The 72,089-nt window shown below is 30.5% G+C and overlaps 1 protein-coding gene across 3 annotated transcripts; it reads left to right on the forward strand.

Moving 5' to 3' along the window:
- Positions 1–1,301: 1,301 nt before the first annotated feature.
- Positions 1,302–58,548, forward strand: LOC121117579 (tetratricopeptide repeat protein 39C). 3 transcript variants are annotated; one of them, XM_040712030.2, is made up of 10 exons: positions 1,302–1,739; positions 23,255–23,434; positions 27,277–27,496; positions 37,105–37,417; positions 37,481–37,681; positions 37,742–37,910; positions 52,783–52,981; positions 53,049–53,294; positions 57,741–57,940; positions 58,002–58,548. In XM_040712030.2, exons 1-10 carry the CDS (start codon positions 1,581–1,583, stop codon positions 58,167–58,169), a joined length of 2,055 nt encoding a protein of 684 aa, XP_040567964.1. In that variant the 5' UTR covers positions 1,302–1,580; the 3' UTR covers positions 58,170–58,548. The 3 variants fall into 3 exon arrangements, with proteins under 3 accessions (XP_040567964.1, XP_071744373.1, XP_040567969.1); XM_040712035.2 differs by lacking the exon at positions 1,302–1,739 and adding an exon at positions 8,378–8,626; XM_071888272.1 differs by lacking the exon at positions 23,255–23,434 and having other exon boundaries at positions 1,433–1,739.
- Positions 58,549–72,089: the final 13,541 nt, after the last annotated feature.

The raw sequence follows: 72,089 nt of genomic DNA on the forward strand, positions 1-72,089 counted from the left end.
TCTTCTCAAGAGAAGTATCTATTTCGATAAAGTAAAGTTTGTCTGTTGTATATCTATCTATCTATTAGCTGGTTTATTTGTTGGGAATACACATTTTTAACAGCACGTCTAATTAAAAAAGAAAAGAAAATTTTTAGCTTTCAAGTTTTTGTCGTTATTGTTGGCAACCTGAAAAAGGATTATTTTATTTTCTCAAGCTGTTACTATTATTCTTTAGGATAGGACGTCTAAGTATTGAGTAACTACGTCTGAGTGTGCTCATGAAAAACAGAGAGTAACACTCAAGATTTCTTGGGGGATTATCTTCTATATTTATAAACCCAGGGTTGTCTGTTCTTCAACGCACAATAACACCGGGAAATCCTCCTGGGTACTAGCACTAGTATGTAATAATAAAAAAATCTGACTCGAATTCACTTTTTAGTTATATGCTAAGACTAAAAGATACGTTAAAGGGTACCTTATATCTAGTGAAATAATTGAAATGACTAATAGGAAATTTTCCTCTAGTAAATATGTTTTAAATATTTATAATTCCAATGTATAGGATACTATGTTCATGTAAAACCTCTTTTTTTACCCATAACCAGTGCTTGAGTTGTAGGGAAGTGGGGAGAGGATGCCCCCCATCGCAAATAGAAAATGAAACTGGCACAAAAAAAATGGTCAATAAGGACCCCCCCCCCTCATATTCATTTATAGATCTCTGTTTAAGGTAAAATTAACAACTTTCTATTTTTTCATAGGTATATTCGCTTTTTGAGGCCTAAAATTAAAGTATCTACTTTTTTATACACTTTTTATATGTACAATATATTCAATTTTGTATTTGTTTTTGAAATCAAATTATGGCCACTTTTGTTTAAAGCCCTTTTAAGATGTTTAACTACAAGCTAAAAAAAACTCTATTATCAATTTGTTATAAAATAGCGTTCTATGATTGTTATATTGTTGAAATTTTGCAACAAATGGTGTGTAAAGTGTACACTCATAACTTATCCATACGTGGACATGCTGAATCTCAATGCTTATTTCAAATTGATATTGTGAACAAGGTATAAAACATTAAAATATAATCTAAATCGCTCAAATATCAATTTTCTTATACCTTTTTTGTCTATTAATTCATATCCAAACATTGTTTAAAAATTATTGGATGATGACTCAATAATTTATACTACAGACAACATGATTTCTTTTGTATATATTTACCTCAGTCATAGGCGCTGAAGGATCACACTTATTAAGTTATTACGTTACGAGCACAAGTGGCATATTTTATGTATTTCATTATCTCTTGCATTGTAAAACTAACATTGTCGTAGTGTATCCTTCCTTTTTCCTTCCTTTTTTTTCTCTCCTTTTAGTCCTCTACGTCGCACCCGTACCCTTAAGATAAAAAAACGTAGAACAATTTCATATTATTTTTTCTGTTAAATAGTTGTAGAAAGAGGAGCAATCAGTCTAAGACGTATTATTAAAGAGTTGAGAGGCGAACGGAGCACTTCTTCTATGTCCTCACAACGTAGTGATTTTTTTCTTTTCAACAAACTAAAACAAATAAGAAATTCAATTTAATCATGGAAAACGATAAAGTGAAGAAGGAGGATGATTGGCTAACTGCTACAAAAGGAATCAAATTTGCCCTGAATAATAGAGTGGAAGATGCTCAGAAACTGTTAAAAAGTGATTCTAAAAGCATACAACTTCAGGCTGGATACTGTTACTTAACCTTCATGGTGTGTATTTCTTTAGTTTTTAAGGCAAAGCAAATATAAGGATTTTCTTTTATTGGCCTTGCTCTTCTTGTTTGAGAAGTGCATTGTATATGCGTACATATGAATCAGTACCACTGTGTATTACATTATGAATCAGCGGATTACTTAATTTTATAGAAAAATAAAATATAAATTATGAACTTTTCTCGGTAAATTTGCTAGAAAAATAATCTTATAAGCATGATAGTTTTAATATCAAATGATTCTTTATAGGAAAGGACATAATTTAACATATGTCTTAGAATTTGGAGATTGGACATTTTTGAGTAGTAGGAGTGGGAGTCAGTCTCGATGAAAAGTGAAATCTCCAACTCTTCAATATGATTAGACAAGAAGATTTTTTCTTTAAATAGTAAAAATAAGATTCATAATTGAATATTAAAAACAAAACAAAAAACAGATTCGAAATTCAATGGAATTTAATTAGGCTTCTAATGATTTAATTGTTAATTTATTATAAATCGACGAACAGGAGTCGGAGTCGAAACTTCATCATAGTCTCCCTAGCCCAACTTATACTCTTTTTTTTTTTTAAATTTATTTTTGCAAACGTATTTAAACCTATAAAATACTTTGCATTCCTTGTAGTTTTTGCTTTTCTTAGTACCTAAGAAAAATTGTAGTGCTCCTCTTATTGTATGAGTTTGAATTTTGAGTTTTTTTGCCTTCAAAAAAGGAACAGGGACACGTCCTTCAATTGCAATTGAAATCAATTGTGCCTCTCAAATGCATTTTATTATTTTAGAAAACAGAGTATATTTTATTGAGTTGAATAGCAGCCATACTCCTCGACGACATGCTGCATTTCAAATGATTCATACCCTATACTTTAAATCTCATTCAAACATGTACAAATTTATTATTATTACTATTGCATTCAAGTATGTAAGCACTATGTTTTATTTGATTATTCCGACTGTCAGAAGCCTTAAAAGTATCGTTAGGATAAGTATGCTTACAAAATACATATCTACATAATATTTGGATCGGATTCATATCCAAAAAAGATTCACAATTTTTTGGATTTCGAAATGGAGGTACCTACATCATGATTGATTTAATCAATTGCGTATAGAGTCATTTATGGATTTATTTATCCATAACTTTTGAATGACCTTTAGTTCCAAATATAAAATAAATAAATCCTTGTTATAACTAAGACGATTCCGTAACCATTGGGAATTACAATACACTATTTCTTTCCCCATCATATTAGATTGTAATCGAATGTGATTCCTGAATCCAGTTACGATTTCAGACTTCGATAAAATTCACTCATAATCACATTTTGGTTCTAGATATAGACAAAAGCTATCATATAGAATATTAAGCTGCTTTACTGATATATTTTGCATTATTAACTAATAGTATGCGTAATATTTATCGGTTTTTGGCGTTCTTGTCATTGTTGCTTACAAAATATATTTGTAATGGAAGAGATTCCGCTGACATTGGAATGGATTTTAAAGTTTTGTGCTGAAAGTTTACTCTAAATGTAGAACCGATTCTGAACGATGTTCTGAAACTTCAACATGACATCTACCATATTTTGTGACAAGCACCCTTGAATACCCCCTATCCCTGTTAAAAGTCCTATCTGTGTCCCTCCTTTAACTATGGACTAAGAGATAGATATATTGGATAAATCCCTCGAAATCAATCATCATATCATATTACGTTTAAAATTATATTGATAGAAGGATATATGAAAATTAATTGTACATAAATTCAATTTAACAACAACCAAAATAGACTTTTTATATGAATATATGTTACTAAATTAACAAATATGTTCATGCTGTTTAAACTTGTTTATAAATGCACAAACCATTTTATTATATTTTTGCAAAAGTGTAGGTTGTTTAAGGAATGAAAGAGTAATGATTAGGGATCTAATTTCTTCTAAATTCATTGTAGTTAGAAGGCTTGGAATTATATGAGTGTTAATACTTTTACAATTCATCACTACTATATGTATGTGCATCATTCGTGAATACCTACGCATAATATTGTATAGAATGATGCTTTGTTGTGATTCATGTTAAAGGCAATTCATTCATTTCTAATTTGTATGCCCTTTTGACATATATATAAACAATTATTGGATGCAGAACTTAATTATTTAAACTGATCTTTTCATGGAATAATGTTTCAGTACTGATTATCTACATATCTTTTTTTTTTAAAGAATAAGTATTCAATCTTCAAGTAGTTGTTTACGTACTCTCTACTCCCTATACCACTTTTTATACATTAAATTCAATCATAATATGATCAATTCTTGTTTTAGACGCACTTGCCCTAGAAAATATGGCTCAAAATTATTTTGTTAAAGAGAAATTCCAATTTATTTTCTGAAAAAAAAAAAAAAAAATGGAAATGAAATTCAAATTTACATAAAAGAAAGAAAAGGGATCCGCACATTTATCTTTGCTATAGATTAAAAAAAAGTATTTGTTCATTTCAAAAATATTATCTTTGTCCTGTCAAGACAAAAACAATGTAGGAGGATGTTTTCTTAAAATGAGCCTGTGTTACATTTGTATTCTTTAACTAGTTAATTATCTTCCATTTCTATAATTCATTTTTCTGTATGAATTATGGTCGATATTGTGTCGTTATTATTTATCAAGTTTAATAAATAAGTTGGGAATTTTTCACTTTCTTGATCTTTGTTCAAGATTTTGTTTCGGTTGACATAGTATGTATGTGGGCTGTCAGCACTAAAGCAAGCTGGAATTACTTTTTTTTAAATTGAGTTTAGATTACATTTGTTTTCTTTGACAAATTTTCGTCACTTTATATCAACAAATTATTCTTATTAACACTTTGGATAACAATTTGCATTTGAATTAGCAAAAATTGATCGTCACAATAAAATAATGAGAAATTGATAGATTTGATTTGAAACGATAAATCAGGGCCCATAAAAATCTTTTAAATCAAATAACCATTTTAACAGTAGTTCAAATTATTGGGTACCTTATTCTTTCCACAAAATACTATTACGATTCCTGCCTGAGCTCAGGTTGTACCACAATCCCAAACCTCAGATTCTAGAATCAAATCTACCTCTAAGTGTATAAAAACATAATACATATGATACGCGGGTTCATTTATTAGCACACGGGTCCCGTATCTTTTGAAATCTGTAACATTTGCTTATGTACAATAGAAAATTTGACAAAAAGACAAACTATTTTGCCTTACAAATTCATCCAATATATTTAATTGAAATTTATAAATTTATTTATGAAATTGTAAATAAACATAATATAAATTCAGAAATGAGCGTGTTTCAAGAGGGAAAATACCTTCTAATTTTGTTTGGTGATCTAACGTTTTTAAATTAAATCTTTTATCCCCTCACAAATTATAAAACGACTTGTCACGTAAATGGCAGATCCGCCCCCCAACCTCAACCTTTACGTTTTATGTTAGTTTCCAAAAATCGAATTCAAGGATACTTATTCGGTTTGTGGGGTAGAAGCATGAGGAATTCTGTATTTGCTTGAGTTTATATCCCATTGTATGAGAATTGAAAGCCTGGAACGGGACACATTTATTTTGTAAGAAAAATGACATTTAAAGAGTAAAAATCTTAACTTCTAAGTAAAGTACGAACCAATCTTTCTTGGAACTGGCTGTTGAAAATACACAGCGTGACCCATTAGTAATAATTTGATTTAATGTCAACTCTAGCATCAAGAATATATATGCATGTAGATACTATTTGAATTTGATTTCAATGCTCAAAAATGGACCTTAAAAGTATGAAAAGTTATATATCAATCATTATATCTTAAATCAAGTCTATTGATCATATGTCAAATAATAAAGGGATGCGTAGGATTTTACCCTAGGATTGCTTGATGTTTTTTTATATATAAAGGATTGCTGAGATAAAAAAAATAAGTTACCCTATTATTTATAATTTTTCTCTGAAGAAAAGCATAAAAAATATATTCATGAACAAACGCTCAAAACAAAAGTAGGACCTCATCAGAAAATGAAGGTTAAATAGTAAATATTGCATTATTGATACTCTCACATACCAAAAAGAATCTAATGAACCCTATAATATTCGAAGAAACATCTACAATAAATTGGATATTGTCTTCCTATTTCCAACATAATATACCTACATACAATCTATAACATAATACTACTAGGTATATGAAATCATAATTAATATATTAGACACATACATATAAGAAGTGTGCAAATGAAGACAAGTTTCAAGTTTCTTATTAATTAGATTCGTAAGTGTGTTTCCGTGTCTACAAAAAAACAAAACAGAAATGAACTCCAAACTTTTTAATTCAATGTAAATATGTTATATTTATACCAAAGAATTTATGGATTAAATCGTACATTTTATGAATGGATTAATTAGTTATACCTATTTTGGCATGCACTTCAATATAAAATGTGGCCCACGAAACGTTTTTTTTTTTTTTTTGATATTGCTATAAAAAAAAGACGGATGGACATTTTTCAATTATTTTTTATTTATTTAAAAGCCTCAACATTCCAGTTAATAATTAACAACCACTTTATTCATATGGCCGCCGTCGCTGGCCTCACAGTAGCCCATTCTGTCGACCCAATTTTTCAATACATTTTCGATTTTGTGAGCTTCAATCGATGCAATGGTGACTCCAATTTCGTGTTTCAAATCGTCAATCGTCTCTGGATGGTTAGCGCAACATTTATCCTTGACGGTTCCCCACAAAAAATAGTCCAACGGAGTAAAATCGCAGCCTATAGGTGGCCAGTTGACGTTGCCGTTTCGGCTTATGATGCGATTGTGGACGACAGTGCACAAAAGATCTACTGTAACGTTGGCTGTGTGGCACGTAGCGACATCCCGTTGGAACCAAATGTCGTCGATGTCTTCCTTTTCCATTTGCGGAAACAAAAAATCTTCCAACATGGCCCAATAGCGCTCACCATTGACCGTAACGGCAGCTCATTGCTCGTTTTCTCGTTTTTTCTCTTTCGGCAACAGCAGCAATGTTTTCGATTGAGCACACTGGACGAACACGGGAACGCGTTGTTTTATCCATTAACGAACCAGTTTTGCGCACACGCTTCACAAATTTATCCACAAGCTGCCTGGAAGGCGCTTTATTTCGACAGACGTAATTTTCTTGCAGTTTCGTTTGAAGACTCCATTTTGGAAGTAAGTCTTCAGTATTTCCCAATTTTCTTCGAGCTTAAACGTAAACATTTTGTAAACCGGAGACCTTTTACAAGATATTAGACACAATCAGAATGTTACTACAGTTGTTAGACGTCAAAAAAGTGGTAGTTCAAAATGCAACCGCTAGATGTGCCACCCGTTATATTAAATGGGAATGTCTGTGTGTGGATCTCACGAGCAAATCAATTAATGGATTTTGTTGAAATTGTTTATGTACGTTCTTAAGGCTCAAGAAATTGTTTTGTTCACATTTTTTTGGCCTTTAAGGCTACGGCAGCATTAAAATAGCATTTTTCTGCAAACTAGCTTTTTGACACACAAATGTCAGTCCTTATTTATTCGTTCCATTCCATTTTTAGGATCGATCCTATCAGTCCTTGGGACGGGTCCTTCATACTGTCAGTACTGATAGAACTGATTTAAAAAAGTAGAAGTAAAGTTGAATGACGACATCAATGACCACCGAACTTAATAAGTTTTAGTACTGATATGCAGGACTGAACTGGACCGGACTGCTATCATTATTCCTAAATAAGGACTGACACACCACTACAAACCATAACTGAAATATAAAAATAAAGTCCTAAGAATTATTCTCGCTGCATTTTGCTATGTATATTTGCCCACTTTAAAAGGAGATTATAAGGTTTAGAGAAGATAAAAAAAGAGGAGAGAATAAAGATAAGGGATTATTGACAATCATATGAAAATTGAGGGAACGACAGCTCAACTTGAATATTATTTTTCATAGCAACATGCAGATAGAATAATTATTACAATTTTACGGTCTTTATTTTTTGTTTTATAATTAGCAGAAGAGTTCAGAATTAATTTTAATTTCTTTATGTCACTGGCGAATCCGGACAAACCTACTATAGTTGTTATTAAGGTTATCTCGAAAATATTTTTCAATTTATTCTTATCTTCGCAGTCATAAACTTATACAATATTATTATCGAATTTTAGAAGACAACACGCCCTCTTTCAAATCATTTTGTGTATTTGCTTCAATGTACTATGATTATTTCTTCCTCATGGGTGAAATTTGTAGGTCAGGTTTAGGGACTACGTCTCTCAAAGGGAATTCATACCATTTTATACTTGGCGTTACTTCACTTGTTTAAACATTTATATTGTATTTTGTTGACTGCTGTCAATTTTTCTGCTTCTTTTGTCTTATCGGTGGAGTAAACGTTGTTTGGTTCAATTCGAATTACCTCCTATTAAGCTAGCTGTGAGCAGTTTCCACAAATAATGTATTTAATAATATTTTCAGGTTGCCCTATTTGTATTTTGCAACACCTTTCCTCCTAAAGGAAACAGAAAAAATGATTTAAAATCAGTTGATAGTTAATTTTTCTCAACCATGGAATTATTACTCAATACTTTTTAGGAATGGTTTTCAACTTCACCATTATAATTCAACCAACCAACGTTCAGAACACGGATTAGAGGAAACGACACGGAAATATCGAGAGTTGATAAGAATTTAATGCTTAAACTTTTGTGTTATTTTGAGATAACGCCTTGATATATGTTCATCAAAAAGTTCCACCCCCTTCCGAAACAGCTGATATGAAATCGAGATCACCACTCTCAAGGAATCTCTATTCATTACCTTCGCCAAGGAAGCTGAACGAAGGTTATATTTTTGCCTCTGTTTTTTAGTTATTTAGTTTCTTTGTTAGTCGCTAGAAATGCACTAAAACTACAGATTGATTTTGATCAAACTTGATTTAAAGATTATTTATGGTTGCTGTAAGAGGCCATTAAATTTTGAGAGGTTAAGGTCAAGGTACCACAAAACGTAAAAAATGCATTGACGACTTTGAAACAAATTGAGATACAGCCCCCTTCGGACGCTCCTGCCTCCCCTATATGTATAAAAATAATAATATATGTATGTAATTATATAATAAGGAAAATCAAAGAACTCATGACAGGGTTCTCCTATAATAAATACCAGGCATTGTTGCTCCTTAAGAATGACAACCTAAATAAGATGTAGCACGTACATACATTCACGAAAGAGGGAGTCAGAGTAACTAGTAATCAGTAAGTAACTCAACTTCCTAATGGCCTACTAAATAGAAAGATGTGAGGGGGGGGGTGAGGAGGAAAGAGCCAAGTGAGAAACGACTTCATCATTAGAGTCTTGCTTTACATATTATCTACTTAGTTATAAAGGATTATAGACACACATACATGCCATGTATTATTCTTGCTTTAGCCTCTTTCATTTGATATGTAAAATGTACATTGTACCTATTGCTCACTCACTTACATTTTATTTTATGATGAACAAAGCTTTCATCATTAATCCAATGAATATGATCATTATATATACATACATAGTACATTATTATATACTTCATCTCTTTCATGTTAATGAAAACAAATCTCTGAATGCTTCTAGATAATTATAGGCAAAGCTATTCACCAAGTTGCGAAACGCACCCGTTAGCCTGAGTAGATTCAGTGCATATAAAAGGAAACAGTTTTTCTTCAAAGGATGTTGCAATTTCTACCAACTCGAATGACGTCCCTTTGTTATTTTCCCTCATGGCGCGGTGATAACTTTTCCCCCTTGTTCAACTGGTTAATTCAGTTACAAATGTTGAATTCATGGAGGTGTCATGCTAGTTAGAGTTATAAAGTTAATTTCAATTGAAGTGGACTCCCTTGAGAGACAGAAAAGATATCTTTTAACCAATTCTGTTTAAAAAAAATAAAAAAAAAAAAAAAATTAGTCACTTAGTCTTTGTTTCCCCACTTGGTCTATTGCTTTGATTGTAGGTTGATAAATTCTAGTGTTGGGATTTGTTTTAGAAATAAATCCTTGACCGGTCGGAGAACCTTATAATTTTTGCAAGAAATAACTAATTTGGCCCAAATTTGGTCTGGACCAGTCTCTAGTAAAAAAATCGGCCATGACTGGTCTCACATAATAATGTAAAACCTATTTTTAGAAAATAAGATTTTAGTAGACAGTTTCAGACTAAAGTCCAGCCTAGTTTAGAAAAAAATTACTGCAAACTGAAATAAATTTTTTTAATAAATCCATGTTATCTATGTAGAGCTCACATTCTGGAATTTATATGCTTCAAAATAGGGTTGTAATTAAATTGATATATTCTGAGAAATAATATGTATTATGGTTCATGAATACTTCATTGGACTGTTTAAATGCCCAAACTTAAGCTCATATTGTATGTTCATATGTACCAAGTAACGAAGTCTTATTATTCAAATTTCATTACAATGAATAAAATCATGTATCATGATGATCAACAGGTATTTAGTAGTAGAAGGCCTTGTTCTGGATATACTAAACTGGACCACCTTTTGGGGCTTATTTGGGCCTTTAAAAAAGTCCGTTCTAAATCGGTCAATATAATTATTGGTTTAAACCATTTTTAATGATGAATTGTTGATGAATTCATGTGTGTTTGCAAATTGTAAACATCGGTACGTCATATAAAGGGTCTTTAGGATGGCAAGAGAACACATCTACTATTTGAGAACGCTTAAATTTTTGTCCATGGTCCATTGACATCTCAATTTTGACAAAATATCAGTCCAAATCAGTCTCAAACCGAGTTTCAACGCTAGGTCTGATTTTATAAGGGGCAGGGAGCAAATGCCTCAGACCCTTTTCCTCAGAGAGACCTACGCTTGATATAACTTAATAAAAAATGTAAATATTTATACTAAGGATAATTTTTGTAATAAAATACTATCAAAATAGTATTTTTCTTAGAAAAAAGATGTTGTTGAAAAAAAGGGAAATTGTATTTGAAAGGAAACCTCACTTCATTTTATTAAAAATATTTAAAAAAAAAAAAAAATCAATCACATATTATAAAAGTAAAGAACGAAAAGTGCTCTGCACATTATTTTTTCCTCAGGTCCCGCTCACGGTAAAGCAGGCTGTGCTATGTACTATTAGTCAGAATAGATCTTTCTTTGTCTCCATTCTAGGGACTCAAGTGAAATCTGTTAATCCTTTATATAATTATGGAGGAACATATTTATGAAACAAAAAATTGAGCGCCATATTTGTTACAAGAGCTATTGATTTGGAAATTGCATGAAACAATAAATATTTCCTCTTCAATACATTTTTTTTTTCATTATTTCAAAAATATATATTAAGGTTAAAAGAATTCAAGCATTTTATGGAATGATGAAATTCAAGTTATTTTCGTTATTCTAGGTAGAATAACTTTTTATTATTTTTGTATGTGTGTCATTAATGTTTATTAATAAAATATTGAATCATTAAAGAGGGGAAAAGAGGGGAGGTAGAGTACAGATGGTTTTAATTGTGTATTGTGTTTTTATTAATTAGTTTCATATGTTTCCTTCCATGAATAAAAATATGTTGAATGTCCTGATGAGTTGAAACATTTCGATTTCATGACTCTTTACTTTATAGCTGCAGTAAAAAGAAATTAATTATTTTTTCAGTAGATGGCTTTAATAATGTGTTGTTGTATAAGTGCGATCGGTTTACGCTAGATGGCGTCAGAAACCAAGTAGATAAACATTAAAGGACAAAAAATTAAAATAAATAATCCATTAAAAATAATGGATTTCTTTTGCTATACCTTATGATGCCCATCAAAAAAACAAAAAAAAACTTTATTCTCCTAACTTAAATTCTGTATTACAATTGTGATCTTTGAGGAGTTAGAATTAATATTATTGTCCATTTCTATCAACAAATTATTCTGATCAATTCTTCGGAGGCACCGGATATGACATCATATTAATGAAATAATTAGAAGTTGACTTGTCATATCGTGGCAAAAATTTAGTTTCATAAATCAAAGCAAGGCTCATACCAACTCATCTCAGTCTATAATTGAGTGAAATATGTCTTTAAAATATTGGGCTGTATGTTCCTATATAATATGATATACATTTGACATTTCTCCTTTTTTAAATTTTTTGTTCAAGATTGTTTTTGTATTAACTCACCGGCTATCTTGGAAACGAAAAAAGACAAATCCATTCATAACTTCTTTACAAAAAAACAAACGACCCATACGTATTTCAACTTTCTTTCTTCCTTTCTATAAAGGAATTTTTGCTTTTTAAGCTCATTCTTTTTAGGTAGTCGTGGAAGTGTTGATCATACTCTATAAGAGAGGAGGTAATGTCCTGAAAACATTTTTTGTTATGGGCATACTTTCAGGAGTACTTAAACTTAATATCAGTAAATTTACTGGATAAAGAAAATAATCGGCGAAGAAGGGAATGATAGATGAATCCATTTTAATACAATCATTGTTTTTTACACAAAATATTGCAAATTTGCTAACAATTTTTTTTGCTCCGTAGTCAAAAATTGTTAGTGTTGTGATTCGACTAAGACGCCCAACTCGACATACAACCCGGAGAACAAGACAAGAGGAAAACATGGGGAGAATCGGTATCTTGAGCACAACTAATGCTTAGATTAGTTGTGCTCAAGAAATCACACTAGCGCTACCGCTCATTAACCCTCTATTGTGAGTGATCTTGCTCAACCGGGCACTCATTTTAAATATTTTCCATTTTTTATAACGTTTCAAAAAAACAACAAAAAACAATTTCCTTAATCATTTTAATTTAGAAAGAGCGATTTTTTCCGACTCAATTAGAAATATTGAGCTCGAGAGTCTAAAGTGCAACTCACTAATAGTTATAAGTGTAAGTTCTTGTTGGACTCGGAGTAGCATTGAGGATATACATTGGAGTAATGAATGCCTTTGTTAGGAACAAAGTGGGATTTGTGCATATATCCTTCCTCTGACGGCTACGTGCGGCTTATCTAGTGAAACGTCATGGCAATTTATCCCTTCTACTCCTTAATATATTTCAAACTATCAGGGTTACCATGTCATTTTCAGCTTCTCTGTTTCTATAGCATACCAGCAAGGCATATTTTATACAACTGTATGTAGTATGTACGTTGTAATTGATCCAAGAATAGCAGATAATATGTATTACTCTGATAAAAAAGAAACTAGTTATTTTCTAATTCGGAATTAAATTATAATTCCCTTCTCAGATTTATTCTGTTATAATGTTGGTAGATATGTACAGAAAGTATGTTGATAATATCAGCTGTATGGTATCATTTCGTTTTGTTTTTTGACATATAAAAAGATTAGACGTCGTATGGCTTGCTCTTACGATCTTCTACTTTGAAAAAATGGAAAAAATAAATCAATTTAGGGGAACACTCTTTAGAAACTTATTTTTACCAAATGATAAATTTTGACAAACAAACATTTTTACAAAAGTTCTCAAAGAATTTCAACTCTAAATGGATGTTTTTTTAACCTTTTTCAATATTAAAAATCACAAATCACATTAAAACACCCTTTACATTTTTATTCGTCAAAAACAAAATAAAATTGCTAACGCTGTGCTCCTGTGTATCAGCATATTAAAAAAATTAATGGAATGAAAATATAATTTATGGAATTTTGAAATGGAAATATAACAGTTTCTTTTTGATCAGACCTCTTATATAGAAATAAAATTAGACATGAAAATGTATTTATTATTTATTTATATGTAGACAAACAGATGTACAATGTACATACATAGATACATGTCTTATTCCGTGCCATTATCTGATATGTTTTGTGAAGCAATTCAATATCTTTTTGTATATTTATAGCTAAGTTATACAAAAACACGTTTTATGTTCCTTGTAGTATGAATACAACATACATTATACATGTTATCCTAATTGATTAAGGAGCATGAATCGTCAGATTTAATTTCTTTGTGATCATATAAATTACAATGTAACAGACTTTGTAATTTACTATCACAAAGTCTGCATGTATTATACATAATAGTAATAGACTATTAATAGAATGACTTTTTCTTTTTGACAAAGTAAGTCTTAGTCTAGAGACGTAGTTAAATTGCAAATTTAGTGTCCAATTTGGGTCCAAATTTGGACCGGACCGGTCTTTTAGTGAAACTATATCTCCTTAAAGTAGGTCTTGATCGCCCCCCCCAAAAAAAACCATAGACATTTTTATTAGTAATTTTTTTTCTTTTTTTAAAAATAAAGACAAGGGTCTTAGATTTCAATTTTGGTCCCTGGATTGATATCGCAGAAAAAGTATTAATCAAAGTTGTATCGGTTTTTATGTAGTACTGAAAACGGGAGTCTCGTTCAGTTCAGTCCTAAAAACTTAAGAAGTTAAATCCTTGATGATGTCACTTAACTTTATATCATCTATTTTTCATCGGTTCTTCTAGTGACGGGTTTAAAGTACCGTTCTAAGACTGGACTGAAGAGAATAAATAAGGACCAACACAACCCTACCTTCAATATTAATTAAAATAATCTGAAATTTTGTGTTATTAATTTAACACATATTTTTGGAAGAATATAAGTATTTTAAATTAGTCTTGGCCTTACATTCTTGAAAATTCTTAATTAAGTCATGTTTCCTACTTTAGAAGGTCAAGTTGAAATGAAGGATTGATTTGCTGCAGATGCTTCGTTGGACGTCATTTGCACTATAGTATAACTTTTTATCGCTATTACGCCATACGGATCCTATTTGCTACATTAGTTTTGGAATATTCTATTTGAGCACCTTCACATTTTTTGCCCAAAAACTTGGATATTTTTATTAATTCAATGGATCAATAAATACATTTTTTTAAATTTCTTACTTATGATCAAGGTTAATAGAAGTACAAGGTTAGACTATCATGTAATCGGGCTTACTAGAATTTTTAATCTGATGTATTGCACCAACTACTGGGCAAGACGGGCAGATTTTGACAAAACACGCAATCACTCATGTACCATGACGTCAATATTTAAATCGTGGTGGAAGTCAAATATTAGTCATACACTCGTTATGGTGTAATCTTGTATTTCTAAATAACCTTGCTTATGATGACCCCTCCATTCTTGGAAACGTACTCTCTCATCGAAGAAGTATTCAAACACGTGTTTTAAAAAAAAGAATTACAAATTTAATTTAAAAGATGTTATAGGAAGAAAATCATTCATTTTATTAAATCATTATTGGACTTTTAATAAATTAATATTGCTCAATTTCTAACCAAAAACTCAAAAATCTCGATTTCAAAACAGAAAAGACGAAAATGTTTGAGACCAATTTTCAATAAAATAAATCTTTTTTTTTTTTTTTTTTGCAAAATGTACAAGGATTTAAATTTAAAAAAAAAAAAAATCAAAAGTTCTTACTGCACATTAATATAGTGTGCTCTGTAGGGATAGAGACTTGATCTCTACTAAATATACATTTGTATTCAACTTTTCATATAATGAATTGCATTAAGAAGACATGTATTATGAAATAATTTAATATAAAATATTTCGGGAATTTATCGATGTTGTAAAACTTCGAGAAACCATGGGAAAAAAGTATCTCGAGAGAAAAATCTTAGTATGATCCTATTATGACAAAATCCTATCCAACAATAGTGTGTTGAACGAATCAAATCCTTAATCCGATCTAAGGTTTTATTATGTCTCATGAGGCCTTATCTTCAATATTTCTTTCTTCATTTACTTTGCTTCTTTTTACGTCATCAATGTTATTATTTACACTCTACATATATTTATATGTTATACAAACTTGACTTTGGACTAGTAACAAATGATCTTTTATGATCTAAATGCAGTCTCTTTTTTTATATATTATATGATCGTGACCTCGAGTTTGTGTATTTAACAAAGTAAACATTATTTTGCTAAGAAAAAAACTGTTCCTTTGTTTACATTTTATATACCTGCGTTCTACATACTCTTGCAGTCCCTCCCATAAATCCGGTTCTAACCGGAGGGGTTCAATGCAAATCAGGTTCTTTAATAATGTAAGCAATAAAATATATAACATGTTTAAATGAGTTGCTGAAAAGGAATTTTTATACTGTTTTAGTTATTCGGGGAATTTCGACTAAAACTTGAGCGTTATTTTAGTATCCCAGAATAATATCAAGAAATTGACAAAGGTATGCCATAAAGAAGATGCAATAAATGGATTAGTTTTTTTTTAAATTACGGACCTTGTTAGTAATTAATAAATACTGTGAAATGTAAGTATTTGTTTGTGTATTTAAAGAAGGAATAATGACTTAAGCTTTTTGGAATTCTGTAACCCGATCCAACCCGTAACAAAAGAACTTGAATAACAAGCGTTAGTTTGTTTATATCGGGGCTTTACACCTTCAAGAAATCATCCATATAATTGGATAAAATATATAAAGTATGAAATAATTAAATACTGGATATCCCGGAATTTTTGTTTGTTACTGTAAAACCCCAGGAAATTACTTTAAAATGGGATCCCGAGAGAGAAAGTCGAATAGGTATTCATTTTTAGATATGCAAATCCATACATAAATAAATAATAAAAATATAAATCTCAACAATTGCAAGTAAATACCGCTCCAATTAGCTTTAAATTTGCTGTTTCTATTTGTGTAATGTTTAAAATTAGTTTTTGTATTAAAAATACAAAAAAATAATATAATTCTAGTATATTGGGATTGGGATAGTACATTGCTGCATAAGTTTTGATTCTTCTTGGATGTATGGGGATGTAATGGACTTATTGATGTTGTAGGCAGTCCGGATGGAGATACCAACGGTCTCTGCTGTTGCTTTTTGTTGTTGTGTCTCCAACACTTATACAGCCAAATACATGGGGTATAAACAAAAATTGTTGATTTTTTCCCGCTATTGTTTGATTGTATAATGAAATCCCGTGATTAGAAATAACGGGGGTAAAATCGTAATTAAATACTGTTGCAATTATCAAAGATGTGCGAATGAGTGAACATAATTTAAATACATTTAAACTTTTTACTTATAATTACAAGCGTCTTATCTCCTCTTTCCTTAGTTTCTTTATTCCTGACAACATTTGCGTTGGAGTTTATGTACGTCCCTCGTATTATATCATGGACTAATAATGTATTTTATAATAAGAATTGAAGTAGTTTTGAGTGTTTGCGAATACTGTTCATTGTAATTAGAGCTGAAATTAATTAGTGTGTACATACGAGAGAGAGAGAGAGAGAAAAAAAACGTGGGGGGGGAGAAGGAATAGAGCTCTTAACATGACTTAAAGAATACTTTCTTGCTAAAAATATGTATCAAGTAATATATATATATATAAATAGTTGTAAATAAAATATAAAGAAAATGAAGCCTACTTCGTTTATTTATCCTATATTTCTTTATTTTTTCGTTAAGTGGTGTATCCAGTACTTATTGTCAACGTGCTATACACATACCTTGCGATACACTTTCCGTAGATATGTACATTAATGTCCTACAAATTATACATTTAAACCCAAGATATTGAGGAACGTTCACCTACGACATCTTGCTAAGTAACTCATAAATAAAATGAGTCACTTTGCTATACAATAGCATATACTATAAATTTAATTGATCCACCTTGTACGTCAGAGTGGTTTGTTTCTTAATTTAAAAAAAAATTTCAATTACGGTTGGTGCGGAAAAGTTGTAATGTGATTAGAAAATAATCTATGCCAAATTGTATTAAGAAGATAATTTTGTACAGATAATATTTTTATCGTTCCTTATTGAAAATAAATAAATAAACATAGAACAACTTTAGAAAATAATTTTGTTATTTTTTTTTTACGGATAAAAAAAATGACTATGAATATATTTGTAAAATAAAGAATTATACATTGTTTTAATTTTTATTGTCTAAATTGTAGAACTTTTGCCTTTTTTCAAGCTTTGGCCGTCATGTGTGACCTAAATATGACCTTTTATTGCAATGAAATTTTGCATAGGTTATTTTCTGTCCACATCAAAATCGAAATTCTAGAAAAGTTGAAAACGAACCATCCTAATGTATATATTACGCAAGATATTGATTAACAAAAATATTTTTTTTTTCCTCTTCCTTGTTTTGCATTTTAGCACTTTTTTTTATTCACATTGCCTTCGAATCTTTTTTTAAATTTACATCACTTTTTAGTCTTTTGCTTTTTGCATATTTATTATTCTTTTAATTCTTCCATAAACAACATACAATTTGTTTAACTAATTTCATGCGTTAGAAACGATTAAAACTTTCAAACAAAGTGGTAAAACGCGCTTGTTTGCTTAGTAGATTTATGTTCCTTGTAAAAACTTTTTACACGCAATATGTCACTTTTTATGCTACCACAAATGACGTCACTATATCATTTTTTGTCATTTTTCCTGATGTTGTTAGAAACTTTTTCTTCTCTTTGCTGAATTTACATAGTTAATTTAATTAAAAAGGCGAACTCATGAAAGAAGCACAGATGGCATAGAGTTCTATATAACCCTCCTACCGGATAAAAAAAGTGTCGTTGAGTATTCTATTTTGTACAAATACTAATCACGTGGTCTTCGTTTCGTTACTTTTTTAAACTGACTTTACTCACGACGTTACCTCACTAACACAAAAATATCCTCTGTATTTTGTCGTCAGCTCTCAATTCCCTTGCCTCACTTGACATGTCATTGCTATTTTATAATTAATAATTATAATAATAAATAAATGAAGTAATAAGTTATATTAAGAAAGATGGGATGTGCGTAAATAAAAAATTAAGTATAGGAATTAGAAAAGGAACAATCATTGATGCGTGTGCTCTTTCTTCTTTTTATGCATTATTAAATAAGTCTTGGGTGTGTTAACATCTCCCCCTTAAAAAAGAATTCTCGCCTATCTTTGGTGTAAATTGTTTTTCAAACGCATGATAAAGTAAATATATATTAATTTTAATATATACAAATATAATATTTTTCCATCACAAATTATATTTTAAATGTAGAAGGTTCTCCTCTTTATAGCAGTAATTAATTTTCTTCCCCTCCAAAAATAAAATAAAATCATATAACAGGCATCTGATATTAGTAAACGTATTAATTCAGGCGTACCATATGTCTCACTCCCGCTTTTTCCTCGTGTCTTACAAAAACTCATCTCTCTAGTATTCTATCCTTATGCTCCGTTTCCAAAAGAACAGGAATACAATTTCTTGTTGATCCCTCGTTGTTTATATAGTATATTGCCCATCTTATTAAATATTTCTATGAATCTTCTTATATATACAAAAATAAACTTTAGAATCTGCTCCTCCTCCTCCTCCTGTGCAGTTTTTTCAAGTACACACATTTTTGTACAACACTCTACTATTAAAAATTTAAGTGAAGGGAAGAATGCATTCATTAGTTGATTCGTCTGGGATTGTTGCAAATCTTATGAAAGGTGGTCGAACAAATTCCAATTAACATCGATGAGAATTCAACCTGTTCAGTTAAGCTAAATAGTGGTATTGCAGAATTATTCGAAAAAGAGTATTAATACTTTGGTAATATTTTGAAATATCAATGGGCCTATGCATTTTCTTCAAGCATTTGGTCGTACACTTCAAGATATTACGGAGGATACTAATTCATTTCGAGGTTAAGTAATTTTATCTGGTGTTGACTAATACTTCCAGTTGTACAAAGAGGTACAAGAGAAGATGTAGTTTGTGTATGTGCTAACTGATATTTGTGAAAAGGCTAGTTAGGAGTAGGTTAGTTTAGTGACATTGGGTAGAACAGGGTTTAATTTAGTTAATACTAGTAAACAAAGGTTATTATAGTATATTATATAAAATAAACTTTATACTTTGTAATTAAAAACAAGAAACATGTACAAAAAAAAAAAAAAAAATATTAATCATAAATTTGGTTTGGCAACATACTGAGAGGATTGTTTAAGTAGCAATCTGTTGATCGTGAAGAAATAATATCACAATGCCAGTCTGGCAATACTTAAGAGATAAAGAGCAGTTGATGTGATTGGCTTATTTGTCTAAATAAGACATAATTTTTTTTTTTTTCGGTTTCTGTTTGGAGGAAAGTTTGCGATATACAATAAAGGTTATGGCGGCTGTTGTGCCACTCATTAAAAAGACGACACAGAAGTCATTTATTAATCTTTTACACGTCATGGTTTCCCTATTTCTTTGATTAATCTTGTTTCGACCTTTTTTATATGGAATATTTATATATATATATTCTTTATTACCACGTTTTAGCTATTAATACAATAAAAAAACTATTTGGAGATATACTCTCTTAAGTATTAGCCATTAAAGAATATTTGTGTTTCACCCTTGTCCCTATGTATATATACGTACAATAATTTTATATAGTATGTAAACTCCTATTATCTCACGAGTCTAAAGGGTATTTTCCTTATAGCTTGAGAATTACTTATCTGCTTACATAATGAAGATTTTCTTTCGTGGAGAAAGAAAATTATGTTGTAGAAAGTATGATCTGCCGGTATGCTTAAAAAAAGAAACCGAAAATAATATGGTAACTCTAACAATTAGAATAATGTATTAGAGGACAGCGGCTTAGCTTTTATGATGTTTCATTCGATTAACTGGGATCAGCTCTTATATATTCCCAAACAAAGCCTCTGTCTTACTCGCTGTTATTGATTAGGATACTCACACTTGATTACTTTTTAATTAGATGTTCTCTCCTCAAAAACGGAAGAAAAATGAAACCAGCATTGGAGGGAAAAAACCATTGCTGAGGTTGAAACTACAAAAAGTATCGTATTCGTGTTAGGTCATAATAATGTAACTCTTTGTTTGTTCCATCATTGTGGACACTTCTTCCATAAATGAATCAACAAAAATCATAGACCACTAATTGTAAATTGTAACTATGGGAAAAGCTTCTTCAACATATGAAAAAACTATTTGGAGATGACATATTTCCAACATTATTAGTAATAAGAATTGTATGAAAGGAGATTTATAATCTGTTGGTCAATGGTTAACTTGTATAGAAGAATGAATTTTTAACTGAGACACTGCCTAGATTTGAAGAAGTTTTATAGGAAGGATATTTTATTATGTAATCATATCAGCAATGCCACAATTGTTCATTTTTTCTCCCATTTCTCACATGTTTCAAGCGTGACACCAATGATATACAAAGTAAAAATTATTATGTTATTTTATGTTGGACATTTAAAAAAATCCTTAACACCAGAGTATTTTTAATGTTAATAATTATTAAGGAGGAAAAGTCTAAACAATTCCTGAATACAACAATTCTTTAAGTCACGTGTTTACCGACTCTTGTATATTTTATTCCTTTGAATTGTTAATATATTATTTACATAAGATTTTTTAATAATATTGTTTCTTTAAAATAGTAAAATTTACCACTGTTTAACAATCCCTGCTATAAAAGATAATTATATAGGACACGTATATTGGTTTCAAATGAATTATTCGATAGTTTATGTAGTAAGTTTATTTTTTTGAAAATTATTTCGGAAAGAAATTATTTTTGTGAACTACTTTTCCAAAAAATTTAATTTCGTGAGAATAGCTAAGGATTTTTTTTTTTTTTGCAGAAAAATTAATATTTGAAATTTTTTGTAAACAGCTGTTGTTGTTTTTTAAATTAAAAAAAATTAATTTTTTGAGAAAAGTTATGGATTTTAGAAATTTTTTTCTAAGAACATTTATTATTTGAAATTAAATTTTTTTTGTCAATAGCTGTGAAGTTTTGAAATTTTTTGAGAGTAGCTATGCATTTTTGATTTAAAAAAAAAAAAAAATAATATTTGAAAGGTTATTCCAAAAAATTAATTTTTTTGTGAAAAGCTGTGAAATTTTTGAAATTTTTTCCAAAAAAAGTATTATAAAAAAAAAAAGATCCCACAGACTCTCTGAATTTTATTCATCACCGTAGCAAAATAGATCATTTCCTTAGATTTAGAGTAACTACATCTAAAACTATTTTGATAATCTCACTTATACATGGATCTGGCCCTACTAAATCCATAATTATTTCTCTAATACACCCAGGAAAATAATAAATGCTATTACAAAACTCTTTGGACGTAATATGTTAAAGACCATTATCCACTTCATAATTACACGATGAATGAAATATGATTACATATTTGTAATGGGTCTATAGTCTTCGACTTTCCTCTCTTCTATTTAATTCAAACTAGAGAGACACTATGAGACTATGCAACATAATTCAGGTCTTGGAACACCTACCGGCTAAAATCCAAATTAATTATTGTTATTTAAGCTGTAGAACATAAAAATACACTTAAAACCATCAACGGCAATAGAATTGGCCTTTCAAGTTCCATTTTAGAAAATAATCAAGATTTAGAGGCATATTTTGGTGGAAAATAATATTAGATGATTATTAAAGTTAATATTTTATTTTTATTTTTATATATAGTCATTTCACGCCAAAATAAGGGGCGAATCGTAACTATACTAAAAAAACGTGATTTAAAGAAAGGGCTCAAAAGGCCAACCCTATTGTGGCTGAAGGATATGATAGCCTTTTTTATGTTAACAATGACGGAAAAATTCTAATATTCGACACTTTCAGTTTAATTATTAATTTTCTTATAGAATATTTAATAAATAAACAAAAACAAAACAAAAAAAAACTTACTTGAAAAGTTCCAAAATTAAATATAAGGCCATTAAACTTTTAATCTTTAATATATACTAATCAAATATATTGGATATGATATACATTTATATGGGGGTTAATTTTCCCACCTCTCAGATATTAATTACTCATCAAAACTAGCCAAATAATCAACTTAATCATATTTAGTTTCGCAACTTTTTTACATAACTTTTTAATGCTTATTTATTAAATATTCTGTAACAAAATTTAATTTAATCTTTGAAGAATGAAATTTTGTATCAAAATATGTATGATAGGTACTAAAAAATGTTACGACTTCTTCATATTTTCTGATCAAAGTCGGTTAATAATCAGATAACAATAAATGCTGTATACAATTTCAAGCAAGATTTCGTCTGTTATTTTTTCTCTCTCTGACGTCATAGATTTCATAATACACCATGTTGGAAACCTACATAGTTATGGATGTAGTTCAAGTCTAAATATTTAATTTGTTTTGCTATCCTCATTGAAATTCAAAGAATCTGTGTAAAGTAAATATTGATTAATGAATAACACATGAAATTTGACAAGTTTTGTATTATATTATACTTAGTTAACCGACGAAAAAACGGAAATAGGTTTTTAGTTCCTAGATCTTCTTATGAAATTGATAATGATTCCTACTGGGATATCGTGTTTAACATTTAGCAAAGAGATCATTTTTGTTAATGTCAATGTCTTAATCATTGATTAAAATGTGTTTCTCTATTTTTTCTCTACCTTTAGAATGCCGTGATGACTTTTGAGGATGAAAAAATGAATCGATGCTTAGGTACACTACGCTCCATGGAGAAACGGTGTAATTCCGAACTAAGTTGGTCTCCGTCCATGGCTTCCATATCAGGAATGAAGTCAAGAATGGTGAGAGGGATTTGGGGTAATGGTGAGAGCAATGTTGGCATGCATGTAAGTACAGTTCTACTCATTAAATATATTTAATTGACAGGGATTCACAGCTAATTTAATACATTGTAATGTTTTAGTTTGGCCTCTTTGTTTAGAGTGAATTAGGATTCTTTCTTTTTGATTGTGTTAGAAAAAGAAAACCTAACAAAACTTTTGAACTCCCTTTTTAAATAATCAAATCCTGAAGGGTTTCTCAATGCTTTTTATTTTTAATCAAGTAATCATTCTCTTACATAATATTCCATAAATATTTGAACTTCAAAATATATATCTAGCTATTATGTGCCTTCTGTGTTTTACCCATCTAACAATTGAGAAATAACTTTGACCTCATTTTAAGAATTATGAAAGTAATAATATTATAATTATTACTGTAATTTCAAACTTTTCAGATTTAACGCAGCTTTAACTTAAGCTAGAGACAATTCTTGTTACAGGTGATTTTCGATTTTCTGCCTTATTTTAGTTATTATTTCTAAGGACTTATATTTATCAGATACTTAAAGTGTTGGACGTTATGTCATAGAAAATTAAAGTCAAAACAAGTGAATTTGTGTTAAAAGATTTTATGTTAAACTTCTATATATATATATAAGTCCTTAAAATAGACCATAACTAGTTAAGGAGGAAGAAAATCGGAAAAAGTCTGCGGCAACCTTCATTCCATATTTAATTGATATTCTGTAAGAAATAATAGAATGTCGTAGGGACATCTATTTTTTCAAAACTCTAGAATAAACAATCATTGAGAAAAGGTTTAATGACTAAATTAAATATTATATGACGTCGATGGTTTCATTTTCTTTCGAACTGGTACTTAAGTTACATATCCACATACTTTGTACAGGATAAATTTGAATATTATTAATTTGTTTAATATAATATGTGCTTTATTGTGTGTGTATGTTGTGCTTCAAAATAAATACAATCTTAAACAAAAATCAACAAAAGAGAAAATTCCAGTTTATGTTTTTACTTAATATATGGATACTGCGCTATCTTTCATAGACATATTTGAGTCTATTATAGAGTATGCATTGAAATCTCTGTTATGAGTATAGATATCCAAGGAATATAGTCATAGTTTAGAACCTTTATTTGATTTAATTAACTTACATAGACCCCGATAGGGCCTTTGAAATAAAATACATCAATTTCTCATTCTTTAATTTTTAATTCTTTCAATTTTGGCTGCTTTAAGTGTAATTAGAGGTGCCTCCAAAGGGTTAATAAGAATAATGCGTTGATTTTAATTCGTCAAAGAATTCAAAGGTAATCCACACTCAATTTTGAGAAAAATAATTCTAACTTGCTTTTGTATTGACAAAACACATATATCTTAATCACACATGCCCTTAAATCTCTTTGAATTTATGTCTTTACTCAATATCTGGCTTTTTACTTTGGTAATCTTGAGCCCTTATTCTGTCTTTGTAAATTATTTATGTATTCAATTAAGGCATAAGTAATAGATCAATCGATGCATCGGTGAGTCGATAAAATAACCAATTACAGCGTGCGGCCCTTGTTTAACAACAAAGTTTGAGTATTTTCGATAGCTGTGCATCAAAACCACCTCCCGTTTCTGAGGTCAAATCGAGGCTGTTATTCACTCCAAAGACGATAGTATTGAATAATAATATTTTTTATATATTTAGATTTGATTTATAATTTATTAATGATTACTTTAGGAGAAAATGGATAATAAAACACGTGTTAGTTATTAAATAGAGATATATAGTATATAGGCAGTTTGATAATAATCGGTAATTGTCCGAAGTTGTCGATTATTAACAATATTTCCTCCCCCACTACGTTATACGAAGTTTAAACAGAGATAGGTCGGATTAATTTTGATCCCGCCGTCTCTGTTATGTATACAGTATTTGTTCTAGAAGTTATCGTGTACTTTTGGAGATTTTTTGAAAAAAATGAATGACAGCTGATCTAGAAAAACAAAAGGTTTCTCATAATATATGAAACCGAAAAAAATCGGTCCATAAATTGAGACCGAATAAAAATCGGTCTACATAGTGAGACCGAAAAAAATCGGTCCTCGGTCTGGGCCAAAAAATTGGTCTAGAAAAAATCATTTAAGACCGAACCGAAAAAACTAATAAATAATAATTATTATAAACAAAATCAAGAATTATAATAAAAAACCGAGGGCCAAAGTCATAAAATAGCATAACCCTTGAAAACCCGGAAGCAGAGCTATAAGCTCATTTTCCTCTTTTTTTTCCTTAATTAATATCTTTGGCCCCGATAATCAACTTAGTTTAAAAGATTTTCCATGAATTTTTAACTTTATTTGATAATTTATAGACTAGACACTAAATACTTGCGTAAGCTACTCCCAAACACGGTGTACTAGCAATCAATAAAAATAAAACACCTACAAATGTATTTTATCCAATAATGGACTCATAGTTTAATAATTATTGGGGAAAATTATAGGATGTCTCAAAATGTTGGCAGATTAACATTTTGATTGATATGAAAATTATGAAATAGCATAAGTGCTTAAACTTTTGTTTGATTATAATTACTGGCTTTTGAAAGGTTAATTTTAAAGAAAGGGGAAAAAGCTGATAAATCGGTAATCAATTTGTGTCTCTTCAAAAAAATGGCATTGACATGGGCCTTATGTTCAAGTCCTATATGTATAATTTATGTATTCAAAGTGAGAAAAGGCTTGCAATTATGAGGAAATAGGAATTTCCTTATTAATATTATTATTGAGTTTAAATATATGAGGAGGAATAAAAACTAAGGGACTGATGACAGTATGGAAAAAAAATTGAATATAAAGAAATTTAATAATGTGTAATAAAATCGGGATGAGAGTTTATCTATATACATAAATATATGAACATATTTAAAGTATATAAGTCTTCAAAGGAAGTTTCCTGGACCGATATGTAGATTGTACATACGTTATAGTTATTACACATATAATAGAATACTGCGGCGACATGCCCTGAAACATAGACATCTTCCTTTTTATCACAAATAAGCCAGCTTCCTTGTTATAAATATAATTCATATTTAATTAGGGCTTAAAACATTATGATTATCCTCCCGGATGTTCTTTTAAGTTCTTTCAAAATGTGGAATAAGTGCTATCCATAGAAGCTTACTACTTGTGTACTTGCGTAAATTAGTGAGAGGTTGATCTCCAACTTTATCCAAACAAGCTTAACCTACTTTTGGTACTGTGTATGGACTTAATGTACATATATACAGGTATTTGGTACTCACATTGAAGGTATTAAGAAAATTCTTCCCATCGAGTGCCGATATTTTTTGATCAACTTCAAATAATTATTAGATTCATTTACGAACAAACTTAATAATAAATTTTATGTACTCTCTATTTGGAAGATTTTGTTATCTGTTTAATTTTGATTTAATTTGGTTTAACCGTCTACTTCATTGTTGAAAATTATCGCGGTTAATTAATCGAATAGCTACTGCTGATTGAAGCTATACACAATAAAATCAATTAAGAAAGTTATTTTTCTATCATATCTTAAAGTTTCAGAGTCGATTTTCTTTAAATTTATTTAGCAGTGACATATATTGCTACACGTCTGTTTAATATGCTATTTCTTACGATTTGCAACACTCACAAATGTTTGATACAATAAATCCATACTATAAATAACTTTTAACGAACCCTCTTCCCAAACTAATCGAAAGATTCAATTGACGAAACTGTATAATTTAATACACAGGGCTCTAAAGATATGTTCATATATGCGTATATTTTCCCCTGGTCGAATATGTATCAGGATAAAAAGTGTCAAATGGCCTATTCAAAACTTATTATTTCCTTACAGGAGGAAGAAGGACGCCTAGCAGCTCTGAGACTGGAACAGCAAATCATTCTTGCAGATTGTCAAGTCCTTGCTGCCATTATCAACTTTCTACAACAAGATTGGGGAGCATATGTAAAAGGTGGATGGGTTCTACGAAAGGCTTGGAAAATCTATCAAAAAGCCTATGGGCAAATACGCAGTCTCTATTTAAAACGAGTTGGACTCCAAGGGAATCTCTTGGGTAAGTGAAGGGATGCCTTACTTCTTTACTATAATCTCATAATATCTCTAGTATTACTCTAAGAAAATAAATATGATATGATATTTTATTTCCTTAGATGTATAATAAAGCTTCCTTCATTTGAAAATGTCAATTAGAAAACTCAGAACTTTGGTTTCTTTTCCGTTTTGTCTTTTTTTTTACTCTCCTTCTTTCTTTCTTATCCTTTTTGTTAATCCTAAATAAAGGGCATTATTGATTGCCAAATATGTTATATAAAGCATAGTTTTTTTTCTTCTTCATAATTCCTCCTATTCCCTAATGATCCCACTGCCCAGGTGTGATTCTGTAGTTCTTATTATTATACTTCACATTCTTTTATGTGTATATCTTCCTTACGAGATTAATTTATCTCATTAATATCTTTCTCCATTAGATATAAACAAAATTATAGAATGGTAAACTAAGATGGAACTTTTTGCCTACAGATTCGACTGTTTAGATCCATCAAGATATATTCTTATACATTTGTATATTATACTATGTACACATATATACAAAAATAGTTCAAATTTACCATTTAACCCATTCCAAGGCCTTAAGAACATTTATGTTACACATTTTTGTTTAATCATAGCACAGAGCTACTAAAATTGATATGGTTGTACCATATACAGATTTTGTGGTCAACGTATCTTCAAGTTTTATTATTCAAACATATATATATATTATACGACGCTAGATACTTTGGTCTTGAACTTTTTGGCCTCAAGACATTTTGCCTTCAAGTATAAATAAGTATAAACTTCATACGTCATTATTCTTTATTTTTGTTAAAGTTGATGTTCTTTTTGAACTTTTTTATCAAAATACGAGTATGTAATGTATATTACATCAAAAAACATTAAATGGTTGTTTTTTGTTGGAATAGTGATAGAATTAGGACTCTAAATTTAATTAAATACATACTATCAAAATCTCACAATGTAATGAATTTGTACTAGAGACAAAATAGGTAATACAATTAAATAATACGAACAGTGAAAAAAAAAATCGATTCCAACGGAAGAAGTCCCCTTATTAATTATCATTATTAATATGATGAATTATTCATGTTAGAAAATACTAGAAGATTGACGAAGCTTATATGAGGCCAGAACATATTTCCATCATTTTTCTTACAGAAAAAAAAACATTTAATGCGTTTCATATATTTATTTAAAAATTCAAAATGAGCATCAATTTTAACCAAAACTAAACAATAACGTCGTATTAACCTCATTTACAAAGAAATTAAGGCGAAATATCATAGGGCAAAATGATTTAAGGCACGATGTCTTGAGGCAAAATAGTTTAAGGTACCGGGCACAATTATATACCAGGTATCTAAATATAAATAATTTGGTCGTTCAGATTTCAAACTATTGCCCCCACCCCACCTAATATAATTTAAAACTCCCCCTATAGTATGTATTAGCATTAATCTTGCCAGCAATTTCTCAATTCGTCTTGTCTCTGTTTAATCACAATTTGTTTCATTTCGTAATTTTTTATTTTTCATTCATATGGAAAATTTTGTTTTGGCTTAAGTGTTAATTTCAACTGTAATATTTCAATTATTTGTCTCATCTTTATGTCACGTGATAAAAGTTTTGAATTTTTAGACGAAAAATTGAAAAAAAAGGTATCTTCTTGTAATTTTTTGGGTCATTTTTTTTTAGAGATCTCAATTTTCAAAAAAAAAATATCCAGCTGTAGAATGGAAAATAACTTTAACTAACCGTGAATTGTACTTTTTACTTTTGATGTGTACCAATTTGGCTAACAAAAATACTTCTTTAATCTCAACAATAGCTCAGAGAATTTCTAAAAAAATTATAATAGAACTTATGTATTAACTTTGCAACTCTTAATTGTAAAGCCCTCATCGCTAGCCAAATAACTACATTCCAGCCTATCTGGAATGATGAGTTGAGAGGTATCATCTTGACAGCTTCCGCCTGTTGTGTGTCTCTCGAGATGAAAATTCCTAAATCAGTGGTTGAGTCATTTAATTTTGCACGGCCCTTTCATTGATTTTACGTAATGGAAGAAATATGTTAAAAATGATTATAAGAAATTTTAATAAATATTTGTTATGATTGTTAATTTTATTGTTTTTTTTTGTTTACTGTTTTTTTTAAAGATTGATTTTTGGAATATTAGTTGAAATTCTACGTTGTAGCAACAAGTATAAACTATAATGTTAATTAATTATTACTTTTTACACATTTGCTCCGGTTTATTTATTTATATATACTCTGTTTAATATATTAAACAAAAAAAGTATGAGAAACAAAATATTAAAAAAAAAAAATCTCATGTTATTGACGTTTTCTTAGAAAATATATTATTATCTTCTTGTTTACATAATGTATTAATATTAATCCCTCCTAAAATATTACAATATCCTCGATATTGCTACGTTTTAAAGCTTTATTTAAATTATTTATAAAATATATTTTTATAAATGCATTCATGCTATAATTAATGTAACTTCTGTACATTTGTTAATTCCAACAAAGTATTTTTACCTTTTTATAGGCTTGACACAATTTTTTAGTAAAAAAACAAACAAACAGTAGTAACCCACAAAGAGATTAACGTATTCTTTGCAAAATTTATTGTTATTTCAAATATGTGCTTATATTTTATATGGGATCATTCAATCTTGAGAAAATGCAATTTAAATGTAAAAAACCCACCATATTTTATGGTTTTCTTTATTATAATGAATAACACGTCTGGGTTTGAATCGTTTCTTCGCCAAAGGTGTTCATTCGAAGCATAAATAAAACAACGTTCATTTACAAATTAGTATTTGATTTTAGAAGGTCTGCTTTAGGTGCAACATTGATTTGTTTTCACTTTTACTGAGGAAATAATCAATAAGAGGTTGATAAAATAACGTATAAAAACTCCATTGTTTACTTGTTCACATTTGAATTTATTAATTTTCTTTTTTTTTCTCTCTCAGAATAATAAAAAATCAAAATCGAAAACTCTCAAAAAGCAGTTTTGATATGAAAAAAAAATCAGATTCGTGATCAAAGGGTTAAGTAATTTCAAAATTTTGTATCAGTAATTCAAAAGATTTTTGGTACAGTAAAGTTTGCTTAACTTGTATAATTAATAAATGTGGCATGTTTGAACCCTTTTTTTGTTAGTTTTCATGGAGATTTTGGTTCGTTTAGCATTAAAAATTGAGACAGCCATTAGAATAGTTTGTTATAATGGACTTACAAGTGAGGATTTAGTTCATTATTTTGACCAAGGAGTACTAAAAAAGAGAAGAGCGCACCCAATTAGTGAGTAAAGACGCTTAGGCCTATATTTTAAGAAAGGAGAGGTAAAATATATAAAGAATTGTAGGAATTGATTAAGGATAAACCATATAAATATAGCCTTTTTATGACATACTATTAGATTAAAACAGTTTCATGTACTAAATTGTCCGTCTGGTCCATGTTATTTCATATGCATGTATAGATAAAGTAAATAAAAATACAAGTTTCAATTAAATAAATGTTTGTATTACAATTTGGAGCCAACAAAGTATTCAGACCCACTATAAACTATATTTTTATAAGCATATATTACTATTAAATTATCAAATCACGTGTTTCCCAGAGAATGTTGCTGTTATTAAATTATGGAAGAATGAAATATGTTGACTCATGAAGAATGGCTTCCTGGTGTTCTTAAGTACAATCTCGATGTTGATCCTTAAAATGGATTCGAATTCTTTCTTGAACTTCTGCTAGGGATTATCTCCCAATTTCGCAACACATTATAATCAATAATTAAAACCACACAGTTATCAACGTACACAATAACACATTATAATAAACAAACAAAAAAACAATTGACAATCTTTTTGTTTAGGCTTGAATTCGTAGAAATGAAAAGGAAAAAGGGGAAAACTGCACTGTCTTCCTTTTAGATTAGCCTTACTCATATACTTTTAATTCCCATTTTCTCCATTTCTATCCTTATTACTAATTATACACAGGTTTTTTAGATCCCACGGGTCCCGGTTATTGGAATTATGTAACCCGATCCGACGCACAACAATGAAACTAAAATAATAGACGACCTAAATTTTTGATGCTGCTGGGTGTTGAACAGTTGTTAAGTACACATGAGAGCCAGGGAGTAATTTAGCTCGTTTCTAAACCTTATCTAAAGTCACATTCATTTAATTTTAATTTTATATAAAGTACTTCCTTTTTTTAATTCTTTTTTCATATGAGTAAACGCCTGTGTGATTTCATTATTTTATACAGTGCTCCCTGTATATCATATTCACTTTTAATATTTATGCTGTATTGGTATATGAATCCCGGTGCACCCGCTGACGTTTAATATATTGAATTATATAAAATTAAGTGAACTTATATTATGAAATAATTAAATGGGATAGTTTCTCCTAGGTGTAAAGCACCAGAAATCCCAGGAGAGAAACCCTAATACATTGTATAGAGAAAGTCTTGCGTCCTTTTCTTTGTTTTTAAAGAACCACTACCACCCCAAAAAATGAGGCCCTAAAGAAGTTTAATTCAAATTTGCTTGTGTGACCATTATTATGTAACTCATACATACATATATAAAACATAGTATAAATATAAATAAATATGTAAGAATAACTGGGAAGTTGAATGCATTTGGTGATAATAGAAAGAATGTGTTGGTTTTTCTCTTTCTTCCTCTTTCTTTCAGTGTTTATTATTTATTTTTGCTACAATTGTTTCATTTTATTGCAAAGATTCTTTTTATTTCTTTTTCCCCCTTGTTATTATTATTATTATTACATACTGCAATTCCGTTTCAATCTTGACGAAAAGAAGAGAGGCAATAAATGTATTAGCTAATATTTCGTATCCTAGCATCTTTTTTTTAGTTCCAAAAATAAAGGGAGAAATGATTTAATAAAAAAACGGAATTTAAATTGTGAAGAATATGGAATATTTTATTCCTCATTATTCTACCTATATAATATTGCTAGTGTTGTTGGATTCGAATCAAAATTTTCGAGTTCCGAGTTTTTGAGTTCTGCGTCGAGTCGAGTTAAGGTTAGAATTAGTCGTGGACTCGGTCCGAGACAGAGTTTTGTTTCATTTCGGTATTGAGTCTTTTTTTATTTATAGAAAAATGAAGTGTATACTTCGGTTTACACTCTAGACCGTGCGGTTAGAAACAGTGGAATGAAATTTTAAATGAAATAAAATTGTAGACATGATTTTTATTTTTTTCTAAAAACAAGGCATTTTTTCTATTAAATTTCTGTTTTAAAAGTGAGACCGAATCAGGACCGATTGTTTATGTGAAAAGGATTTTACTCCAGCAGTAAGATAAAAGTTGGACGGAATTAGTTAGAATTATACATGTCTTAGACTACTTTAGGATTTTCAAACAAAAACTCTATACTAGTTAGGGCAATATAACGATATTTGAGTTCGGTGGAAGTAAATTTTGTGAGCATTTCCATTTATACCAGATCTTCAAGAAAAGTCTTTGACCACCTGGATTATTCCACAAATAACCATGCGTAACAGATCTGAATGAAGTTGTACAAGGAGATCTTAAAAATCTTTTATTATTTAGACATTATGAAGATTATGAATTTGATTTCCACGAACTTCAATTACAGCTTCCAGAGGATGTAGGAAGGCAGTACATACATCCTTCTCCAATGGGACTCCACAGATGCTTTAAGGTTGGTGATGTTGCTGTGATGGACTCTACAGGGGTTGGAATCAATAGGGCAACATATTGTAAATACTAAAAGATTCAGATAAGAGGAATGGAAAAGTTTAATTGAAACTTTACAAAACCTCTATAATCGGCGTCATATAGGTGGTCAAAGACTTTTCAAACGCCCGGTTTTTGTGTATAAGTTACGATTTTGTACAAGTTGCAACCAAAAGATGTGCTAAATAATTTTAAATGAAGGATTTACATTACTTCGGATGAGGATAATACAATTATTGAATATTCCATGGAGGATCAATATATTAAGGGTGTAATTTTTGGCTATTTTAATACAATGATTAAAATATAAGTATTCCGTAGCAGATTATAAAATTCAAATGCCTACAGTTGTAATATTCATAGATACATAATAATCATGCAATTTTAATCGATCGAAATGAAATGATGGATTATTGCAATGAATGATGTTGTAATTAAATAATGCATTTTAGGACAAAGAAATTATACATAAACAATGTGGTTTGCAGAATTTTTGACTATCTTTTTTAGTTATACTCTGTAGAAGGGTGACTCATCGTAATGTCTAGAATGTTTCAATTTTTTTTGTAATAATACTTCGAGTTCATGTAAAGTCAAATTTGTCAAAAAAATAAAAAAAAGTATTTTTTAGAAAATGGTCTGGATTCGTACAGTCTAGTTTTGGGCAAGTTTGAGAAGTCCTCGAATCCAACACTAGTTATTGCTCTTATATTGCCTTTTAAATCATTATAGTCTGAGCTATTTATAATATATGTATAGTACAATATCCATTTTCTTCATCATAAATCCTCTCTCTACATTTTTTATACAAACTCTATCCCTTTCTTTCTTAAAGAAAATATATTAGACACACATACAAAGAAATAATATATGTAATTCAACTTTGACTGAGTTAACTCACTCAAGCATTAAATCTTTACTCGCTACAATACTAAACTCAACAATTTACATAATATTTCTACATACACACACAAATTTTCCTCAAATTAAATTTCTTTACGACTAACCTTTTCTCTAACCCTAACATTTTCTTATTTTTCTATGAATAAATCTGAATAAGTTTCTTCCTTGGTTACCCTAGAAAATAATGGGAATAAAATATTCATATCATTAATAGCGGTTGTACCTGGCATTGCTTGAAGTTTTAGCTGTCGACAAACAGTCAAACTTTGCTCTAATAATATACAAGACAATCCCCCCCCAAACATATTTTCATTGTTACTCTCCGTTTCCCATTAGCTAACATTCAGGTAAGTACTCAATACTTGGATGTTATCTCATCAAAAAGAAAATAATAAATATAATCAGGGGTGTACGCAGGATTATATTTTGGTTGGGGCTTGGTTTTTGGAATATTTTTTTTTTTTGAGAAAAATGTGAAAAATCTGCAGCTGTTCTCCAAAAATTAAACTTGTTATAATTTTTTTTTTTTAATTTCAAATTTTTACATTTTTTTGCGAAAAATTGCTAACTTACATTTCAAATATTAATTTTTTTCGAGAAAAATTTCAGAAAATAATACCTGTATATGGGGCTGTGACTGATGAACCAGGAAGTATTTTAGGCTTTAGGCACTACTTGACTGAGCCTCCGCTACGTCCGCTTTAGAGATTTAATTGAAATAACTTCATTCTTATTTCTTAGATAAAAAATTACTATTCTTAATTACTATATATACAGATAACCTTTACTTTATTAATATAGAAGATAATGTTATTGCTAAAAAATAATTCATTACCATAATACTTTAGTATGTAAGGGAGTGGAGAATGAGGCTTGTTAGTGATCTTCAATTTCTTACAAGTTTCTACGAGTTAGGCTCTAGCACTTTTCATTAGTGCATTTCTTTGACTAAACAAAATCCTCTTACAGCCTGGGCGTCATTTTCCCCCTCTTCATTCATTTTTTCTGAAACTCAAGCATCAGCTTAGATGCTTTGACTCTTTTTATTTTATAATAATATAATTATTTGTGATTAATTGAAAAGTTAAATGGAGTTAATTGGATATACTCGTTTTGGAAGGAGTCACAGAGTAGGGGGGGGGGGCAAGTTAATTAATCTTAGTTGCAGGGGGGGGATTAAATGATTGAACAAAAAATGGGGAAAAAAACAACAAACAAAGTCATTATTTAAAAATCTAAAATTTCCCTAATCTTAAATACCAATTTTTTGATATCACTTTAATTATGTTAAGTTGGATGAAATTGTTATTGATTTTCCATATACGTATTAATAAAACAAAATTTATCTGTATGCATGATTCTTTCTACCAAATAAAGGAATTTTTGATCTAAGACGTAAGAATGTAGTCAATGCAGATCTTGCAGCATATAGCGTCGAACGTGTGTACATGTGCTCCCTGATGTATGACATATACATATTTTGATCTAAGAAATAACAACGTGGTCAGGTTAATGAAATATTGCAGGTGTGTGCATGCAGCACGGAGTATGAATACAATGATAACTTTTTTTGTTTGTTTTTGTTATACACTAACATAAAAAAATGCTGAATGTAAAATATAATTAGTATTTGCAATGAAGTAAAGCAGAACCGTTCAGTGCTCTAGCGACTAAAGTATTCCATGACTCATCATTAGTCATCACTTTATATGTATTATTTTTTACCCCTACAACTCTTATTATTATTATTTCATTCATGAGGACAGAACATGTCGTATGAATTGATGTAATATATAGTAGTTGCGTATATAGTAGTTTGCTCATAAAAAACGGAGACTAACACCAAGGTTTTGTAAGAAAGTTATTATTAATGGAATTTTTTTTTTTTGAACGGACACCTAAAAAAATCCGGGAAATACACATAAATTTCTAATTAAATTATTTAAAACATGAATTTTTAGGTAAATTAAATTTTATTTCAATAATACCGATCCCTAAATACTATTATTATTTATCGATAATCACTATTGTCTCATTGTTACGGTAAGCGTGCTTAAAAAAGTACACACACTGATATTACAGGTTAATAATCTTAACTATTTATTCAAATTGATGCCAAATGTTGCAATTAGTAAGTAACTTTGCAAAAAAACAAAAACAAAAAACACACTTTAACCTCAAAATCATTTCTACAAGCTGCGTTATATGCAGATGCGGAACTTGAGATCGACTTGATTACAAAATCAAAGACTCAAAAGTCATTTCAATTTTGTATCTGGATTTAAAATACTCTTTAAAGTATCTTTTATTCTCTGAGGACTTGAATAGTACTTTATGGGAATATTCTAGGTCTTGAGACTAAACTTGCATATAAGGACTTTTCCCTACGACTGGTAATATGACAAAAAGTAGAAAGTGCTCCAACTAGTCCTGTGCTCTCTCCTATATAATATTTATGCCAGTCTTGATAAAAAATAATTATTTGAGTAGAACTGAATCACCCCCTCCCCCTCCACCTTTTCATTTTTATCTGTTTACCCACATAGATACATATGTATACATCATATTCCTAATGGAACCTGATTATAATGGTTCTTTATGAAAGTGTTTAAGTATTGTTTTTATGCTTTCTATATATTTCATAGAAAATAATAATTTACTGCTTATGTACATAGATACTTACATAGAATAGAACTAGTGGAAGGAGATAGCTTATCCTGGATTTATGCCTCATCTATTTATTTAGCAAATAAAATCCTTATGAGATAAATCTTCCTTAATGTAAATGTACACAAGATTTTGGATATTTTATACTCAATAAAGCTTTGCTTTTGAGTGATTACTCTCTCCATCACTCTTAACTAGAGGTTTTGAATATATATCTTAATAGTGTTGTTCATAGTACTTAACATACTTTGTTTTCTTGCTTTTTGTAGCTCCTCCACCCCCACCTCACTTGCCATCGGTCCAAACCACCACGACACCTCAAACCCATCATCCTCGAGAATCTCCTTCCTCAACTGGAAGTTCTCCTCTCAGTGGAAACGATTCATCTTCAGAAGGCTCCGAAAGTAGTCCATTTCCCGGACCACCCAACTCCAAGAGGAATGGAGGCGGATTTACTCACTCATTTTCCGTCCCTCTCAATCTCTTTTCTCTTATTAAAAACGGCCCCATCGCGGACTCTTCGCCCAATGGGAAGTCTCCATCGGATATTACTACGTCATCAGCCACAGCGCGTCATTTAGAGTAAGTCTATTTAATAATCCATTCCTTATACATAACTGTGTACATAACTTAATCTTAATATAGATTGATTGACGTACAAAACATCAAAAGACTCATGTCAGCAGTTTCCTTTGGATTTGGACTTTTCCACCTCGCCGTATCCCTTCTCCCCCCTAAATTACTAAATGTGATTCATTTTCTGGGATTCGAAGGGGACAGACAAACAGGGATTCAAGCCCTTCATTTTACTCGTCAAGGATCAGATATGAGAGGGCCATTAGCCACGTGAGTACACTACCATTTCATTATCGATAAGTATCTACATACTTATAATATCTATTATAGATTGGCTCTTCTCTGGTTCCATACCATCGTTCGCCCCTTTTTTGGACTAGATGGTGCGAATCTTCGATCCGGAGCAGATGCAGCTCAAAGGCTTATAGACAGCTCCAAAGCAGACTTCTCTACCTCAGCTCTATTTCTCTTTTTTCAAGGAAGAGTGGATCGACTCAAGGTATTTAATTGCATGAACACGTCTATCTTAGACCCATTCCTTCTTCATTTTCCCATTCTTTTATTGATATATAAGAGTATATATATATTAATCAAGCCTTATTTGATGGATAATATTATTTTTCCCTTCTTTATATTTGAAAGCAAGAAAAATGAAGAAGTAAAAAAAAAACAATTTGAAAATGAATGTGAGAAAACTAAAAAGCCTTTTTCCTCTAGCCTTTTAAAAAAAGAAAAAAAAATCTTAATTAGAGCTTAAGTGACAAATATAAATTATATTTTAATCTTAATTATTTATACAACTCTTACTTAGTAGTATTCTTATTCCTATAATAAGGAAATGAGAAAAATAAAGGAAGAAGAAAGAAGATTAATTATTTGAAAGAGCCAACATAAATTAGGTTGTCCTACTACATATGTACATATAGTGTAAAGTATGTAGCTACATATATATAATACGAATGAAAAAGTAGTGGCATCAAACCTCATCATATGTTTAAAGTTGATGTAGCGTGACTTTCTACTCCTCTCTAACGTTCTTTTGAATTAATTTACGTTATAACTACATATATACTCCTATATAGTTAGGATAATCAATTAATTATATGAACATATAGGGGAAGGCAGCAAAACATGGACTTGAGAGATGGATTTAGAAATACATCAATAATTTTATTTTTTCAATAACAGACAAAAAAATAATGTTAACAAAACATGTAGACATGGTTTTTGAAAAACTTTTTCACTCAATATGGCTACCTTCTTAGTCAACCATAGCCTTTACATGTCCCCTGAAGGGGCATGTAGGAGTTGATGACAAACCCCTATGACAAGTTGTCCCATGTAGGGAGGACTTCTGTGAGTCCTCATTTGGGTGTGAGGTCATGTTAGTTTTCTGTCTCCAAGGTGGAGTCCAGTGGGTTTAAATCTGGTGAGGAATGGGGCCATATCTCTTTAGAACGGAATCGAGCCATATTATCTTGGCGAACGTGTGAGAGGGGGCGCCTTCCTGAGTCCACATGTAGTTACACTCCAGATAGTAGGTCTTTGGCCATGGCAAGATGGTGTAACTAAGCACCTTATACTAGGACTCCTGACCAATTTTCTGTCCAGCCTTGAAAAAGAAAGGAGGCATCGTCTTTCCATCAGAGGCCACAACGCGGAGGACCATTGTTTGGGCCGAATATTTGCTGTGGTAAACCCCTTGAACCTTTTCTTAAGTTTCCGCAAGCTAACATTTGTTACGCCAGTTATGGAATTGATCAACTGCGAAAATCTTCTTGTACGAGAAATTTTTCACAATTTACCAATTTGAGCCTTGATCCATGTGATAATTTTCTTTTAGCTCTTGAGCCTCCTGGCTTTCATTCCCTCTATCAGAATGTGCTGTGGGGCCTTTGTGAAAGAAAATAGTCCAAAGTTGTCCTTCATACTCCTACTGATGGTCTAAGAGCCACAGAGAAGTAGTTAGTGAGGCGAATCATTGACTTATTGGGATCCTCCTTCATATTCTTCTCCAAATATAACAAGAACTTCGTATCCCTTTTTAAATTATGCCCTCCACTTACTGACATCCTGGTGAGGTCTTCTTTATTTTTTTCCCCCTTTGGCCAACTTAAAAACCAGGCTTCTAGAACACATAACAAAGTCCGTAATCTTCATTTTATCATCACCAGCATCTAGGAGATCTGAGTTGCGCTTCCTTTCTTCTTGTTGCTCGCTCATGATGATGAAATGACTAAACGATTAGTATTGTTTGTTTATGTAAAGAGGACGGTGGAAAATTGATATCAAAAATAATCCCTAAACCTTATCATAGTAATGAGAAAATAAACATTAATTAACCACGTTTTGCTGCCCTACACTGTACTTGATAAATTTGAGTATTACTCGAACTAAAAAAAAAAAAAAAAAAAAAAAAAAAAAAAGAAAAAAACACAAAGTGTACTCGAATATAAAATTTTCTGAAAATGAATGGAAATTGTCCCAACAAATTTGACTTACTTGGTCTGGAATAAGAATCAAAACTCCAAACATTTGACTAAGGATGAGTCAAATTACTAGTACAGTAACACTTTTGAATACGAAATAAAGTAGTATGTTGATACTCAGAGGCGTCTCTAGCTTCTTTATTTTTTTAGGGGGTAGGGGGGAGCTCAAGGCCCTTCCCCTTAAAAAAAAGTTTCTGAAGCCCTCAAAATATTTATTGAATATATATAAAATAAACCTATTCATATGAATAATTATATTACGACGTTGATAATTTTTGTGGATTAGCTAGCAATGCCCCTCTTGATACAACTTTTTGAGATATCGATTGGATTCTGAGTATAAAATTTACGATTACTTTTATTTAAATATAAGAGCTGGTCGATATATGCTCGCATGACGCAAGAATTGCTAATAGCGTGAGTTATTTCTTAAGGGTAAGAATGGATTTATTTTTTGTAGAGAAACAACACAGTTTGGGGATTAGAAAATATTTTTTTCTTTATTGTTTATTATTCAATAGGTCGTTGTGCTATCATCATCTCCCCCTGAAAAAAGAGTTCTAGAGCATTTTTGAGTGAATTCTTTTAAAAATGCATAAGGAAATAATCATATATATGTATGTATTCAAATATAAGTATAATATTTTCCCTGCACTAATCCTATTTTAAATGTAGAAGATTTTATTCTATATAGTAGTAGATCCTTTTTTCTACTATAAAATAATAAAACTATATAAAATGCAGCTAATGTTAACACGAATATTATTTCAGTTAATACATAATTAGAAATGAGATTATTGTTAGAGCACGAGGAAAGAGTGGCAGGGAGACCTATGGTATTACCGAATTAAGACCCATGTTAATATCCTCCTTGTTACATGATTTTGAAGTGAGAAAATGAATCACTGTTATAAATAGGAGAAACCTTTTAGATTTAAAATAACATTAGTGTACAGAAAGTTTTATAATTATATTTAAGTTCATAAATATTTTTTTTATTACGCATTTTTTAAACAATTTACACCAAAGTTAGGCAAGAATGCTTTATTGCAAAGGGAGAAGTTAAAAAGGGGACTATCTATTAAATAATTAAGAAAGAAGTAGAAAGTCCACAAAATATTTTTGAATGATTGGAAAGTGAAGTTGTGTGAGTTAGTTGACATCAAAAGAACATTTTGCCTCTATATTGCATGTACATTTGTCCATGAGAAAGCTCTGTTGTTCAAAGTGGAAACTGCATTTACTCAGAATTGACCAAAACAAAAACATACTGATGATTCTGAGCAGTCTTTCGCCATTTTTTACATAAAAACTATACTTATTCGTCGGTATGTGACAATGGATGAAACATAGATCGATCATTTCTCTCTGGAATCAAAATGGTCATCATTAGAGTGGACAGCAACTGGTGAAACTCGTCCAAAGTGTCTGAAAGTACAATAATCAGCAGGAAAGGTTATGGCCTGTGTATCTTAAAATGTGTATGGCATAATATTCATAGACTACCTTAGAAAGATAAGCACCTACATCAGTGAATATTATATAGCGTTATTGGAGCGGTTGAAAGACGAAATCACGGCCCCATTTAAGGAAGAAGAAAGTACTGTTTCACCAGGATAACGCACTTTGACATAAGTCAATCAAAACAATAGCAAAACAACACAAAATGGAACTTTGATTTGGCTCCCAGCGACTACTGGCTGTTGGCAGACCTAAAAAAACTACTTGCCAGTAAGAAATTTTGCTCCAATATTGCTGGAACTGAGGACTATTTTGTGGTAAACATAAAGCGTTTGTGCCATTGTAATGTTAGAGTGGCGGTATAATCATTGTGCTGCTCTTGATGGATATTATATTGATGAATGAAGCTAAATTGGAACGAAAAAAACAACAAAAAACGTGCTTTATTTTTTTCTTTGGACCCTTGACTTATGTTTATATATTATGTGCTATAAATATGTGTGGCCTTTTCTATAAATAAGTGGTTACCAACCTTTAAAAAAAGAATTAAAAAAATGAGAAAAAACTATGGATGTTTCCATACGTTGGGGTTATTTATTTCCGCCATTTTCTATAGTTCCCTGCCTGTCCCCCCTAAAAAATCACTTAAAAGTTTAAAATTAACCTTAAATATACATATACTTGTATGTTGAACATGTGTTGAAAATTTAATTATTTCCATCATAAGTATAGATTTCATTTATCAGATAAAATCTTATTCTTTGGTTCTACCCTGTAAGGAACAATATACTTGTAGTTAAAATTTCTTGCACAAAATTAATCAACTGACTGCTTGTGGTCCGAATCAGATCTCCAAAAAGTTGTACTTGTAGTTTGTTCTTGTGTCAGTACTTATTTATTCGGTCCAGTCTAGTTTTAGAACTTCTCCTATATGTCCTGGAATTGGTCCTTCGGACTATTAGTATTAAATAATTTAAAAAAAAGAAGAAATAAAGTTTTAGTACTGATGTGCTGGACTAAACTGAAGGGAACTCCAGTCTTCAGTCATAAATAATAACCGACAAACACTATTGTAGTTTGACTCCAGATTGTTTAATATAATTTAATTGACCTATGTGCAGTGGAACCATAGAGAAAGAAAAATAAAGAGGTGGCAAGGATTTGTACATGGCATCTTGCCTTAGTTAGGTAGTCATACAATTAATATCCTTATGTTGAAAAGTTTAATACAGCTCTTTTCTTTGGTCTACTTTTGAATATTATGTTACAATTATGAAGAAAAAAATCACATATTAAAAGTTTGGCTATTTCAGCAAAATACTATTCCTAAAGCATAGCAATATTTTCAGGTGAAGGCAATGTTTTACGTACCTTGTTGCCTTTAAATTTATTCCTTTATGATTGGAGCTTGTTTATCTATACTTTTGCTAATGATATAGAGTGTAACAACGAAATCTGGATTTTCCCGGCATATATGGTGACGAAATTGTGCAATACTGTTTCGTTGTGAAATATACAAATAAAAATTTCACTTAATAAACAAAACACTGCCATGGAGTCAACAACAGAAGATTTCAAGCCTATCATATTTTCAGAGGCAGAATGCAGTTGCGCTGTTGAGATGATTTTGGTTAACAACAATCTAGATATTAGCAATTCTGAGTTCTCAAGGATGACAGGGATTGATAGGAGAAGGGTTTCAGCATTGCAAAAGGCCCTAGTGGAGACTAAGGACTCAAGGGGAGGGATTACAAGAAAGGAGGTGCCCGAGCAAAGCAGGAGGATCGTCCTAGCTCCTACGACCTGAATCTGAAGGTTTTTATTATTTTGAGCTACCTTGAGTCAAAGGTCAACAAAGGTCCTCAAACCAACTGAAAGTCCCTCATTGACTCCATCGTACTTTAAAACAAGAAATTAGAATGGACTCTAGTTCCCAGGGGCTGTGTGTGGTTCAGAACTCGAATTGAGGACAACGGAGGACTGAGAAATATTCTCAATAGTTGTATATGCTTATCAGTTTTTATTTTTTAATTAATCTTTAAAAATGACATTTTTTGTTAATTTAAAGTATATGGATCAAAAGTGCTGGATTCTGTTCTTATACCCTGACTCTAACAGATCCTTCTAATCCTTCCTTGTAGGGTTTTATTTGAATAGGGGTATATACAGACTTATATTAGCCTTAAGTGACGCAGGAATCCTTCATATTTATGTTTGTGCTTTAGAAAAGTGTAGTTTTGTGGATTGTTGTTGACAAAAAATAGAAAACGAAAGGATTATAAGAGAAACCTACTGTACAGATGAAAAGTACATCTATTTTTTTAGAAAGAAAGCAAAGAAATAAATGAATTTGACAGATGATGTAGTTTCTCTCTCTCGCTTTTAAATGTACATATATGGTACATATAATACCTGTCTATACTTTCAATACACTTAGGTATAAAAGGTAATTGATGGGCAATATTAGGTAATAAATAAATATATGTTCTGTATTTTAGTTTACCTTACCCAGGAGTATTAATTGCTATCTATATATAAGGGGTGGCCCATCTAGCGGTTGCATTTTGAACTACCACTTATTTGACGTCTGACAGCTGTAGTAACATTCTCATGTCTAATGTTTTGTAAAAGGTTTCCGGTTTACGAAATGGTTAAGTTTACGCTCGAAGAAAATTGGGAAATACTGAAGACTTACTTCCAAAATGGAGGGTCTTCAAATGAAACTGCAAGAAAATTACGTTGGTCGAAATAAAGTTTCCAGGCAGTTTGTGGATAAATTTGTGAAGTGTGTGCACGAAATTGGTTCGTTAATGGATAAAACCACGCGTTCCCGTGTTCGTCCAGTGCGCTCAATCGAAAACATTGCTGCTGTTGCCGAAATCGAAAAAACGAGCAAGGAGCTGCCGTTACGGTCGATGGGGAGCGCTATCGGGCTATGTTGGAAGATTTTTTGTTTTCCCAAATGGAAAAGTAGACATCGACGACATTTGGTTCCAACAGGATGGCGCTACGTGCTACACCGCCATCGTTATAGTGGATCTTTTGCGCACTGTCTTCGACAATCGCATCATAAGCCGAAACGGCAACGTCAATTGGCCACCTCGTAGCTGCGATTTGACTCCGTTGGACTATTTTTTGTGGGGAACCGTCAAGGATAAATGTTACGCCAACCATCCAGAGACGATTGACGATTTGAAACAAGAAATTGGAGTCGCCATTGTAGCTATTGAAGCTCACACAATCGAATATGTATTGAAAAATTGGGTCGACAGAATGGGCTACTGTAAGGCCAGCAACGGAGGCCATATGAATAAAGTGGTGTTCCATTATTAACCGAAATGTTGAGGCTTTCAAATAAATAAAAAATTACTGAAAAATATCCATCCGTCTTTTTTTTTATAGCGACATCAAAAAGAAAAAGTTTCGTGAACCACTCTTTAAATATAGCATTTTATGAAATTGATTGCATTTGTCGCCTTTGAAAAATATGAATTCTGCTTAAATATTCAATATATATCTAGAGTTGTAAATTCGAAATTCATGGTAACTGACAAATTTGAATACTGTTTTAAAGGATAGCGGTTAGATTTCATGCATTTTCATTACTGTAGCTACAAGCTGCTCTGAGAAGAAGAAAATAGGGAAAAAATTATCTCTATATCTAGCAAAGATATAGGCAGGAATCACGCCTATGCCGATTCTCAATTATACTCTGAGTACAACCAAGATACTTTGGTTGACTTTAAAAGTCATTTTTTAACAATTTTCCTATGCACAATGTTGTAGAACACATAATTAATTGTCGATTGCCTAGAGAACATTCTCCTAGTCGCCACCATGAGCACACAAGACAGAAGAAGATTAAGATAGCAGCGATTCTCTGCTCAGAATTGTCGCAAAAGGCCATCGTAGACTGGGACCTTGAGGAAGACGATTTATTATGTTTCTATGCAAGGAAGACATAACATAATAGAGATGAGTAAATAATAATGGGACTGTCATTACTAGAACTGATAAAAAAAAGAAGAAATAAAGTTGAGTCATGTCATCAAGGACCGAACTTTATAAGTTTAAGTACTGATATGCATGACTGAACTGGAAGATACTGAAGTCTACAGTCCTAAATAAGGGTTGACACAACACTACTTACACTTAAAACTTCCCAATGAATCCTCGGCTTACTTTATGTCTTTAAGTATTAAGTAGTAAGTGTGAGTTTCATCATGAATGACATAAAAATGGAAAAATAATGATAACGTTTTTTGAAATTAAGAAACACAGCTCATATTACCAACTAAAATGTACAGTTCTAATCATACCTACATACTATTATGTCTTGAGATTGCTTCAGGGGATTTAAAAAAAAAATATCCATCCCTACAACATAACATAATTTACATGATATAACTGAAGGTAAAATGATAAATATAAAGTTAAGTTAATTTTTTTGAGGTGTTCATACTTCCTAACAGAGATAACGTACACATTTGATGGTGTTCTCTTTTTCAGACCATCTTTCATGGTTTCTTTTTCAAAAGTGTGTTCCAAAAGAATCCATAAGTTTTTATTTGCAGAGCTAGTTGCCATTAGGTGTAATGCCCAATTGTATTTGAAAATATTTTTCTATATTCTGTCTCTTTTACTTGCGATCATTAACTTCTTTATAATGCATACATAGTAAGTTCTTTCCGAGACAGATTTTTCACTGTTCCTCGAAAAAAAAATCTGTTATTTCACTATTTACATTTTTTTTGACGACATTTTAATCTATGTTGTCCTGTTTTATAGCAAACTTCAAGTAGATACTCGTATATACAATTACCCATCAATCTCATCAATTTTTGGATATGTTTATTTCTTTACTTGCGGGGAATTCCCGGTATTTTATGTTTTTTCACAATAAGTCCCAGCTTTATTGTATTATATACAAACTAAATAATAACTTTTACCATAGGGAAATTATTTATATGGAAGCCTTTCATGGCTTACAATATTCTATATACGTTGAAGCTATTATAAGTATATGTTGTGTACAAGTTCCAGCTTGTATAACAAGATTTTCCAATTAAATTTTTTGACATTTCATTATGCGTATCATTAGTCATTTTAATTTCCATCTATTAATTGATATTATTTGATTTTGATCTATCAAAACTATGTATATATTATGTAATTAGAATATTCTACTTAAAACATATCAAAAAGTAACTTTTATTCAAAAAGTAAAAATTACACCTTCAAAAAAATCAAACATCCAAGGAATATTCAATTTTGTCATTATCTTAGTCACAAGTATAATAAATTCTTCATCCTTTTTTTCGGGTGCAACTTGTTGACGACTTTTGATTATTTTTTCTAGGATATTACATAAAATAAAAACTTGATTACTAATTAGCTATTATGGATGAAATAAAAATCGTTTTTTTAAAATATGGCATTACATTTAATTGAGACATTTGTATTTATGAATGTACTAGCAGTTGTCCCTGGCACTGCCAGTAGTAATTAGGCATAGACCAACGGTAATAATATAAAAGATAACTTCCCAACAAATCCACAGTTTTACTTCCCGTTTTCATGAGCATACTCACTCGTAGCTACTCAACACTTACATGTTTTCTCCTCTAGAATAAAAGAATAATAATAGCAGGCTTGAAAAAAAATAAAAATGATTCAATGCGATGAGCCAGGAAGTACTTTTGTCTCTAAAACGTTACCTGGTTGAGATGTAGCTACACACACTAATTTGTTAAAAATGAGTCCTCAACTCATATTATATCCACTCATTGATTACTCTAATTGTATCTCATGGCCAATTAATTAAATGTCCTAATTTCCTTAATGGAACATCTTTTTAGATTGACGGAAGCAAGAATTAATGTTAATACCCAAGAGGGGATCTACATTTGTCCATTCAAACAAAATCATCTTTATTAATATAGATAAATACTTAGGAGTTTATAAATAGGTATTGTCTAACCAATTAAAAAGAATTGAAGTATTAATATATTCACTTTATTTTATCTATACAATTAATATTGTATGGTTCGTAAATGGATAGAAAATACGATTCTATGACATATTACGTAAAATTATATTAAAACTAGGGAGGGTGGGATCCAATGTGTGCATTTTTGAATTAGGGAGTTGGTCACAAGAAGTTGCGGAAATTTTCAAATGTTTTCCTCTTAGCATTACAGGTTTTAGCTATAAATAGGATATAAGTTTTATAGAGAGGAAAATAGGGTTTAGTGATTTGCACAGGAAAACAATTAGAGTTCGTTTTCATAAATTATGTTCATTCTTTGATAAATTGATTGTCGAAGTATAAATAAATCTCCCTTAAAGAAGAATTCTTCCTTACTTTTATTGTCATTTTTTTAAATTTTTAATAAAATAATAATATATACTAGCAGGAAGACGCTATTCTAAAGACAGACTATGAATTTGTTGTTTCTGTCAATTTGATGTAAATATAATCAAACCCGCACCCGCTTTTGACACTCTTATAAATGCAACATATAATTGACATGTGAAAATACTGATTTTGGTAAATATAAAGCAATTTTTCAAATGTTTAACCTTGTGATTTATTTATTGTTGTTGCCATTGATAACTTGTCATGTTTCTTCTTCAACCATAATGAAGATTGAAGATATATACTAAGAATAACTTGCTCATCCTCTCCCTAATTCCCTTTTTTAATTTGTATTTAATGCACGTTCTTCCTGTTTCTGTTATTAAATGATTCATTTTTTGGATTTTTAATTTTCTTGCTGCATTTTTGAATCGAAAAACCCGTACCTTAATAAAAACTTTGAGACTCGGGGAATTGATCTTGTTTTATAAAAAAAATATCTTTTTTTTAGCGAAAAATCAAACATGCCCTGCAGAAGCCAGAAGTCTGATTGATCAGAATTAAATATAGCCTTACGTACGTAACTCAAAATTCTAAACAACTTTTATTTATGTCTAAAGCCTGAATCTGTCTCCCTTTTTTAAATAAAAGCGTTTTAATTAGTGTTTTTCTATGCGGTACATAATTCACACACAAACAAATTAATTATTTTAATACTATGTAGGATAATTATAATATTATCCCTGCATCAATGCTATTTTGAATGTATTCTCTAGTAGTAATTCACTATCTCATTGGAGGCAGCTGATATTAACAGGGCCTTAGTTCAGGAGTACCATAACTTATGATACTACTGAATAAGTCTATAAGCCTCGCTCTCACTTTCTCCACGGGTTCTTCAAAAATTCCGTCCATAGATATCTATTCTACATAGGAAGCTTTATTTGGATATCAAAGTTAATTATGTTCCAGCTTTCTCTTTTGTGTAAAAGTCCATTTTAGAAATAAATATTGTTAATTTTTTAAGATGAATACTAGTATATTAATTTAATTTATATTTTCCTCGTTTGACCTCAGGCTAGAAAATATGATATTTTGGGTGAAAAGTCTGTATAGCTTCTGAAAGGATACATATGTTTTTATTGTATTAAATAAACATATATAAAGGGCTCTACGTAAATTTTTGTCTTTGAGTTTCAGAAATTTTAATTTAGGAGTTTTTTACGCTCATAATTTTTTAAAGCACAGTTTAACTTTTTAATATTTTTTTTATATACTTTTAATTTAAGAAAAATCCAGATATAGTCAACTTTTCATCTGAAAAATAGCATTTTCCTTCATCTATAGATAGGTATTATATCGATATTGAATGAATTATATTAGTATTGATGCATTAAGTTCTACTAAAAGGTAGAGAAACAACATTTCGCAAATTCAGATTTAATCATTTTAAGTTAAAAGGTCTGGAGTATTTTAAATTCAATGAATCCCACATGTGTTGAATTTAAAAAAGCTTTACCAATAGTGGGGCTGTACTTCTTGAAATTGAGGTCCGATCTATCTGAAAAACTCTGAGCTGTCCATATTTTATGAAATCCTTATTCTGAAAATAGAAAGTAATCCCAAAATTTATCTAGCTTTATTAAAAATTATATCAATTTTGAATTTGATTTGGAACCGAACGGAATTTTCTCCTTATTTAAATACTATTTTCATTACCGATACATTTATTGTATCGAATTAACTACCAATTTTGAAAAATTTCACTATTTTGTCGATTTTAGTTTGTATAAAGTTATATTAAAGGGTTTATTTTTTTAAATAGTCATTCTGATATTTGAAATATTGATGGGGTAAATACTCCAATACCTTTCCCTACCACAACACCATTAACTAAAAATGAAGTGATTCTAGAATACTTTAATTCATATTCCAAAGTCTAAACAGATCTGTCATGCTAATAAAAAATGCTGATCATCGCTAGAGCTTATCTCACTTTTGCATAAGTTTCTTATATACATGAACATTAAATATTATATTTTTAGTTGATAGTATTATGTTAATTTTTGATAGGTAAGTATTTTGATAAGTGAGTATTTAAAATATTAAGAAAATATCGCTATTAATAAAGATATTAAACTTTTCGATATTATCACATCCTTAGTCATTAATTTTGTATTGGTATAGCAAACAACACGAATATACAATGTATTATAATACTGGATGTTGAAAAAGTAATGAAACCTTCTAAACCTATAGTTTTGAATGGGTGTTGTTGATAAAATCTTAAAGTTCCGATTATATTTGAATAGCTTAGATTCTAAATTTCTGAATATGTCTCAATGTAAGCAAAAAGAGTCCTCATTGGCAACTTAATCTGCTCCAGGAGGGCCACTTCGGACATCATGAAGGCCTTAAACGTGAGCAAGGACACAGTCTGTTGGGTCAGAAATCGTTTGGTTGAAGGAGATAACCTTAAAGACAAACTCAAGAGTGAAAGACCTACCAAAGGGAAGCCTTAAGACATTATGGAGGCCTTTAAGGTCAAGCCAACTATGAAATATCAGAGGACGGCAAAAAGAAGAAGGTGGACCGGTCTACTGTGGACAAGGCCATCCGAAAGGCTAGATGAATGTTGCTTTGAAGAATTGACTGACCCCTCCTGCCCCAACGTTAAAAAGAACTCTGTCTTGAGCTGTGTTAACAACTCTTGAATAGTCTGAAGCACAACAGCAACCGGGTAATTTTTTCTCTGACGAAAAGACCTTTACGGTTGACCCTGCAAAATGATCAGGTGGTATTCCTTGGCAAGGCTGACAACAGCATCAGAACAGTCACCAAGACCAAACATCCGGCCTCTGTGTTGGGAGTTGTGGCATCAACTGGAGAAAAAAATACCTCCAATTTGGTTTCCTGCTGGATACCGGTTACCTGCGGGTACTACTTGATGTTGTTCAAGGAACATGTGGTCTCATACATCACCAAAATCATGAACAAGTCCAATACGCCTACATACATATTTCAGCAGGACGGGACTCAGGCCCATACTGCTAATATTGTACAAGAGTGAATGGGTAGCAACATGAACTTTTGGTTCAAAAACCTTGGCCCCCTCAGAGCCCAGATCTGAATCCACTGAATTACTCCATTTGGTGGAAAATTGAGAAGAAGGTCTGGAATGTCCGCCACCCGAATATTGATGCCCTGAAGACCTCCGTTAACCAGCAGTGAGTGATTACGAAAAAAGAATAGGTTGCCCATGTGTGAAAGGGGTTCCGGAGGTGGTTTTGAGGCTGTCATTGAGGCTGATGGTGGTCAGATTCATAATTAATGTGTATAGTTATAGTAAAAAAATATTGTAATATAAAATTTTCTATATACATCATCCTGATCAATTAGGTGTATTTTAATGATACCTAAGAGGCAGGTCTCAGAACTTTTTCTACACCCAATATGTTATTATTTAGACTAGGTCTTTCTTCTTTTTTGTTCATGATTTTAAGGGTTGTCGGGGACTTAACTCAGAAGTAAGCATTATCACCTGTCTTTTGTATAAATAGTTTTAAAAATTCATAATAAAATTAATATTTATGAATTTAAATAAAAAAAATATTTTAAAAGAGAAGGTGGTCCTCCTCTTTCAAGCATTAATTCATTTGCTCGCCCCCCCTAAAAAATCACATAATAGGGGGAGCAAATAGTAACATGGGACTTAATTCAGTATGATACATATGTTTCACTCCCGCCTTCACCCCATGCTCTTTTTTTCCTTACAAAAATGTCAACTCTAAGTATAAGTAAATATTATAGTGTTACAATTGCTCAATCTGACCTAGGAATGGTCTTTGAAGTTCATATAAATAAAGCTTCTCTCGGAGCAAACGAGTATCGAATCTACCACATTGGTTTCAAGAGAATTATTTCGCCTGAGCGCCATTGAGCTTCGTTGTTCCTCCTGAACCCCAGATGCAACTTATTTAAATCACCTCTTCAAATTAATCAAGAAAGGAATGAGGTGTCCACTTTTTAAAAGATTGATACCTTTGACTCTCTGTTTGTCTTTGCATGTGTACAATGTACAATATTGAAAACATACTTATACGTATATGAATGTGGCCTTTAGAGCCTGATTAATCGAGTTGTGATAAGTATATATAGTTAATAGTATACTCACCACACAAAGTAGAAATAATAAAATTCTTTTCAAACGAAGGGAAAAAAAAAAAAAATATAGTAACATGGATAGAGGAGACGCGACTCTTTAAGCTTTTTCTCTTGTACTAAGTAATAATATTGCTATTTTATCTTCACAACAACATAAAAAAACAATCTGTTAGTACTTTTTTAAAAGATCATTTTAAAATTAGGAGTTTAAAACCCTCCAAGGAAAGAAAGAAACAAAACAAAAACCTACCTACATAATATAAAGAAAGCTCTTTTTTTTTTTTTTACTTGTTTACTTACTCACTTATTATTCTTTCGTGAGAGTGTTTGCTTTTTGAATCACTGATGAGGATCTAAAATACAAAAGATTTGAAATCATCTTTCTCTCTAATTTTCTTTGTTCATGATATTATATATCTTCAATTCAGAGCCTGTTTCTTTTTGTAATGTAAGCTATTTGGACTTGTATAAATTTGATTTTTGATACCAATCCATTATTAAATAAAAAAAAAAAAAACCACACACACACTATTTTTTCTAACATATATCTCAATTTTTTCCCACTTAATGTATGTACAATACACTTTACATAATATTCCTATTAATTTCCCATCTATCTATCTATGTAATTTGCTTTTAAAAAAATGTGACAATTTGAAATTAAACCATTTGTCAAGTATTTTACGTTCAGCCTTCTTTTTCTATTTTTCATCTAAAAATCAATTTTATTTTATTAAAAATATCATATAACAAGGCTTCATTGCTCAAGCTCTCTGTATGTAATATGATCCTTTTCTTTCTCCATCATTATATTATTATATACTATGTGTTCTAAAGGTGTGTGTATCCAGAAGAAAGTTATTTCATAACTAACCAAAAAATTTCCCTTTTTTCCATAGTCCAATTTCCCTGCGGCTCTTAGATCCTACGAACATGCTCTTAGCGTTTCCAGTCAACGTGAGGTCAGACTCCTTTGTCTCCATGAAGTTGGTTGGTCCTACATTCTCATGCTCTCTTGGGAACGCTCCTCAGAGGCTTTTCTTCAACTTAAAAAAGAGTCGAGGTGGTCCAAAGGATTCTATTCTTATCTCTCTTCAGGTACGTTGCATGGACTTTCAGGACTGTATCTATGTTAGTCATTCTACTTATTATTAATTAATTGCAGTCTGTCTTGGAGCCTCTGGTAATGTGGATCGCGCATTGGAGCTCGCAGAAGAAACTCCAGACCTTGTTCACAAGCCTCCAAATAATCAATTGGAAAAGTTTCTTTATCGAAGAGCTAATAAAATCCTCACAGATATCGATGATGTAGATAAAAATTATTTTCGTTTACTTGGCTATGAACTTCTCTATCTTTGGAATGCCTTGGGTGCTTGTCTTCGGCAGCACAGCCATGCAACAATTCAAACAGGTAAGGCATTATTTGGTTCTATGGATGTATGAAATGATTATAGGTATATGTATCTTTTTTAACTTGCAAGTAAAACACTCTCCTAGCTTCAGCTTATTGATGCATGTAAATGCTTGTTAAGGCTTTCTTTCTCCTTATGGAATTCCCCCCTTCTTTTTTCAGCATTGCAAAAATCTTGATAAAAAAAGAATTATGAAAAATGTAGGAATATGAAATTATATGTTCATTATTTTGTAGAGCAAAGAGAGTGAATAAGTGAGAAAAAAGAACTATGTATGCACTATTCTTAATATTATACGTAATATTATACTACTTTGTTCCTAGGCATTATTATTTGGTTATTTTAATTGAGATTCATGACGTAATACTAGGAATACCTAGGAACACGAATCAAATAACATTCCTTATCACAAATACGGCGTTGCTTCACTCACATAAAAATTTTCATTGTACTTTGTTGTCACCTGTCGATATTTCTATTTATTTTCCCCTTATCAGTGTTCTGAATGTTGATGATTTGTTGAGTGCGAATTAACTCTTGTTTAGGTAACTGTGAACACTTTCTAACAATGATTGAATACTAAATCATTAATTAGAAAGTATTAGTCGCAACATTTTTAAGAACAATTCACATGTAGCAACTAAAAGAAAATGATTTTTTTTTGTTATTGCTCCCCTCCACAGACACTTTTAGCAAGAGTTTTCGGAGACAGACTGTATTTACGAACTACTAGTGTTAAACTCGAATCTTTTTAAACCGTCTAGATCAAAATTTAGACCATGGATTGATATTTCCTTTTTATTTTATTTTAAAAGATTAGACCACCAGTCCAGGCCGAAGTTGGACCGAATTAGTTAAAATTCCAACGTCCGTAAGCCGTTGTTAGGATTTCCAGTGCAAAATTAGACTGCACTACTATTTACCAACTGATTTTAGGACCCTTTTCTTTCTTCTCTTATAAAGGAAAAGTTGCAAATAGTTACTTTAGTAACGACCTGGAAAAAGTTTCGCTATTTTTATTTGACTTTGATTTATCTAATGCGCTGGGGGAAACCTATACTATCTAATGATAAGTCAAATATTCCGATGTGGGAAAGGCTCTTTAGTTTTACACATAGTATACTATGATCGGTGGAAGGCCAATCCTCGTGAAACGAGGGATTTTGTTATGGATTTGTACTTTGTTTTTCAAACATTTCTTCCTTTTTGAGTAGTTAGCCATGAAACTAGTCTTTATTTATTTTGATAGAGTCAATATGAAAAAAGGCATAATATAGGAGCAGTCTTTTGATGTTATTATTCTTTATATTGGATGGATCAAAAAATTGAAGAGTTTTGTACATATTTTGTATATAAATTGTAGATCAAATAGGAAATATCTTTGTGTGTATAGTATACTGTATACACTTTATAGTCAGTAAAACAATATTTCTACGTAGATAAAACCCTTTTGCAGAATCAATATGATTTTTTACATCTACCGAATAGTAAATATTTAAAATGGACTTAAAAATAATGTAGATTTATTTTAAATAAAGACAAATGTCCAAAATATTTTTAAAACATCCACAATATAATTTGTAAAAAAGAAAATGTGCATTTTTTTAAATCAAATCAAAAATAATAAAGTAATTTACTCTTAAAGTTATTAATTTCACGTATATTAACCCCCCCTCTTTTTTTTACAATTGGTATAATCTTCTTCACCCATTCAACAGCCCTAGATTTAAAAATTAAAACAAAGAATATAATGAATGATTTCTAGAGACGATAAATGAATGAGGGTATATTATAAATGTACAATTGCAGCTATTTTTGAAACTTCAACAGCTGAAATGAAGACCATGAGACTTATAATCAGTGATGAAAATCCAATGTATTTATTAACTAGTCCATTTTTTATGGAATTTGTAATCTGAAGAATGATTTTTCTGTCCCTTAGTAGTTGTCATTATTATTTAATTCCAGAGTAGATTACTAAATAGATTCAATTATATTCAAAATATGGTTAAACATTCGTGTGTGCTCAAAAGACGGAGCGTAACCCTTAGGATTTGTTGCAGAGTTATAATTCTAAGTCCTTGTTGGAGTCCGAGTATAATTGGCGATCGACATCGGAGTATTACTAACAAATGTCCTTCTTTGATTTTCGGTTTCTTTTTTTTAACATGCCCATTTTTGATTTTACTCATTACTGATTATCATCGGTAGTGATGAAAGTTCTGGGTATAATGGGCATGTTAAAAAAATTGTGACAAGGGATGAAGGAGACAAGGAAATAAACAAGAACAATGGTAAGAATTACTCCGATGTCGATTCTCAATCCTACTCTGAGTCCATTTATGACTCAAAATTTTAAACCTGCAAAAAACCATCTATCTATTATGTGTACACAGAAATGTTCTATCAGGTTTGGAATTTAATTAAGTAAGTAGAAACATAAGATCACTACACAAGAATTAAATAATAATGACTACTAGTAAGGAATAGAAAATTCAATCAAAAGATTAACAATTCCAAAAAAACGGGGCTGATAAAAAAGTAAGCAAGACAAGACTATAGTATATATAGCTTTTTTAGACCGATCCAACCCAAATTGAAACTCACTTTTACACCAGCAGCGGTGGAATATATCTAAAAATTGGTGGGCCAAATTATATAATGGTGACATCATAGTCACGCAACCGTATATTTTTATAATACAACTGTTAATCTAGTCTAAAAAAGGGGGAGAGGGGAGGGGACAATGAGCACTTAGACTTATCTTTCTGGCGCCACTTTTTACTCATTTTGTGCTGCTTTTACTTGAGATTTGAGGCATATAGTATAAGATTACCTTATAATTATAATTATTCAACTTCCTCTTTATATTATACATATGTACATATTATGTGACAGTTGTTCCATTTTCCTTTTCTTGAAGGAAATAAAAACTTAAAAAAACTTATTTTAATTTCTTGGAATTCTATTCATTTTTTTAAATTTAAATAGAAGATCTTTTCGTGATTATTCGAATATTTTTTGTTTCTTTCTTGTATTTGAGATCGAGCGTTTTCTTTTATTTATGTAAGTAGGTAAAACATAAAAACTTTTAGTGTATTGGGAGTTATTTTAAGCTACCACTTAAATGATGAGTTTCCTACGTCCTACAAAGAGAGAAACTTTTGTAATATGTTCCATACTAACTCTTGTATATTATTTAGGTTTTCCAAGGAATAAAACTCTCCTTACAATTATAAATGATTGGAGGATCTATTTAAAAAATATAATTTAAATAAAGTACATTTAAAAGTCTATTAAAACATGTCTTAAGTCAAGAAATAAATTAAAAAAACATTGTCAAATCTTATCTATTGCAAATAATTTTGTTTGCATAAAGATAAATTGTATGATTTTTGTACAATGTTTCATTATGTGTATAATATTTTATTCATTTGCTTTTTCGGGTATAAGTGATAAAGCCCTTATCACTAGGGCTGTAAATCTGAAGCATTTTTAGCGTCCGATTTTTGTTGTTGTTGGCTACCTGAAGAGTGTTTTTATTTTCTAATGCTGTTATAAATATTATTTCCTTCTTAAGGTGATAACTAATGATGCCCAAAAAATGGAGCTAAATATGCAAATAGAAATGCTTATAACAAACTCAAAATTGCAAATAAATCTGATAAAATAAGATATATTCTTGTAAAAAACTTATATAAATTAAAATTTGTCAAGCAAGCAGGTCCTTGTTCCATTGAATTATCATCTGGTCCCTCAGATGATCATCCTTGCTTGTTTCCTCTATTGTTCTGACATCGTCTTTTTAGAGTACCTCTCCAAAAATTCATTGAACTCCCTGTTGTTGATCTTAGCAAAGGGGATATTAGCAGAGACTAAGGCCTTCACAAGGTCAGTTTTGAAGACGCCATTGTTGTTATCGTTGGAGGAGATGACGTTGAGCACCTTCTTGTAGCTTTGTCTAACTTGTTGTTTAAATCTTCATTCGTTTTATACGAATAAAAATAATATTTGAATAAAAACTCTTTTAGAGGGAGAAAAGTAGTAAATTTTATAGGCATAATTTTTGTAATAGTGCAGCCAGTTTTTCTTGTAATGGATATCATTTGAATTATTGACTATTTTGCTATCAGTTGATTTAATTTTATCAAAATTCTGAATTCACTCAGTGAGGAGAAATTTAAGATATTGTTTCAAATGGATTTTGTGAAAAACTATTTAATAAAATAACCTTTAAATAGATTCAAACAAAAGCACACATACGTAAATATGTTGGATTAAAATTTGGTGAGTCAAAATCATAACAATTTGGATTACTTGAGCCAAAAACAAAACTCTCCATATCTTCCCCCATTTTAAATTATTCATTCTATTGCTTGGTTTGAACTTGTACACAACATATATGTAGATAATATACATTTAATCAAATTTTCTTTTATTCATAGATTGTGAAAAAATAGATGTTCCTGCATTGGAGGGTGTACGTCAACTCATACTTGGATCCCTCTTCTCAGACTCAAGACAAGCCTCAAAAGCTAAAATATGTTTTGGGAAAGCTATCAAGGATGGGGAGTTGGTCAAAGAGTATCACACATCCGCATTTGCAGCGTATGAGTTGGGTATGGTTCTGTCTAAGAATCCATCGGTGAGTTGTCATATGTATTCTTGTGTGTCTTTAATTATGTGGATATTTTTTTATATTCTAGACTCGAGCTGAAGGTCGATCCTATTTAGAGTTTGCAAGAGATAATTATAAAAACTACGACTTTGAAAACCGTCTTAATGTGCGCATTCATTCTGCTCTTCGACATTTTAACTTTGATGGAGGAGTCCCTCCCTCTCCTCTTCCTCCAGTCAATGAATGCAAGACCTAGTGTCCCAACATATGATGCCTCATCGAAGGATCTACTCTATGAAGAAGAAGAACAAATCATTCAAGTTTTTGTCTTGTATTTATTTTTAAAAATGTTATTTGTTGTATGTTCACATTGTTCTTACGTTTGAATCTTGAATCTAGGTAAATTTAACTTATTCAATAATAATTTTAGTAATAATAATTAATCAAATGTTTCTTTAAAAAAATATATGCATCTATAAAATGTTTTTACTTGCATACATTTGTGTATATCTGTGATAAGGTGTTTTTAAAATGTGTTTACTATATATATATATTAATTATTTCATTATTAGTAGATACATAATATTTCTATTAGACCTCATAGCTATTTAATAAATGTCCTTTCTTTCCTTGTTTATGATGTAGTTTTTCTTCAATTAATTACGTGTGTATGAATTGTATCTTTTGATAGATCTATGCATCCTTTATTCCATTTAAAAATAACGGAAAATAAATAATTAATTTTGAAAAAAAGGGATGAAGGATTCATTGAAGATTTACTAGTTACTTTTCACTCTGCTATTAAAAAAGTGGATAGTTCCTTTGGTCAATTTCACTAAGAATCGATAAAACTAGTTTAACAACTTGTCGTTAGGTATATTTCATGCAATAATTATGGCTGCAATGGCAATAAATTATTATGTATTATCAATCTATAAATTATTTGAACGTAATTGAAGTATAATTTGACGTCTCCCTCTGTCTCTCTTCCAACATATTTCTATTCTAAGAAAAAAATGTAAAACCATTCTAATGAAATGTTTACTCCACTTAAAATACATAACTTAAATTTATGAGCGATTAATTCTTCTACTCAACCTTTCCTCCAATTAGAGAAGAAAAAGATTTTAAATCATTTGGTATTTTTCCAAATCTTCCCAAGTGAGGGGACTATTATTTATTCGATTATTAAGGATCTGGTCTTAGCTTAACAAGAGCTAAGTTGAGTTCACCTATCAGAGTTAGGAACACTAACATAAGGAAAGAATAGTGATTAGTGTTGTGTCGGTCCTGTTTAGAACTGAAGACTACACTCCCGTCCAGTTCAGTTTCGGTCCAGTACAGTTCAGCCCTACAGATCAGTACTTAAAACTTATAAAATTCAGTCTTTGATCACGTCATTCAACTTTATTTCTTTGTTTTCAATTAGCTCTAGTACTAAGAGTCCGAAGGACTTGTCCTAAGACGGGACTTGACCGAATAAAGGAAGAGGTTATTATTATTATACATATTTAATTATGTTTAAATGTGTTGAGTGTCTTGAAGACACTACACTGGTGATCCTGACAAAAAGAATCATGACATAAGTGGATGACAAGAAAGCAAAGAAAAGTGTGAAATCAGTCATTTGTCCTTGAAATTACCAACTTTCACTGCATTTCGACCCTCTGCATATTTTGTGATAATAGAGGCCCAATTTGAACTGGCTAAGATAACTCAAGAGCGAACAAAATACAATAATCTACTTGGTCTGATCCCTGAAAGCATTCTTTATAAAATTTCAGAATATTCTCTTATTAACACTAGAACGACCAATGTCTTCCACCCTCCTAGCACGACCGAGAGGTCGAAACGAACGCTGATACAAGCTATTGATAATCTTTCAAAATATTTTATTGTTGGCACTATTATTATTGAATAATTATTCCTATCGTCATATATGAAGATTAATAAAACAGTTTATAATTATGTTTAAATATTTATTGAAATTAAATTATCAGGAAACACCTGAATATTCATTCTCATGGAAATTGGATAATTAATTTTCTAATAAAAAGTTAAGTCTTAATATTTTCGGTTATGGTACATTTTCATTTATTACATTCATTTATTGCCTACACTTTCATACTAGTGCATTTACCACAAACAGATAGATTTGCAAAATTCTTCTATAGTTTTGATACCTTTACATTTCCCGACCTTCCACTGCCTTCTCTTCTTGACTTAGTTTCAGCTTCTTCATTATCATCATCTCTAGAAAGGTCATAACTATCTCTTGTTTTATATTTATATTGTTGCTGAAGCTCCTTTGCCAATTGAAGAAGAAAATCACGGCGTGTAATGTGTTGACTGGTAAATTCTCTGTAGAGGATTGTTGCATTAATGCCTGTTAGATCCAACACGTTGTAAATAAACATGGATAGGCCATTGACGGAATCCAGCTTTTGTAGAATATAAGCAAGCCTTTTGGTCGACGATATCGACTCCGTACTTTGTTGAATTATAATACTGTACAGTTTCAGGAGTGTCTATGGCCCATTATCAATAACCACAGTTCTATGCAGTGTGCTCAACAACAGGACGTTTTTAGAGGGCTTACACTGGTAGACTGTGAGTGTTGATTTATTGCTTTTTAGTATGCGCGTCGTGTAGTGATTTTCGCAGGATTGTTTGACTCACTGCGGTATTTCTGTACGATTCCTATTCATAGTGCCTACAAGGCTGATATTTTTGGCCTTTAGCTTCTCGGCAAGTTTCATTTACGTGAAAAAATTGTCAGACGTTACATTCCGTCCTTTCTGTGTGTGTAATGTTCAACAAGACGGAGGACAACATGTTCCGACAGTGGCTGGTTATTTAGGCGGGAATTATCATTTCCAAGATAAGGAAATCCATTCAAGCAGTACTTGGATTTTGTGTCAGCGGCCAGCAAAAAATTTTATACCAAACTAATCTGGTTCCTTTAGGCAATATGTAAATAAAGTATTTATCAATCGTATATAAATAGTACATTTTTTTAAAATAAGGGCCCACATTACTCATCCTATTATTCCATGTAGGGGATTAATCATATTTTTGATAGATACGGGAGCTGAACGCTCTTTAATTCCATATTCTGAATCAATTTGTTTTGAGAAATCGGAAGTTAAATTGTTAGCTGCGAACAATTAGACCTTAAATAGTTTTGGATCTTCCAATCAAAAAATAGAGTTGCCGGGAATGATCAAAACCAATTGGTCATTTATTTTAACTGACATGAGTTTTGATGTGATAGGATTCGACTCTTTAAATAAATTCAATATCTTGGTCGATGTAGCTAATAACAAATTGCTGAGAGATAGTAGTTCAGTTAATGTTACAAAGTTTAATACACTTTCTGTTAAAGTAGAAGAAATTATAAAAATATACTCATTAGCGAGTATTCAGTGGAGATTGTCTTCACGGATGATATCAAAGAATAGAAACTACAGGAATGCCTGTCGTTTCCAGACAACAAAAATTCACTACAGAAAAGATGATGGTAATCCAGAAAATTAATAAAAGATGGTATTATTGAACACTCCAAATCTTGTTGGTCATCTATAATACATCTAGTAAAAAAACAGAATGGGGACTGGCGACTGGTTGGAGATTAGAGACTTTTGAACAATATGACGAAGGCTGATAAATATCCAATGCCAACAATCAAGGGCTTTAATGAAATAATTAGTAATCTTATTTTTTAGCAAGTTGGATTTGATTATAGTATATCATCAAATTCCTATGTTAACAATTGACAAAGAGAAGACAGCCATATCAACTCCATGTGGTTTTGTTTTAATATTTGAGGATGCTCTAAAAAATGCCACAAGCTTGTTTCAAAGGTTGATTGACAGAGTGTTAGGAAGTATCAATGGTGGTTTTGCTTATGTTGATGACATTCTTTTGTTTTCAAAGACAGAAAAGGAGCATTATAAACTTTTAGATGATGTTTTAAAGCTCTTAAAAAGTAATGGACTGAGTTTGAAAATTGAAAAAAACTCAATTTTGCAAAAAGAAGGTTGACTTTCTTGGCTTCACTGTTTCTCCAAAAGGTGTTAGGGCAATAGATAGAAAAATATCTGATTGAAAGAGTTTACAAGACTGTGAAAAATTTCAATAAATTGATTGGTATGCCTAATTATTATCGGCGATTTATTCCTCGTCTTGGGGAATTATTAAGTCCATTCTATAGAGTTATACAGAATAAAAAAAGAATGCTACGATTTCATTTAAACTAGGTATGGATAAGTTCATAACGCTTACTAATTATATTCCTTGTGGGGAATTGAGGATATGTGTCTATGCTTCAGTCAATGGAATTGGAGCAGTTCTTGAACAAGGAGAAAGATGTAAAATTCGTCCCTTGGCCTTCTTTAGCCGAGTATTATTGGACAGAGAGTCAAAAGAATCTGTATTTCACGGTTAGCTTTTAGCAATGCGTTAAACAGAAATGGTATTTAATACTACATAAATACACACTGAAATGAACAACCACAGACAAAAATAATATATTTTTATGTCAGTGGTATAGATAATCCTTCAATTTTCAACAGAAATTTGTCATATTATCGAATAATACACTATTTATAAGAGCATTATACAGTAATTTTATAGTTGTGATTTTTTTTGTTTGTGTTTTTTAAAAATAAATATTTGCAGATAATCTTTTTAGAGGGGGGGGGATTTGTTGTTGATGAAATATAAGCATATTTTTATAACTTTTATACATCATTTTATATTAAAAATTTACATTATAAATATTTTTTATTAAAACTATATTAAGTTTGATTTAATTTCGCAAATTTTAGGACACAAATCACTGTGTTACCTCACTGACATTAAAATTAACACTGTGGTTGTTTGTTAGATGTGATTTTTTCTCCTTCTTTTCTACTAATTAGTGTTTTGAACAATGAATGGTACTCTTTTAATCATTTATTGCTGAAGTTGTGAATAATTACCAATAAGAATTGCGTTATAATTCCATAGTTTTGAAGAATTGGCCAAATACATACAACTGACTTTGAGTTTCTTTGGTCAAAGGAAATACTTGAAGCTACTCTTATTGTTTTATACCTGCAATATTATCAAAATATTTACAGTTTTGGAATTAATAAACTTAAACCAACAAACTAAATAAAAAATTGAACAAGTAACAAGTAATTGATGTTTATTAAGGGTGTAGTTTGATTGCAGTGTTATTTTTATATTTAATTTGACTAATATTACGCCTATATCTCTTAACTTAATTAAATAAAGGATTTCAAATTTTCAGAGCCTTAATACGCATCTATATCTTGTGAAAAATTTAACTAACTCTGAGATATGTACTAGTATTGTTTGAACGTTTTGGTGTGGAATTAATCAATGCTTGGTTATGAACGTTATTCTTTCTTCATATTTTTAAAATATTTTGGTTACATTTAAAAAAATTCCTAACTATACATATACTTTTAATGATTACATTTATAAGTATGAGAGTCCTTTGATCCATTAAAAAGGGGAGCAGAGTTAATGATTTAACCACACATTCTACTTTAAGAAATTATTAAAAATTTATATTTAACACAATTAAAAGTCATACTGGGTTATGCAGTGCGGTTGAAACAAACTTTGACCTCATCCAAATCGGAACAGAGGCATTGTGCCATTGGTTTTATTTAATAGCATAAATGGTAATAACATATTAATTTTCAATATGCCCTCCATTAGTACCAATCACTTCCATCAATGATCCCAGGGAGTAACAATTTTACTTCACAAAGAAAAATATTAATCTTCCATAAACAGTGACAGAGTTGGTAATATTAATTTTACAGTGAAATAATGGTTATAAAATTTAGTAGATCTTTTGATCATACACAGCTATGAATAAAAAAATTTCCGTTATCTTGCCTAGCTTTCCGTTTTTCTCCGTGTTTCACTTTTTCAAGAAATATAGAAAATTCCAAACTGGATTATGCTGTGTGGTACCATATGAAGTAACAGGTAATAATGAGATTTCATACTTTGTTACTCTTACATGTAAATATTTGCATTTAAAGAAAAAAAAATCTATTAACAGTCCCAAAGATGGTTCCAAATACTCGATCTGCACCAAATTCACCAATTTGAATAACAGAGGATCAGATTGCAGCTATTATACCACTCCACCATTATCAAATCTGAATGTATTTGCGTTCAAATAGTTTTGAAAATTTCAAATTAGCAAAATTTATGAGTGATAGTGTTTCTCCATCTTGACAACTGACAAAAAATGAACACAAACGGATTTTTTATTATTCACCTAACCTCTTGTATAAGCTGAGAAAAACTTGGCCGTGATGCACTCACACGGGATTTGGATGAAGTAAAAGTTAGAATCAATTGTAGTGGAGGATCTTGTATATAGGGGAGACAGTTACTACACTTTTAATTTTGTCTCAATTACCCTGAGATGGTCTGACTCAGACAGGCCAAAATTTAACAAAGCATATCAGGGTTTTTTTTCAATCTATTGATAATAGTTTATATCAGTCAGTAGTTTTTCCACGAATTGAATTTGGTTGCAACACGGTGAATCTTGCAATACATCCGTATCTAGACTGTAACAAGTTTAAACATGATTCTTAAAGATTTTCAATTGCAACTTTTCCAATATTTTTATTATTTCTTCTATACTTGGTACAAATATTGAATATGAAAAAAGTACAGAAACACGTGTACATTTGGAAATATGTATTTTTCTTGCATAATTTAATACTAATTTCAGGTAAGGGTTTTTATATATAATATACATAATAGCATTTGCTAAAAAATATTATTTTCTTATATATTTTCGATGAAATCATCACATCCCTGGTAAATAATTTGGGTGAAAGCTTTGGGCCACATAATTACATAGATCATACTCAAGAAAAATGTCATTATATAAAAGACAAGACGAAAATCGTCTCGTTATCTTCATGAAAAAAAACTTTCGTTAACAAATAAATTTCGTCTTGTCCAGCCTGGTACTGTCCTAAATTTTTAAAAATGTGATCTAAGTATAGGTTGATTATTTTAATATTTTTAATAATTAAAGATCATCTTTATTTTTTAAATATATTATAACCTAAATTTAAAAAAAAAAACATAATTAAATGTTTTAACACCAATTTATACGTATAATCATAAATTTATCTTTTTTATTTCTTCGTTTATTAGACAAAATAAATTTCAATAACTATATAATTTTTTTTCTTTGAAGATAATCTGTATTATAATTTATTTCCATAAATAATGAAGTAATCGCTTCTTCTTATACTTATGGGTCCACAGCAAAGTCAATCACTCAAACCAACCACTTCCAGCTTCAATTACAACCTCGAACCTGGCACAAGCATTCATGAGACACTACTTGTCCATGTTGGCTACTGCCTCGAGAATGGTACCTGCAAGGAGTAAACAGGGCTATGTGCACGTTTATTGGGCTCTCTTTCCAAGATGCCCTACACATTACTGTATAAAGGGTTCAGATTCGGCGAACTAGGAGATCACATTCCCTTTGTCCAAAACATGAAGGTCTTAAAAATGTATTTTTTACGGAATAAATCCGGTTTCTATTACATGATTTTGACAAACTACACCGTTTTAAAACTTTGCAGGAGACCGTATCTGTTAACTTCGATGTAAGTTCTCTAACATAATTATCTATGGAGTTATTTGCGTCCTTGGACGTGTACCTGGCATAGAGGCATATCATAATGGTCGCATATTCGGAAGACATCTCAAGGATTGTGTTTTTTTTCGTATACAATTTTATCAGCTAAATCTGATAAGCACTCTTTCATAAACATATATCTCTTGGTTGCCAAGATATTGAGGTCTAAACTTGTTCCAGATTTAAAATCCCCACGCGGTATATTAGCATCAACTATCTTTATTACAAGAGGTTTGATATAACACTACTGTTTACCCAAGTAATTCCAAACGTACGGACCATCAATATTTGAATAACTGAATGATTTGAACAGGGAACAATGAGAAAGCTACAAATGAGAGGATCTTCAGGATTAAATTACTACTAACTTTCTTTCTTTATTCATAATTGCCAAGAGTTCAGAAACCGATATAAAACCCTTTAATTACTTTAGGGTACAAGATATAAGAAGAAAAAAGATAAATATAACTTATAGAGTAATCGGGAAAAACTTTTTTCCTCTAGAAACTAAATATATTATCATAAGTTACTACAGATTATAGGATATTATTTATTTTTCGTTCATGGAAAGATTAAGGTAAAAATAAAATTGAGTGTAAACGTGAGAAAATACTTTTATAAAAAAAAAAAAAATCAACCCACTTCACCATATTTTTAAAATAACTAAATAATAAACTTCTGAATCTTATTTATATATATATATTTTTAAAATGATTTTCCTTTTCTATTTCTTATACAAGGAAGCAAAAAAAATGAGGCAAATTACAAAAAAATTGTTAAAAGAGAAGAAAAAAATATATCTTTGAACATCCTTAAATAAATAATAATCTATGTAAATTAGTAGGTCTCTTATAATGAGTTAACCACTCATTCCGTCACTCTTCTATAATAGAGTTCAAGCCTAATTGAAGCATTATTTCAACCAGAAAGAACAGTTATAGTGTTCGTGTCTGCATATTGTCTGAACTCAAGTGTATAAAACGTCCCTTTATTTAAGCTATCTCTGGGAGTATTATCACAACCCCAAAAAGTTTATTCATATTAGAAGGTGAAAAAAAATAAATTGAATTCATATACAAAATTAATTATAAAACTTCTCAAATCAAAAGTAACTCCTAACTTTATTAATTAAAAATATTACAACTCGCTCTTTTCATACACCCAGTTTTTGTTAAATATAAGGGTACAGTTAGGATTTTTAAACTGGGGGATTTTTGTTCATTCTTTTACTTTATATAATTTCTAAAATATGAGTGAGCATTTTGGAGGTTACATAAAATCTAGGAGGGACACACCAAGGGATGGGACAGTTTTCAAAATTTGCAAAAATAATTAATAAGAACGTTTACAGCAACTTAAACTGTTTTTTTTTAAAATTTACACTACCCGCAATTTAGGCTATTTTTCTATTCCTGTACACACAGAGATTCAAATAATACAATTTTCTCGTTTGCTAAAAAAAACAATGGGTGGAATGACGTAGCTCAATGAACAATGCGCTCGGGAGAAATTATTCTCTTGAACTCAGTATGCGTAGGTTCGCGCCCCGGTTGTTCCTAGAGAAGGAAATTTACTTTATGTATTTGGACTTCAAAGAAGATTCTCAAGTCAGATGGACTAAATTTAATACTAAATGTTTAATTATACTTTATTAGTATCTTACATAGAGAAACATTAAGAAAACTAAAATGAACGTAGTCATTCTAACAATTGAAGCATGCTTCTAAGGAGAGCAGCTTAGTTTCCTTAGATTTTCTACTCACAGCAGCTTTGACTATTAGAGGAAATAAATTTATACATATATCTTACTCCGTCTCTAGCAAGGACATAGACAGGAATTCCAATGATGTTGATCCTCAAATCTACTCTGAGCCCAACAAGAATTTACAATTATAACTCCAAAACAAACCGTCAGAGTTATTCTTCGTCTAATGATTATCCTATAATTATTGGTTTCTCTTCAAGAATAAAAGAATAATAATGACAGATTTGGCATATAAAAAATATGTTGAGGTAGTAACTTCAAAAAGAGCGCAATCTTCAATTTTCATATTTTTTAAACCTCTTTCTATGTAGGTATGGTCCCTTACGACCCCATGTTTAATACGTGCGACAATAAATCCCTCGATTGATTTAGAAAAAGAGTTAAATATGACTTCAACTATTCTTGTGATATCTATTCATAAGAAAAGCTAATTTTTTTGCAAGTGATTGAAATAGAAATATGTAAATAGTTTTCCAGCAGTAATGAAATCGTGGAAAGTCACGTTCACTACAGGGTCTAAGAAAATTTGTCTTTCTTCAACTTTTTCCAACAAGAAAGTCTTTGATATTACATTTTATATACACACCAACACTCGATAGTAAATCCCCACTATATTAACTCTTACACAACACCATACCTTGTACGATATTGTACAACATAGTAAAAGAAGAAAACTTTAAACCATAAATAACTGTAGATGAGAATTTTTTTATTTTACATAAGAAACTTTATTTATAACAAAGATGGAGTTGATTATAATAAATGACATAGATGTGAATGACACAAATAATTATAGAAGTCAAGTAAATTGTACTTTCCAAAAATATTTAAGCTCCAATTTTAAGAGTACATACGTCGTTAATCACAAATCCGTAGTTAATTTTTTCCTATTAAATTTGGTTCTCAAGAATTTTTTGACTGAAACATCTCCCCCAACCCCCCTCCTCCTTTTTATAGATTTGAACCTACTTTTGAGTAAGAAAAAAAATCCTATAATCCTTTACAATTTTCCAATATTTGTTTATATTTTATCTGGTATAATCCTATCCAGAGAAAATACAATTTAAAGGAATAAAAACATCTTTCCGAATGGGTTTGTTTGATATCAAATAACGCCTCAGCTTTTCATTTGTTTTTAAGCCTAGGGAATTTTTTTAAAGCGTAAATAATTGATCCTTTTTTTTTACAAAAGCGTATTTGCTTCTGAAAGTGCTGAAGTTTAAAAAAATGTAATAATAAACTATATTAAATAAAAAGGAATCCTTGTAGCTTAAAAAAGAACGAACAAAAGTCGAGGTGTTATTCCTTTCCAAACATTTTTCTTAACTTAATAATGATGTTATTGCACGTTTTTTTTTGTTTTTTTTTGTAAAAGTATCCCTTGTACCGAGAATAAATTATTGATCCTACAAATAGATATCATCTAACTTGTATGGATTTAACATTCTATACATATCTGTATAAGTAGCTATTGGTGAATAATTTTCTAAGGAATAAAAATAAAGCATTGAACGAAGTTTCAGACTATACCAATTTCCTTTGCACTTATTTTTGTTGAGCGAAGGCAGCTCTTGTTGGTTGATAATTTTATTTTTATTTTACCATTTTATGATTGGAAAAAACTAAAATCATTGCTTTACTTAGAAAATTTACCTGATAAAGAGACAAACACAGTATACTTTCAATCTTAAACTTCTCATATATGTATTAATCAGAGATGGGAAAAGTCCTTTCAAGTCCATTATTATAATATAGTGTTCATTTTGTTAAGGTTCGTCCTAAGTTATGTATAAATTAATTATAATAAATCAAAAGGATGTGAAGTATGTATCAGCTGCTATGAAGAGCACTTTGTTTTTATTTGAAAATGTTCTAAGTTCCAATATTGTCTCTGACCCAAGTCTTAGCTTTTGAGTCCAAGTCAAGTTGTGAGTCTTGAATTGTGAGATCAAGTCGAGTAGCAAGTGGGATTCGAGGTACACACATCTGGTATTAGTAGTATTAAAAATACAAAATTGTATCTGAAGAAAAAATGATACTTCAAATAATATAATCGACAATGAAAAGAACATTTTTCCTTAGTGCTGAGGATGAGTTACTAAATGGGATACAGAAAATTTGATTATCCACAAATCCTATATATTTTTCCATACAGTTGAAAAACTATTGATGGGATATTAGATCGAAGCAGGGTTGCATGATTTAATTCATCATTTAAATCATTTACTTTTTCTTTTAAATATTTATTTAATTCAACTTTATACATATTTTCAACTGAATTTAATTCTAAAAATTAAAAATTGTTATTTGATTAGTTTCACTATAACATGGATTTATAAATTTTATTATAGCAGTTTTGCAACAACAAATCTATATTTAACAAAAATTTATTTTTACAAATAATTTGTAGAAAATACATATTTTCAATACACTAAATTAAATGCATCTCAGTTGATTTGTATACCAAAAAGTTTAAACATTCTTTTTACATGTATTTTAGTCTACAAATAATACTTTCTTTTAATATTATGTTGATAAACATTTATTCATAAAAAAATTAAACACTTTTAATTCTACTCCATAATATTAATCAATGTTTTTATTTATTATCAATAAGGAAAATGAATAGGAAAAAACTCTCTCAACTCCCGATGAAGATGCAAAAGTTTTTAAAATTTGACGGACTATCAACATAACATCGCTATCCAACAAGCCTGCATGATAATCCCAACACTCTATGGCCTTCAGGCTGTTAGTTACAGACTCAGAAATCTTGAATTCTTGAAAAGGTTAGTGATATTGCTTGAAACTTCATAATAATTGGGACAAGTTTGTTGTGTTTTTATTTGCAAACTCTATAGCATTATTAAGCCCATTTTCATTGAGCATTTTCCCTTGAAGTTTTGGATGGATCATGGTGGCTAGAATGTGAGTTTTTGTAATCAACTGTTCATACCTTTTTTAAACAACTTTTCAGATTACTTATAATTTGAAAAATGGGTCATCAACTTTTTCCATACGTCAAATGCATGCCCAATACTGTACTTGTCACTTTGAACCTCAATCAGGACTTTTGCTATTGGCTGCAATCGACTAAGTAATTCTTCAGTTGAAAGTTGTTGGTCAAAATTTGATACTTTTTTGTTATTTAATGGTGAATCAGTTCCCTGTAGATTTACATATCTTCTTAAGAAGCGACCAGTTGGTTATATATTACTTGAGACAATCTGATATTGTGTTCCATAGTGTTTCTTTGGGTATGATAAGATATTGAACAACTTCCTGTCGATATCTTGCTCTGGCATTTTATTCCGAAAATATTTAATGATATGGACTACCTTACTTTTCACACCTTCAATTTCAAAGATTTAATAAGTGAACTGCAAATCCATATGCAAGGACAAAGCTCTCAGACTCTTTTCTTAGCAAATTTCTCATCTTATTTACATTACATGCATTGTCCATTACAATACTTTCTATTTTACAATTGAAATCATGTTTAGACTTTGTTATTGAATTTTGAACAAAGAGTGAAAGATATTCCGCGGTGTGAGGTTTTCTTAAAGTGCCTATTCTCTAAAGTAAAAAAATGGCAGGTGGATTTTGTTAGAGTGACGCATATTATAGGTTTTTTATGGATGTTCTACCAACCATCGATGGAAAGACAAACTATTCCATTATTAAAAATATCTGTACATTTTTTATGCTCCTTTTCATAGACACACTCCAAGTACTTATCAGCAATATATTTTCTAGAAGGACGATTATAGCTTGGTCTGAGAGTTTGAACAATTTTGCATGACTGATGGTGCTCAACAAGATGATAAAGTGAATTCGGAAAATACCATCGTTCCAATTGCTTCATTAATATATTTTTTTTTTGATTAGTTAAAGTTTATATTACCAATTTATCTACAGTTGCTGCACTCCTACATGTGAATGGACTATAAGAAATGGAACTAGTAGGAGAGTTTGATAATTACCTTTTCAAAGTTGCGTGGCTCAAGTTTGTATTAAATTCCGAGAGAGTCAATGACTGAGTGACAGAACCTGTAGAGTAGTGTGTTTCTTATAATTTATTTTGTTGAAATGTCCGGATCGCCGGGTCGAAAACCAACCCTTATACAATAATTAAAAATACAATTAGCAAAGTTTGATCAAAATTAAACAATATTTAGTGGTGGCTCAACGGCCTCAAAGTTTTGAAAATTGTCAATTTTTCAAAAAAAATAACTTCTTTCTCAATTATCGTGAAAAGAGTTCATAATATAGATTTTTTTGTTCGTAATTTTTTCAAGATAACTTAATTTACTCTAAGTAGTGTTCATGTTGTTCTGTGAAAAAAAAGATAAAGTGAATCAAAAATAGTTGAAGAGAAAACGAGTACATATATAATGTGTTGCGCGCAATGTTTTTATAATTTCCCTTTTTTCCCACTAAAAAATATGAAGAATTTTTTAATAATATTTTCATTTTGTTGAATTGTTAATGTATTACAGAAACAATTTGTATTTTACAAAATACAATTGGTAAATTGTATGTCAAATAGAAAGTTGTTTAAAAGTAGCTTAACGGCTTTAAAAATTAATTCTTTATATAAAAAAATTCTACTCAATATTATCATTAATATCTTTTTGTTTTGTTTTATGCTATACATATTTTATTAGTTTATATATTTTTTTAAAATAAGATCATTTATATTATAAAAA

Source organism: Lepeophtheirus salmonis, chromosome 1, assembly GCF_016086655.4.
Source record: "Lepeophtheirus salmonis chromosome 1, UVic_Lsal_1.4, whole genome shotgun sequence".
Classification (NCBI taxonomy): domain Eukaryota; kingdom Metazoa; phylum Arthropoda; class Copepoda; order Siphonostomatoida; family Caligidae; genus Lepeophtheirus; species Lepeophtheirus salmonis.

What these genes read in the sequence shown, in the direction of transcription:
- LOC121117579 (XM_040712030.2), top strand. Translation starts at nt 1,581, where the DNA reads ATGGAAAACGATAAAGTGAAGAAGGAGGATGATTGGCTAACTGCTACA. An exon ending in CCATGCAACAATTCAAACAG is followed by an intron (nt 53,295 to 57,740) that starts GTAAGGCATTAT and finishes TTTTATTCATAG; the next exon opens with ATTGTGAAAAAATAGATGTT. An exon ending in TTCTGTCTAAGAATCCATCG is followed by an intron (nt 57,941 to 58,001) that starts GTGAGTTGTCAT and finishes TTTATATTCTAG; the next exon opens with ACTCGAGCTGAAGGTCGATC.